The following is a 72,089-nucleotide window of genomic DNA, read 5'->3' as shown; positions in this document are numbered from 1 at the left end:
ATCGCAAGAGTGGTGTTGTCACTTCGCTTCACAAAAGATATCTTGCAATTAACAGTTTCAGTAAACATAGAAATGTTTGACACATGGCAATACAGGCAACAATAGTGACCTGCAAACATATCAGCGAAAAATAAGCTCCAATAACAGAAAAAAAAAAACAGGCACCATGAAACAAACTCTTGTGGAAATCATCGAAAAATCGCAATTCTGTCGTAATTCATGAAGAGTCTTCCCTCTATAAAAGCAATGAGTTGATTTTTCATCCTTTTTGTAAGAGTCTATAAAACCGTCTTTCTTTTATTATAGACAACTGTCGCTGGCGGTGCTTATCAGCGTGGCAAGAATTTGTTGATTAACAACATTTTGCAGTAGGCTACTTGCTTCCGCAGTACATATGCTAAAATTGGAGCAATACAGAGATGATTAGTACGGCCCCTGCGCAAGGATGACACGCAAAATCGTGAAGCGTTCCATATTTCTTTAAAAACAAAAAACATTTTGCAGTACTAAGCTAAACATTTTCAATATACAATCAGAAAAAGTCTTTAAATTTATATATAATATTTTGCCAATTTATTATAAATTGAGTTAGTAGGCTACACCGACCTATTTGCTAACAAAAATTTGCATAAAGAGAACACTGCTCGAGAAACACAATAACGGTGAAACGCACACTAGTGTTTACCTGACATTTGCAAACTTAAAATAAGCAACCCTATATTATGCTCACAGACAATTTCGAAAACAGACGTTTTAATCAACCACTGGGACAGTGTGGCTGGACATCGCATTAGAATAACTTTAAGCAACCCCCACCTAGAACTATAATCTGATTGGTCGGTCGGTGGAATCGTATGCAAAGCGAAAATATGCTTCCCGGAAAGTATTTTTTGCCTTCGTGCTCTTTAACTCCTCAAGAAAAGTACTTTTGGTTATACTTGTACGCTGATACCTTCCGCGGGCGCAGCGATACAGCGTGACGGGCCGCATGCGGCCCGCAGGCCGCCAGTTGGTGACCCCTGCTTCTACAGTATGGCTGTACGTGTATAGTCCATTAGTACATTTCATACTGCATAGAACGCTTAACAATTTTTCAAAAAATTTTGGGGGCGCAAATGCCCCCAATGCCCCCCCCTAGTTGCGGGCTTGCACTGAACTAACCGTGCCAACGAGAAAATGTTGCATTCACACTGTTTTAATACAAACTTTTATCAAAATATGTAAATGAGACAGAAATCTCGTGGGGAAAAAAAATTTCGCGCCCGGGGCGCCCTGCCCTCCCCCTAGCTACGCCACTGCCTACCTCAATCAAAAATTTTTATTCCCACTAATACAGTGCCTATATTTTAACTCTTATCTCAACAACTTAGCGTTCTGCCATTGCTTTAATGATAGTGTTCACAAAGAAAACAAAAAAAAATTATTTGAAACTATCAGTAAATTACGATAATTAGGCTATGTTATTGTTCTAAAACAAACACGACTAATTTGACAAGCTTGATGGATTTCACAGTACCGGTGTGCACATTTTTACTACCAATAACGCTTAAGATTACTGATAAATTCTCAAGCATTTTGCGTTTTTTGGAACTTTTTCAATTATTGCTGATTTTGCTGTAAACAGCCTTTTAAGCAGAAAGCAAAATACAAAGTTTGAAATTTTTTATGGTATTTTCATTTGATTTAAATGTTTTGCCTACTGCACGTAAGCGGTAGGGTAACTCAATTGATAAAAGCATCCAACTGGTATCTGAAGGTATAATTATAAGCATAGCGGTTTCCTCAGTGGTTTGATTCTAGATAAATGGGTTGAAGATTCGATACCCATTGCCGCTGTTGCGATTCTATTCATGGATAAATTACAAAAAGTTTTGTCCCTTTACACTACAGTATATTATGTTCGATTTTTCGTCATGTTAATGAAAACAGTTTGTGCTGCATGGGATGGGACAGCGCTAATCAAGAAAAAACAAAAATTATCGTTATCGGACATTATTGGTGATAATTTTATTGTTTATTGTTATCGCTTAACTTTTTTTTTGATTTATCGTTTATGGTTATCGCTTTAGGTATTTTTCGTTTATCGATTATTATCGTTATCGCTTAACTGAAAAATGAGTTATCGCGCCCAACACTGCCAACAAAGGTGTCCCACTACTACGATGTGTCAAACAGCACAGCACATCATAAATCACTGTCTAGTGCAGGGCTACTCAACTGGCGGACCGCGGTCTGAATTCGGACCTTCTGGGTGTTGAAGGTGGACCTCGGGCTTCTGGAAGAATAACTTCATTGCCACATTTTAAGGCCTTTTTAAACAGATTTCTATTGTGGAAAAGCATTTTTTGTGACCATCCAAAAAGCTGGAGGCTTCGCCCCCAGACCCCCCAACGCTTTGCCGTCTTCTCTGATGTGCGATCCACACAACTACAGTACAAAAGAAACAAAATACATTTTTCCTTTTTTATTTCTTTGTTTGTGTCAGACAAAAATCCAAGTCATGTTACATACGGTAGGCCTACTTGTTACGAAGTGTTTCGGTGCTCGTACTGGTTGTTTAATTTTCGTGGTTGCATGTGAATTGTGAAATATTCACCGGACCGCAAAAATATTCAACTTGTCAAAATGGACCTTTGCTAACATTAGTTGAGTAGCCCTGGTCCAGTGTTTCGACCTGCAGAACATGTGGATCTCATAGACTCTGATATGAAGACATTGCACTGGTTGCAACAATTGGGAGATGTTGCCTGAATTGCTGGAAGAAGAAGATATGGAGATCCCATTACATTTTAGGAGGAGAAATGCTGTAAATTTACGTTTATTTCACTGATGTTTCTACATTATCGTTTCTCTGCTAGGCGCACTTTACGTTGATGTTTTCTGTGTTTGAGCCTCTCGGCTTTCGTTTCACTCACTTTCGGCAAACCCGTTTCAATAGGAGCTTTTGTTACAGTGTTCAGTTAAAGGGACATTCTGTTGCTTAAAGTTCTGATTTTGTGAGACTGACTTATTTTGTTCGTTTCATATTTATGGATTGTGTTTTGCACATGTACTTTGTTGGTTTAGTTTATTAAAACTTAATAAATGGCCGTCTCAGGTGATTCATTGGTATCACTTGCTGAGCATGCGGCCACACTTCTCACTAACAGAACCAAGTCAAACCTGCAGTAAATTAAATGCTAAGTTATTCAACAGCTATAATTTTACAGTTGCTTGGGCAGTTCTTTATGACGATTAATGAAAACAGCCTTTACTTGAAAAATGTATGAAACAGTTGGATATAGTACAAAAAAACGACTAAAAGACCTGTTTTTAACACCCCTGGTCACAGCGGTAAACCATAATCTCTTCGTGGGAAAATTGTAACGTAAGATTCCCAAATCCGTTCGTCTGCATGCAATGACCCAAAAATAAACACACTTTCGAAACGTCTATTCAAAAGTGTATTCCAGTAAAATTAGCCCGAGGCTATCGAAATGACTGGTGCAACGCCGTACACCTAAAAACTGTCACTACAATACAAATTACTTGGATAAAAGACGGAACCTTTGTCCAGCTAGCAAGCACTAAGCCAACAGTTAAATGTGCGGCCAACTTTCAAACAATCATTTTACGAATGACCAGAATAGATAGCAATATCTCAAATTCACGTATGCAGTACTGTGACGCAATAATGAAAGACAATTATGAAGTCATTTCAACAGGTGTTTAAAGCTAATGTAATATTTCCTGTTTAAACAGGCCCAAACAAGTCCTAACAAGTTTGACACAAGTCTATGAACGATGGTGCAATTTTGGCACATTTTCTAGCAACTTCCATGACGTAATATTCAGTAGACTTGAACGGTTTTATATGACGTTTGATTTGTACAGAGATTGGCCGTAACATAGCGGCCCCTAGTTATGACAGTCTAACATGGCATAACTAAAAAAGAATTGAAGGACAATCGTGAGCCAATGAATAAAACACACGATACACAAATTTTTTGAATCACTCACGTTTAAGTTAATACGCAAATACAAAGGGCATGCAAAGAATGAACAGCAATAAGAATAAACACGACGATACATGAAATTGGTACCATAGGTATTAGGTACACGCAAATGACGCTATATACAATAGTTGCGATAATAACCGACTGTTCCGGGCTCAGACAAGTATCGGCCACCGCAGACAAAACCAGGCTCAAACCCTAACACTTAGGTGTTCTTTACGGGGGCGAGGCACGAAATATCCCTCAACACGTAGTCTACTTTCACTTTCCCCGTACTCTCATCATAGTTGCAGACGGCAACTTTGGCTCTACGAACCACAGGCTTCCCTTTCCTAATTTGTGGAACTACTGTACCTCATGCACCCTCCCAAGTTGATACTTCCCACGTTTACCAATGTCTTGGAGAGAACCTACCACTACAAGTTGACCAGGCTCCAAATTCTCGGCCATTTTTAGCCATTTTTTCCGGCCCTGAAGACCTGGCAAGTAAAAATCGATCCATTTATTCCAAAACTGCTGAGAAAGTGACAAATTGAACCGATAATCCCTTCTTAATTGGTCACGATCATGTGGTTGCCCAACAGCACAGTATGGGTCTAAGTATGGGGTCAAAAGTGAGGCAGGGGTGATGACAGTAAAATCCCTAGGGTCGTCACTCAAAGGTACCAAAGGGCGTTCGTTCACGATCCGAACGGCACTGCCTGTGTACGTAAGCAGTTCAATAAAATTGGGCTTACGAATTGAAGAGTCCAAAATGTGAAAAAATGCGATTTTAAATTGTTTTACCATTGCCTCCCAGGCGCCACCTTGCGCCGGAGCATACGGAGGTATAAATTCCCAGTTTATCTCTCTCTGTCTCAGGGCGTTGTGAAATTCAGCTGATTCTATCAACTCGGGTAACTTCTTAGATGCTGCCTGAAAGGTACTTCCATTATCGGAATAGATAGCATTAACCTGCCCACGTAAATCTGTAAACCTTGTAAAGGCAAGTAAAAAATCACTCAGCGACAATGACGTAACCAGCTCAACATGAATAGCGCGAGATGCCATACATGTGAATAAGAGTCCCCAAGCTTTTTTGTGACTCCTACCTTCAACAAAGGTCAATGGTCCAAGATAGTCCAAGCCGCAATCAAAAAAGGGTTTCCTATGGGCAGTTGTGCGAGACAAAGGTAAATCAGACATGAGCTGCCTTATAGGCCGAGCTTTCTCAATCGCACATACACCACAATCATTAAGATACCTCTTCACGGAAGCATTACCATTAGCGATCCAAAACTTCTGTCGCGTAGACAACAAAGTGTGTTGTACTCCACAGTGCGCATTTCGATTATGATGCGACAGTACAACAAGCCTAGTGAAGGGGTGTTTCGAAGGCAAAACAATCGGATGCTTTGCTTCTAGAGAAATCTCGGGAGAATTACTTAAGCGCCCTTCAATGCGGATTACACCAGCATCATCTACACAAGGTCTGTACTTTTTAAGTGAACGCAATCCTTTCAAGCGTTCCTTCTCACGTTGCGAAGCGCCAACACTACCCCGCTTTATCACTTCCTCAAGTGCATCCGGCGATCGTTTGGTCATTAAATGTAACACATCGCCATACACGCTTTTCTGAACAAACTTCACAGTTAAGTCTAAGGCTCTATCAAGATAAGAGGCGTCCAGTTTTGGCTTCATAAAGCTACGCTTTTTCGTTTTAAAGCACAAAAATTCAACAAAAGCAACCAAATAAGCAATTCTCTTTTTCATAACATACAAAGAAGGTGCGGCCTCGATCAATCTGTGAAGGCCACCCTGTCCAACGTCAAGCGACCCCTCTTCGTCACGAAGATATAGGCTATGGACAGGTACTGGAGTGGGGTTTTCTACAGATGGAATTTCTTCACACTGATAGAGAAGACTAGAACCATTTAACCACAACTCTCGAAACTCTTTCTTTGTAATAAGATTTGGCCTTGTGCCAACATCAGCTGGGTTCATATCGGTAGGGCAAAAACGCCAATCCTGGGCTCCAGATAACAATAAAATATGCTCAACTCGACGCGTAATAAACTTATTCAAACGTAAATCAGGGTTCTTAACCCACTGCAACACAGTCCGAGAATCACACCAAAAATACTTACTGCAGTCGGGCATCTTCAATGCCTCGTAGGCCTGCTTCACGAGTCTTGCTGTATTCAAAGCGGCAACAAGCTCTTTCCTAGCTATCGGCCAAGAAAACTGATTTTTTACAACAATGGTAGATTTACCCAGAACGAAAGACACACTCGGAACTCCGTTAACCAGTCTACGTAAGTAAACAACAGAAGAGAAAGCTTGATTCGAAGCATCACTAAACCCATGCAATTGATATGAAACAATATCATCCGGACTGCACACACCAGAGTTTGCAAAATACCATCTAGGTAACGAAAAATCCTTAAGCAGGTCCAAAGAGCGAAGCCACGACTCCCACTCTTTAACAAAGCTATCAGGGACCTCGGTGTCCCAATCAAACTTGTCTATCGCCAATTGCTGAAGTATAAGGCGTGCTTTTAGAAAAAATGGCGCTCCAAAGCCTAGCGGATCAAAATTTTGTCCAAGCTGACTGAGCATACTTCGGCGCGTGTGTTTAGCTAAGGGCTTTAAGGAACATGCGATACGCATCTCGTCAGACTCGGTTTGCCACACACAACCCAATGTCTTCGCTGATGGCAAAGTCATATTTTCAGTCTGAAAGTCAATGTCACGAATCAAAGGTGAAAGCATCTCATTATCCAAATTTGACAAGACAATCATAGCCTCCTTGTTAGCACTCCACTTAACAAGTTTAAACCCACGGCTATCAAACAAAGCAATTGATTCATGAGTGATTTGCTGAGCTTCCTCTAAGCTATCAGCCGAAAATATAAAATCATCCATGTACATATTATTTGCAATATTGCAGAGAGTCAATTCACCAGCACTGCTGGGATTCTGCTCGATCATTTTCTTTATAGCCAAGCAAGCGATATACGGGCTACTCTTTATTCCCCAAGGGTGTACACAAAAACGAAATGGTACCATCCTACCATTTTCAAGGTCATCATCTTCAAACCACAATATACGAAACAAATCCCTTTGCGACTCAGGTAACTTTATTTGAAAGAAGCATTTAGTCACATCAGCCATGAGACCAAATCTACCAAGCCGAAATCTAGCCAAGACATCTAACAGAGGGTTTAACAAGTCAGGACCCGAAAACATTACATCATTAACACAAGTTCCTCGAAATTCAGACTTGCCATCGTAAACAATACGCTTTTTTAATTGTGACGTCACAAAGTATGGTAAATACCATTTAAATCCCTTGACATTTCCTGCTTCACCCGCACGCTCAATATAGCCATTAGATTTAAGATCTTTCATGGTGTCAGTAAGGAAATCACGAAGTTCAAGTTGTTTTAAAGCTTTCTTTCTTAAAGCAGTAGCTCTATCTGACGCCAACACAAAATTGTTAGGTAGATCAATATCTTCCTTCAACGGAACAGGTATCTCAAATCGACTATCTTTCAACTCAATATTCGGTTCGACAAGTTCTCTAGCCAAAATATCATTGCGAGACAATTCACAGGTTTCATTTTGCAAAGTCAAATCCTGAATGACTTTATTCAGGTCTGCTATTTCCATATCACGAGACTCAATTTTACGCTGAAAGCCAGAGATGACATCCGACTCTGAAGACGTCTGCACTCTGCACACTTTAGCAACGCTTTCAACTAAGGGTGACTTACCACCACAAGCCAACCAACCGAGAGGAGTGAGTAAAGCATGCGGTTCACTGCGATTTTCACCAACACGTTCTTCTTTTGCCCACATCAAATAAGCGTTGTCGTTTCCAATCAGTACATCTACAGTACTACAATCATTCAAATGAAACATATTCACGTCATGAAAATGACGGAAACTACTTAAATCCTGCTTATGTGGTAAAGTCTTAACATCGTCAGCCCAAGCTGGGTTAACCACCGAAGTTATATCACAAAACAGTTCATTCGTCTCTAACGACTGAATGTTGAGTTTAACAAGTTCAGCACAAGTAGGTTTCTGACCAGCCAGAGTATCCATTTTAAACGACGCTTTATCATACGGTTTAAGACCAAGTTCGCACACCAAGTCACTCGAAACAAAGGTCAACTGCGAACCAGGATCATGCTGACAATACACCAACTTCGATTTGCCAGTCATTGGATTCAAAACACGAGCAGCAGTAACGCGGTTAAAGGCTGCTTTAACATTTCCAATCTTAACATTACGCACAGGAACTCTGGCACCAGCCTCATCTTTACCGACCAAATCCAGAGAATCACGTGACGTCACATAAAAATCATGCAGAAGAAAATAGTGTTTCCTATCGTTGGTAGGTCCACACTTACGACAGTTATTTGCATGATTACAGTCTCTAACCATATGCTGGCGCAAACAATTCAAGCATTTGCCAGCTTTCACAATGACATCTCTCCGATCTTTAGGTGTCAAGCGCAAAAATTCTTTACAATTAGACAAAAAATGATATTCAACTTGACCACGTGACGAACAACAAAAACATGCCGGTATGTCACTACGTCTGGCCACACCGCCGCGCGGTGCGCCAACAGCAGTCGAGTACTGCGAACTCCCTGAAATCACATTATCATGGGGTTTTACCGACGTCTGCCTAACCGGACATGAAGGCAATTTTCCTTTGCCAAACTTTTTAAAATGCTGCGACTCACCAGAATCGCCCATTAGCATAATGCTAAAATCAGTCGACTTGCGCGTTTCCTCCCGTACTACAAAATCAAACAAACTCTGAAAGGTAGGTTCCTCAGTGCTACCATACTGATCACCTAAAAAGTCAAGATAACGCTGCTTAGCGTCAAACGGGAGTCGCTTAGCCAAATCCAAAACAAAACGTCCTTCTAATTTATCACGCTGACCATAAGCTTTCGCGTAAAGCAAACACTGCGACAATTCATCTTTAAACTCTTTCAAATCACTGGAAGAGATAGAAGTCAATTTGCTACCATAGCGATACTTTCTAATTTCTGGTTCTGCGAAAAGACCTCCACGAACCCCAAAACGTTGGGACAAGCGAGCTAACGACATTTCTATCCTGTCTTCCTCTGACAAGCCAGGAGTGTCAGAAACCAAATTAGCAATCGTTTGTGCAGCTGTTCTAACACAAGCTGCTTGCAACAAAGTCAAACGAGTTCCCTTAAAGGGCGAAGCTGCCATCAAGGCCATAACACGATTTTTAAAGAAGACAAATGGCATATTATTACCATCGTAACCAATCAAGGCCGCCTTATCGAAGAACGTCCTACTATTTTGGTATTCAAAAAAGCAATCCTGCTGTTGAGAACTCGATTTAGCGGGAGAAGACAAGCTATATCCCTTAATGGGCTGAGTGGGCTCAGTCACATGCACAGCCCGATCACGATCCTCACATACGTTAAAATCAGGAGACACGATACGCCTCTCACAACCACCCAAATTACGTGTAGCTGGGCGATCAAAAACTAGCGGCGCTGAAAACTGTGAAGAGGGCAAAGCATTACTGCTAATGGCGGCCCCGTGACCTGTACGCTCTGGGGGAGGAGTTCGGTTGTAATTTGCAGACCTTGGCTCTACAGCCTTCGGAAGACCCTTAGCCGCGGCCCCGAGACCTCCTGAAACAGCTGGAAAACATGTGGATTGTACAGGTCCACTTACAGATTGAACAGGCGTCTGGAAAAGGTTAGGTAAATTAAACTGTGATTGATGTTCACTTCTGGAATGCCTAGAAGAGCCCTTCCTAGAGCTACGCCGGGAGCCCGCCTCTGATCGATATTCAGCTAAAACTACCTCTTTTCGTTGTTCAGCCCTCAACTGAGCGTCTTTGAGTGCGAACTCAGCAGCTCTCGCGGCGACCTCAGCCGCTCTCGCTTCGGCCTCAGCTCTCGCGGCAGCCTCAGCTCGAATGGCCTCAGCTCTCGCGATGGCCTCAGCAGCTCTTGCTTCGGCCTCAGCTTGGATCTGGAGCTCCTCTCGTCTTAGCTGCAGGTTAATTTGTGCCACTATCCGAGACGAAGTCTTAGACATCCTAGTGCTTACATTTGAGGCGCTATCCTCAGGATGTATGTCAGCATCCAACATATCTGAGAACTCACTTTCTTTTTGTTCAAAGTTATTTTTTAACGAGTTAAATTCGGGATCTACCCTATCACGAAGTTCTGCCAAGATTGCAGAGTTAAAGATTTTAGTCAAAAGAGCATGGAAATGCCGTAATTCCTCTTCTAAAGTAGATAACTTAGATCGAAAAATTAACAGTTCCTGCTTATCACTCAAAGAACCTAGGGCCACAGAAAGTTTCCCAATTTGAGTCAAAATATCCCGTCTAAGATGCCGGGCCTCTCGAACTGACTTAGCCTCATCGTTAATGGGTCCCTCCCCAGAATGGCCTGCCCGACCGCAAAGAACATCATCAGGCTTAAACTCAGTCGAGTCGACGGCGGTCGAGTCCCTGTCGCCACCGAGTGTAGACATATTAAATGTTAGGGCTAAATTTAACAATTAAAAAATTAAGTTACACAAACACACAAAATTACAGTAGTTATAAAAAACTTAACTGCAAAGACCGTAAAAATACAAAAAAGAATTTAAATGCACGATACCGTAGCTGTACGAGTATGTGAAGTCCAAACGTCCACAAAACTTGCTTGGATTCTTCCACTTGAATCTTCAAGCACAGATGGATTGCCTTTAATCTTCTTTCTTGCCAATAAATGTCAAAGTTATTTTTCTTCTGTACCAAACTGAGAAGAAATGTCTTTACTTTTTAGCTTAAAGTTCTTCAGTTGCCTACCGAGAAGAAATGTCTTTAATTTTCTTTGCTTCTTTAGACTACCAACCAATAAGATCTTCTTTTATTATTTCTTTGCTTCTAAGTGCTTCTGTGCCAAACACTAGACAGAGAATCGTCTTTTATTTTTTTTGCTTTAATTTCTTGGCCCACCAGCTAACAAGAACTCGTCTTTTATTTTTTATGGTCACAGCGGTAAACCATAATCTCTTCGTGGGAAAATTGTAACGTAAGATTCCCAAATCCGTTCGTCTGCATGCAATGACCCAAAAATAAACACACTTTCGAAACGTCTATTCAAAAGTGTATTCCAGTAAAATTAGCCCGAGGCTATCGAAATGACTGGTGCAACGCCGTACACCTAAAAACTGTCACTACAATACAAATTACTTGGATAAAAGACGGAACCTTTGTCCAGCTAGCAAGCACTAAGCCAACAGTTAAATGTGCGGCCAACTTTCAAACAATCATTTTACGAATGACCAGAATAGATAGCAATATCTCAAATTCACGTATGCAGTACTGTGACGCAATAATGAAAGACAATTATGAAGTCATTTCAACAGGTGTTTAAAGCTAATGTAATATTTCCTGTTTAAACAGGCCCAAACAAGTCCTAACAAGTTTGACACAAGTCTATGAACGATGGTGCAATTTTGGCACATTTTCTAGCAACTTCCATGACGTAATATTCAGTAGACTTGAACGGTTTTATATGACGTTTGATTTGTACAGAGATTGGCCGTAACAACCCCTAGTCAAAATATGTGGAAGGTGATGAAAAATAATGAAAACATAAGATAATGTAAACTAAATAAACAGAACACATGAATTATTTGACACTGACATTTACTTATCCGTTTGTTGAACGGATACAAAGAATAAATTAGAACAAAGTGTAATTTTCAAATCTCTATGTGACGGTAACATTAATGATTAACACTAGAATTACCACGGTGTCCTAACTCCTATACAGGACACCTTCAGTAATGCAGAGTTTTTCTGTCTAAGTGCTAGTGTTTTAACTATTATTATGCATTCTAAATAAAAGCAGTTTCCCAAGAAACACATTTGCATGCAACTTGTATTGTTGAAAACCTATTTCGAACAAAAAAGCATAAGAAATAAGCACTTTATGGGACACGGCTTAGCAATCTTAGACTAGCCTACAGATGTAAAAGAAACATAAATGAGTGGATTTGTGACCAGCCATATATATAATGCATCAGAGTATCATTTGCAACACCCGCTGAATTTCACAAAAACAACTTTTGAATCATTTTGCGAACACTTTCCACAGGTAGGATTCTGACACTTGGAACACGTAAATGTTGCATTGTTACAGCCTCTTCTATAGCATTTCCTGCGTTTTCTTGACCCAGGTGTCATGACAACAGTTGTGTTGTTTTGTAGTTGGTGGCACCGTGGCCTACGATATAACACGGCCGGATATCGTGCCGCGAAGAGAAAAAATTAGAGGGGTAACGCTTTGCGTCTGGCAACACTGTCAGTTCAATTTTCACCATTTAATTTCATTCTCTGAAGTTACTAAACTCAGTTCAGTTCAGTTGTTTTTTTATTTCTGACCATCATATCAAAACAATACACATCAACATAGCAAAGGTCAAGAAAAAGGTAGAAGCGACAAAACGCGAACGTTAAAACGTGCTTGTAGCCTAAATGTAAAGTGTTGCTGTTGCAGAACAGCTCCTATAAAACCAAAGCTTTTAAAATGGTATCTGTTGCAAGAGTAGGCGTTAGGTAGCACCAGTAATCATACACCATTTAAACATCTTTGGTCTTGTTAAAAACTTTGCTGTAGCAAGCAGTATCAATTTTGCTGACAAAACAGCAAATGTAATTCGGAGTGGCTATTTTTACCCACATATTGCCATGGTCACAATTAGGTTTTGCCAGAGTTAGTATTAAAGTTAGGATGGGTTAAGCTAAGGATCTTTGCCCAGGACTAAAAAAATTTTCAAAATACAAGTTTTGTTTTCAACAGCTTTGAACTTTTCTCAAATTAGGGCAGAATTCCTTATCTGGCAATGCTATGGAGCCATATCTAATCTAATTTGAATTGCTGATTGGAGCAGCTTGTTAATGCTTGAAGATAAACAATAACAATAATATAGCGGTAACTTTTTGCACAGAAAATATTACTTAGCAATAGTGCCTAACAGGTTAAGGTTTTAGTGCAGTGATGACACCACAGGGTAGACGCATATTGTGCTGCAGTACTAAGTTATGCTCTATGTTATAATCTGCAATAATGGGTAGGTATTACATTATTAGTCATTAGATTGTTCAGTTTTGTGATGTGATCTAGGCCGTAGTCAGGATCGAGAGCAGCAATTAAATAGTTTGCATTTTTTCCAAAAATCCTTTTATTAACATTTAGTAATTTGATGTCGAATTTTTGAAAAATATCCTTGTACAAAGCCCAGAAGCAACCAAACTAGAGGAAATTTTGGCTGATATTCCAAAAACCACTTGGTTATAACCAGTATACATTTGTCAAATGTCACAAGGTTGAACAGACATAATCACTAGCGTACGCAGGGGGGGGGGGCCATTGGGCCATGGCCCCCCCCCCCTTTAAAATGTTTTAGTAGTTAACGACGTAGATTAAGCCATTTAATATGTTTTGCATTGCTCTGTCAAAGCAATTAACAATATAGACTAAACCAATACGAAATACATAGCCCAATCCACCTACCCCACCCCAGGTATGCCAATGTAGCATAGTGTTCTGTAAGCCTATTATAGTGAGAAAGAAATGGATAAAGTCTAAACTAAAACCATACTGGGATATCATGAAAACGTCTAGCTTTATTTCCGAAAAATGCCGAAGAAAACATGATCTTATCCTTTTGCTATGCCACCAGACAGCATCATTTTACAGGAATATTCATACCCACATTTTTGTTGAAAATGCTCTCAGAATGCACCAAATTCGAAGTAATTTTTCAAAATTTTCTGGGGGAGGCCCCCCACACCCCCCGCCGCTAGGTGTCGTTTTAGGTGAAAACGCCGTCCGGCTTCGCCCGCCGGTCGTAAAACTCCCCCTTTCAAAATTCCTGGTTACGCTACTCTCAATGGCCCCCCCCTTGAGAAAATCCTGCGTATGCCACTGGACATAATCATGCACATTAAAATTTTTCTGTGGAAGTCAAGTGCCTCATTTTCGTCAATATAGCTACAGCCTTGGTTTAGATAGTTTATGTGCTTATACTGTAATTGTACATATTAATTATAAAATACGTTTGTAGCTTAAGCAATATTTGGAATACCGTTAATCAGGGTGACTTTTGACAGTCAGTGTGACTTTGACATTGGTTATCAAAGTCACACTGAACGTCAAAATTGAACAATGGTGTCCAAAATTCTGTATAGTTGTGTTTTTATGATAGTAAATTTGTATTTTGTGTTGTCTTTGTAGATACTGATTAAGTTTGATACTATACTGTAACAATTATGCCAGGAGTCTACAAACGGAAAGCTGGGTCGAGGGGGTATCAAACTGCATATACTCAAGTAGACCTAGAAAATGCTGTGCGGCAGGTGCAGAATGGACGATTGACCATTCATGCTGCATCGAAGCAGTTTAAAGTACCATATGGAACGGTTTGGAACAAGACACGTCCAACAGTGAAACATGCAGGAAAACCAGGTGGATAATCAGTGTTATTGGCTGCTGAAGAGACAGCACTCGTAAAAGTCATCAACCACCTAACTGATTGGAAATTTCTATTATCGTCTTCTGACATTCGTTACCTTGTACAAGATGATAATCGACAAGGTAAAACCATAAAAATCTTCCGGGAAAACCTGCCTGGTTGGGACTGGCTAAAAAAATTTAAGGAACGTCAACATCTTACACAACGACTTGCTGACAATGTGAAGCCAAGCCGTGCTGAAATTAGTTCAACTATCGTGAAAGAATATTTCAAAAACATTTATGAGGAACTGAATGGGGTAGAGCCCTAAAACGTGTACAATTATGATGAAACCAATGTAACAGACAATCCAGGGGCTAAACAGTGCATTGTGAGAAGAGGACTTCGAAGAGTGGAAAGACATCACACTCCAAGCAAGCGTGAGCATGATGTTTTGCGGAAATGCAGTGGGAGAGTATCTCCCTCCGATGGTCGTGTATAAATCAAGGAATCTCTATGCTGGTTGGACGGAAAGTGGCCCACCTGGTGCATTATACAATCACTCAGTTAGTGGTTGGTTTGATTCCACTACGTTTGAGGAGTGGCTCAAGTTGTTTCTGGACCATGTAAAGGAGAAGCCTGGGAAGAAAGTGCTTATTGGGGATAATTTGGCATCACATTTCAGTACACAGGTGATAGCTGTTTGTGAAGAAAATGATATCAAGTTTATCAGTTTAGTACCCAATGCAACCCATCTACTTCAACCACTGGATGTTGCCGCATTTGGGCCAGTAAAGAAGATGTGGAGAATGATACTGGAGAAAGGAGAGCAGAGTGAGGGGCAGCATACCAAAGACTGTGTTTCCATCGCTTTTGAAATGACTGTGTAACCAGATGGAGGAGAAAAAGGAAAACCTTGCAGCTGGATTCAAGGCTTGCGGTCTAGTACCTCAGGATGAGCAGCAGGTGCTTAAGCGTCTCCCTGATACAAACAACAATCCAACTGAGACAGTCCAAGAGGCCCTGGGAGAAGTTGTGGCAAACATGTTGAAGGAGCACCTGTCTCCACCAGCAACAGTAGCAGCAGGGAAGGCATATACGTCAAGACATAGCTGCACAGAAAGAAATGTCGAAGATGCCATCTGGAACAGGATCTGGAAGTACCAATAGTCAGAGAGGCAAGAAACGCAAGGTCATTGAAGTACCATCAAGTTCTGAAGATGAAAGTGACAATGACGGTAGCTGTGATACTTTGCCACATCAAATTTTCAAGTTTTGGCTGACCAGATTAGCAATTGAACCAAGCATATCAGCGTATGATTACAATTTTATGTTGAATGCTTTTTAACGCATCATTATGTCCATAAATTGTTCAGAAATGTAAAATATTTTGTCTGTTAATCATTGTAAAGCTGTTAGTATATGCAACTTTGTGCAGAAAAGTTACCCCTCTAATTTTTTCTCTTCGCGGCACGATATCCGGCCGTGTTATATCGTAGGCCACGGTGGCACAAACATTCAATGAGCTCAAGTATAAAGTCTCTTCGTGATATAGGCTATGGTTACTAGTCGACTTCATAAAAAGAGCGCACATGAGTTGATTGCCGCTATATCGAGGTTGTTACCCCATACAGCTAATGGCCACCTCCTGGAAACTGATCGCGTAGCCTACTGTACAAACGAGCCATTTGATCAAAAACGTCGACGCCGACTTTTGTTCTCATTGTAGAAACCGATCACACAACGCTTTTTGGCAGCCATGGTGGTGTCCACACCTGACGTAGAATGCATGGTGGATAACAGACAGACTGTTTTTTAGCTTTTGGTTGGTACTTTAAATATGTGCTAAAGTCAGTAAAGTGTGTGAAATGCAGTGACGATCGGTGAGGGAAAGCAAGGAAAGCAGTGCTTACCTGAGCGAAAACTATGCAAAGTATAATGATTGAATTCTAGGTTTAACTTCTTATTATTTTTATCATGTCTATTTTAACTTGAAAATTACTGTATTCGTGACTAGAATTACTCGTAACGCTAGTGAGTAGTCTAAATCCTCACCAAACCGCATGTCTTGCCTATAAATGCCAATTAACGCAAACGCTTCTGTCAGAAACAATCACTGAGGCTCCAAGGTAAGCAACTATCAAACTTGCTTACCCAAATTCAAAAATGTCAAAAAACGCCTTCGTTTTATCCAATCATCACTCGTTTTGCAAAACGTCACCAGCTGCTTAGCCAATCAGATGTGTTATGGTGAGACCAGGTGAGTCTTGCTTTCCCAGTGACGTCAATGCATACATTCGCTAGAGCGGCTAGACTAACTCGTCAGAATGGTGCTCGTCACGGTACACCGCACAAGCATCATAATGCCGAAATAATTGTTGCTGTTTTTTGATGTCTCCTCGCCATGTACTGTACTTTAGCCTACTAGCTTTCATAGTCATGCCTTTGCCCTTTTTACAGCGTTGATGTAACGTTACTTCGTCAATGAACGTTCAGGTGCGGGTGCAATATTTAGTTTGTTAAGCTTCTATACGCAGGAGGCAAACTTATCCAGCTTTTTGTACAAATTGCTTGCGGTTGTAATGTTTAGACCTAAGTGTTAGTTTTTGTAGTGTAGGCCTAACTGAATATCTCAGAATGAATATTCATGACGAATTAAATATTTAGACAACTATTATTCCATGTCTAACACTGGATTTTGGTCCTGCAACGTTAAAATTAAGATTGTTCATGACTTCTAAACATTAAATGGATGTATGATCACGACAAAGGCGAAGCACAATTTGACAGATTTTTATGTTTGATTTGTTTTGAAAATGCTCTCAGAGCGCACCAAATTGGAAGTGTTTTTCAAAAATTTCTGGGGGAGGCCCCCCAGACCCCCCGCTGGAAGTGTTGCCTTCGGCAACACGCCTTCGGGCTTCGCCCGACGGTTACGCCCTTCGTGCCTAGGCCTACTACCTTGCTGCAGCATATTTACAAGTTGCTTTCCCAACGGTTTAAGCCACCGAACGTCACTGGTGAAATGTATGCGTAAAAATCTTGCTGTTGGTGTGTGACAAATCAAAGACTTGCTATTGCGTCATAATGAGTGAGTTTCGACAGGCAGCTATTGATAGCAAAAGAGATTTAGATTTAAAATAAGGTTATTAAGCCAATACAGTGTAAAATGCTTTCTGGTGTCCTATAGGACAGGGCTTCCCATACTTTTTTGCTCGCGACCCCTTTTAATATCCTAAAATTTTCCGCGACCCCCTTTACGGTTAAAAAGATAAACAATGTGAAATATACGAGTGTGATATTTATTGAAAGGTTTAATTTGAACGAAAACTAAAAGCAAGCTGTCCGTACTCGAAGCCTACTACTTTACTACTTGTAGTCTGCTGGAAGCAAAACTAAACAAAAAGTAAACGCATTTATTCAATGTGATGGGTGAGACTGCTCTCTGCTACAAAGCAAGTCGCTCGCTCGATGTTTGTCAATGCTGGTCTCAAGTCGGCTTCAATATGTTACTTACGCTGGAACGGTATTTATCAACTTTTAATCACTGACACGCACATGCGTGGAAACAAACGGCAGGAGTGCGGTTACTGCCAAGCCATATAGTGGGGTATATTCCGCTCTAACGTTAGGCTAAGCCAAAAAGTGTGAAACTGTTTTCCAGAAAATTCAAGCTACAAAGTCAAAAGATAGATCTGCAAATTTTTCCTGAGATTTGAAAGAGAGGTGATCAGTACTTTGTTTCTTTGTTTTTGCATTGCAGTAGCCTACTTTGTTTTTGCATGGTCCGCCCCGTTAGCTCAGTGGTTAAGCACCCGGCTCAAGATCACGCGGCGCAAGTTCGACTCTCGGGGTGTGCGTTTTAGCAACGCATTTCAGGACTGCTCTTCATTCAGCGGCACCTAGTGAATGGAATAATTTGCTGGCAACAACACTTCAATAATCGGAAAACTTCACTCTGCCAATCTCGGTAACCAGCCCGTGTCAAGAGCCTTTACAAGTACGGTATGCGAAACTACCAGGAATAACCAATCAAGGCTTTGTCTGCCCGAAGATAAAGATTCAAAACCAACCAAATGAGTTTTGGATCCAATCTAAAAGTAGGCTATTGTCCAATTCTGGAAGAAAATACTATTTAAGCTCTTTCAACAGTCTTGACAAGTGTCGATAACCGGAGGCTTAATATAACGATGGATTCCACGCCATTGTTAGCAAAAACTTTTCAGTAAATGAGATTATTTTAAATAAATCATTTTCAATGTTTTGTTTCTATACTAGATGTTTAATTTTTTGATGAAAGCTCCAACTTTAGATTTCCATGTAAAAACATGGACGTTTTCTCCTTGGAAGGACAAATTAAATTCGTTCCCTTTTTTCAGGAAAACCTGACAAATAGCATCATTTGAAAAGCCTTTCCAAAAACGCCTTTACAAAAACGGCGGAAAGTCTACATATTTTTTCGTTGAAAAATTCACGACTTAATTTTAACACTAGTAACTTTTTAAAGCATTGGCATTAGTTTTGAAAGTCACGTTTACAATGCAGCAAAGAGGATATTAAATTCCTATTCCGTATTTCACTAGGCTATATAAATTTTAAAAAATAAAGTTAATGTCTTTCACAGCATCTTGTACATAAGTGTTAATATGCAGTGCTTTGTGTAAACTTTGTTTACTGTCTGCGACCCCCGAAGTTCGTTAAGCGACCCCTCAAGGGGTCGCGACCCCCACTTTGGGAAGCCCTGCTATAGGACACCGTGGTAAATCTAGGGTGTAAAATGAACAATGCGATATAATTTTTTGAACAAATATCCTTGGAATTCGGGAAACACGGTAACATTATGTCAACTAAATTTTGTTAAAAGTCAAAAAATTTCAGAACAAAAGCTCTTAATCCGAAGAGGCAATTGCAGATTAAAGAAGAACCGGTGTCCTATGGGATACCTTGGTAATTCTAGTATTAAAGTGATGACCTAATATGTTTCCTGATGTCATTTAACATCAATATCCATGATACAGATAAGGATCGTAATTATAAAATACAAAATCGTCTTCATACAAATCTCTTAATATTTTTACGTGATTCTCAGGTACTTGTTTATAATATTCAGTGGCGACTGGATTATGGCCTACTTTAGTCTCTCTGAAGCTGATATGAATGTCTTTTTTTGAAACGTTAAACTTCTGATAGTCCACCACATAATCCCACATGCGATTAACGTCTTTGGCAAGGTCATCAAATCTCATAATGTAGCTGTAGTTAAAAGCACAAGGCTTGCAAATGTCAACTTGAGGTTTCCAGTGACGATCTATTCTGTCGATTTTTCCTTCCACATAATGGTCAACTACAAATCTGAAATGCAACCAACAATTTTTATTGTACAAGTTTTCGCACAACATTCATGAATACCTTACAGAATTATCACAGCAAACCACTTCCTTCTGCAGGCTTTCATTAGTCGGGACGCGACAATTTATCGAAAGATGATTTATCGAACAACAGTTAATCGAACGACAGTTTATCGAAAGACAGTTTATCTAACGACAATTCATCGAAACGACAGTTCATCGAACCGACTGTTTATCGAAACGACAGTTTATCGAACGACGAATCTCTCGAAACAAGTTTTATCTAAAATTTTAATGCTCATATGCAATGGAATACTCAAAGCGTTTTAAATGTACATTTCAATCACATTCATTTGTTTTGAATACACGGATACAAAACATTTACAGTCTACAAGTTGTATGCAATTGCTCGACGATATCTGTTTATGTCAATATTCGTTGAGTGATAGCTTAATCTTGGACAAGGCCCTTCAGCCGTTGATGTTTACAGTTACAAATCACATTCTGAATACACGGATACAAAATATTTACAGTTACAAGTTGTATGCAATTGCTCGAAGATATCTGTTTATGTCAATATTCGTTGAGTGATAATCTTGGACAATGCCCTTCAGCCGTTGGTTGACGGCGTCGTAGCGCTTTTTCCGAGAAGGGCCAGCAATTCCATCATTTAATTGCTCTCGCATGCATCGACCTATTTCTTATGACTCAGTAACTATAAGATCCATGCTACAGTAACTAACAAAAGCTGCAATTTGTGCTTAAACATGTGATTCTATTCTGTAAATGAGGAATTACACAAACAAAAGGTCTCTCGAAGATGAATTTGGGATGCATAGACTCGAGTTAAATCAGCTGTTCTATTATTCTATTAACTATCGTTTCGATTAACTGTCGTTCGATTAATTTTTGTTCGATGAACAGTCGTTTCGATAAACTGTCGTTTCGATTAACTGTCATTCGATCAATAGTCGTTCGATAAACTGTCGTAGTACCTTCATTAGTGTCCTTTTGTTTATGCAAGCTAAAATATAATTTCCTCATTTATAAAATCACTTTTATGAGCAAATTATTAAATTTTAAAGATCTGCACATATAGGAAAACAAAGCAGTGTCAAGACGTGGCATGACCAAAACCACTTGAACGCCTGCATCATCAATTTGACCGTGCTTGTGCATTCTAGGGTTAAACAATCAATTTCATCAGCAAAATGCTGCAATTTTATCACTTATTCATTTAAATGAACTTTATATCATGTCAAGACCTCTATGGACCCCATGGGCCAGAATGACATCAGGCCCCTAATATAGCTATGTTAACATGCAGGGCTAACCTATATTTGCATTGCATTGATACGGAAATGCGAGTTTTCCTATTGATTGTTTGTTTGTATTTGCTAAATAGATTGCACGTGAATCACTTCAGCATAAACACATTTCAACACTATCAATCCTCTTAAAACTTACACAGTAAACTAAAGTACATAAAGAAAGAAAGTTGTTATTGAAGTGAAAATTCAAAAATACTAGCTGATGTAAAATCATCGAGGAAATTGTCTTCGTGGTTTCCATAGCGGAGAGTAACATTTTGGGGGGCGAACAAACTTTGCCCAAATTTTCCAAATTTTTTCTTTGCAAATATATTGTCAAAAACGCAAAATTACTTACAATCTCTGAGGTAGAGTAGTCTAATAACTTTACAGTCATCAACTTGGCCGTGTACAAAAACACAGGCAGCAAAACAAGATTGAATTAACTAAAACTAAATCAACTATCAAATTGAAATAATTTTCTTGTGGCACAAAAATATGTAGCCTATATACATTAGGTCTACCTGGATTCAACAACAATAACTGAGAATTCAACAATAACTGGACAACAGTTGGCTAAATATCCATGTCGTCAGATCATTTTAAAATCTCTAGCTTAATTGCAATAAAAAGCCAGACCAAAAGTAGCTGAATCATAAAGATAGTCCAATGACTCAAGAGTCAAGATTTGTAAATTTGCATTGGAAAGGTCTAAAATGACAACCTATTCACTTATCAAACTAGTAATATTACTTACTTCATGCTATGATGCTACCTAAAACCTTACAACCTGAAAAGAATTCGACAGTTTATCATTAATGTGCGAGGTCTAGCGACGGGCTGCTTTGTATCTTGACCGAACGTGCTGTTTTTATTGTGGAATTCTTGAGCGATGTGTTATTATCGGTTACTGCCCTGTAGTGACCTCTGATTGCAAAATCTTTATTATGTGACGTATTTCTAGAACATTTTACCCTACGTGCAAATCTGGAAGCTTCTTCAACTTGCTTGTTTACGTGTAGTGCAACTTGACAGAACAATGAGTTCTTATGATGTAACATTACGTAACCTTCTCGAAGTTACTAGGCCGAACAACCTGCTATAAATAGTGGTGTAATTTGCATTATTAAAATTATTATGAGAGTTGTGTTATGAGTTGTAGATTGTTGTTGAGTAGTTGGTAATAGGAGCAGAGATTATTGTTGATTGAAAGTTGAAGTAATTGAATACGAGTAGATGAGAGTTAGTGCTGATATAAATTGTGATCGAAATTAGAGTTACGTGAGAAGCTGTGTTGAGCAGTTCGTTAAAGTCCTTCAACAATTTTCATACATCATTTCACTAGTAGAACTATTCGACATTTAATTGACTGCTTTTTGGTGATATCCCATTAAACTACGTCATTAAACCTTTCCAAGTCTTTTTCCTGGTAAGAGATAGAAAGAAATCGTGACAATGATACTATGCGCATCAAATTTGCACCTTAGAACAAAACTAAGTTGTTATTAGTATAAATATTGATCTCATATTACAGTGAAGTCATAGCCAATGTTTTTTAATTAACATCATTACCAAGATATTCTAAGTTCATGATGAAGCAACTACTGAAATCGCAGGCACTGATCTAAAAGAACTCATATAGGTAATAACTTCAAACTCAATCCTTGTCAGAAAATACAGACAACATCTTCAATACTGTCTACATTGCCTGATATTGTAACTGCATGAATTGGATGCCAAAAGAACATAACACTTGCCTATATATTTGATCGTTGATTGTTATAATACTGTATCATATATGGTAAATAGCTGAGCGTATCAACCCTAGGACAGGCAAAGACAAACAGCAATTAATACAAAAATTTATTTTTATAAAAACAGTTCCACTGTAGCCCACAAAAACATGAAATCAAACACTAGAAAATTCACAGATACCAAAATGAAGCTTAATATTCTCCACAAATTGCAACATACCAAATACAATATTTTCCAAAATTGAAGATGGCACAGTTTACATGCACGGGAAAATTTTAATGTATTTCATACAAAATATTACACTATAACAAATATACAAAGTTTTTAAACTGGAAAGATGTTGAAAACTCAAGGTAAGATTTATTTTCCCGATAACTGGACATTTCTGCCCTAATATTTTTACAAATAAATACATTACAGTAGTAGAATATAGATAAAGAAACAAAAAACCTCATAAGATTACCAGTACCCAGCAGGGTTTCAAAATTCATCCAATGAAGAAATGTAGCCTAGTGCATATCCTAATGATTATTAGTAATAGCTTACCTCTACTTGCTAATTGCATTTTTTACATTTACATTCTGCAGATATACTGAATCGAAGCTTAACATTCTGCCCAAATTGCAATAGGCTTATACCAAATACAAAAGTTCCAAAATTGATGACACTACATTTAACATTTAAAGAAAATTGGGAATGTATTTCATACAAAATGTAACACTATAAACAAAGTTTTTAAACTGGTAAGATGTTGAAAACTCATGGTAAGATTGATTTTCCCATTAACTGGACATTTTTTCCCAAATATAGTTTTACAAATAACTACATTAGTAGGACATAAAGTAAAAAGAAAAAACCACATAAGGTTATTAGTAGGCTGTCCCAGCAAGCTTAGAAATCTCACCTGTGAAGAAATACAGCCTACGTACATGCTGGTGAACATCAGTATTAATAAGCTTAACTTTGTTTGCCAATAATGTTTTTTACACTTTACTTTTGCAAGTGTTGAATCGAAACTGATCATTCTGCCCAAATTGTAATACCACATGAAGCAGTTTTCAAAACCGATAAAAATGCATCTTACATTGATTGGAAAATATCAATGTATCTCATAAATTACAACAAGTACGTAAAGTTTCTAAACTGGTAAAGTGTCGAAACATCACGATAAGATTAATTTGCCCAAATAAGTGCAGATTTTTGTCCAAATTCGCGGCGTTTTTTCAGCGGTAGAGCAACCGCTCCTGCCACCCCATCTCCTACGGCTATGGTGGTTTCTCGCTAAAAACATGAGTTTTCTCTAAAACCAAATACACATACTTTTTGTAAGTGAACTGAGTGAAAGTGGCGACGCCTTTTTGTCACACTTTTATGACGAATATTTCTGTGTTTTCAATTGTAATTTGAAAAACTCACCTTACTAACTGGGAAAAAGATATTGCTCCACTTCTCATCACATTTACGTAGTTTAGAACCTCGTTTTGGTGCGAAGATGACAATTTTTTAAACCTTTGCAAAGCTTTGATATCATCATTTTTCATCTTTATTAAATCTTCACTGTAAATTATAAATGTAAACAAGGATGAGGATTCACATCAATAAATCATCAATAATAAAGCAACAGCGAAGTGTTCACTTTGTCTTGTTTGGAGTCATATTTAATGGCGGCATAAAGGCAAAATAGTTGAATAAACCTTTCTCAGGTGGTAAACCTATCTCAGGTGGTAAACCTTTCTCAGTTTTTGCTGATATTATCAAACCACTGCATTTGAGCAGGAACTGGCACTGTTCAACCCATATAGGCCTGATTATGAAAAATGGTTGCCCCTGGATCCTATGAAATTAAATTGAACAACGACGTAACTTGCAAAAGAAATTGTTGTCATATCCGGAAAGATTTCAGTGATAACGGTCTCGACGGTGATTCACCAAATCTGTTACCTTTATCGCTGCTCTTTGTTTTGTCTGATCAACCTGGTAACGTGGTTTTACCACAACGTTCACAGTGAAGTGCAAAGACTCCGAATAAATTAATGGAAACATGATAGAATTGAGTGAAGCCGAAAGTTATCGCACAAGTGCAGGGCATGATAGTAGTGGACTCCATTAATCCCTTTCTAATCTTTCTTTCTGTTCTTGGAGATTGGGGACAATCTGGATTATCCGATGACATTCACATTCACAGCTTCTCATGGTTAACTTTCTTATTACGTAGGAGGAATGACACTGCCATAGTTTAGGTTGTTTGTTTTTCAGTAGCCTAGGGGAGACCGGGACAAGTTGTGCAAGTCCACGTTTGAAAGGAAATAAAGAGCGTAATGAATCTTTAACGCCATTATTATATTTTACCTATAATGCCTTCGAAGCACGTGAATTGCAGTTATCAGTTTTTTGGGCAGGTTAGGCTTGATCAACGATATAAGGTGTTTAGGTCTTAGGATCTAAATTCGGATGCAAACGAAATTTTGATTTTTTGGATGCACAATAGAACTAGTCAAACTTTAGCAGCAGGGGTCAGTAGACATGTGATGTAGTTGTATTTTCGCAGGCAAAATTTTTTTGTACATTTGTTAGTTTTCTTGAAATTTTTATTCTTTAAAAAAAGTGTGAATGAGGCAAGTTGTGCAATTGATAACGGGGCAAGTTGTGCAACTGTAATATGGTCGTAATATGTTGCTCAACTTGCCCCTGGCACTAATGTTGCTCAACTTACCCCATGGTGCTACACAGCTTGCCCACCATGGTGTTGCACAACTTGCCCCGGAAAATAATCCGGGGCAAGTTGCGCAATCAATACTTAAACTTGAATACGGTGCAAAATAATAAATAAAACCAATCAGTTTTTGTCTTGAAACTTGGCTTATTAGCATGTTTTTGAAATGCAATACTTGAGTCTTCGAAAAAGTTAGTAAAAAAAAAAAAAATTAGATTTAAAAAAAAACCCTGCTCAACTTGCCCCGGTCTCCCCTATTTATATCTATACATGAACTCTAAGTGTGTTTATGTTTGTGATAACTTCCAGTGTTTCCATATAATGCATAATGCAAGATGAGCTCCTCGCCTCTTGGAGTGACAAAGAAAAGAAGGGTTCACACCGCGAAGAAGACTTATGTCAACTACAAAAGCGTATGCGAAGATTCTGCTTGACAAGTCGTGGGCCTAAATAGTGAACAAGCGTGAACAAGACAGTTTCCATGTGAGACACTGTGTTTTTATTGCCTCCGAGCTTCTGTGTGTTTTACTTAGTTTACATGTCATAAACTCTCAAGAGTCGTAAAACCAATGAAGCTTTGAAGCGACTTTTTCCTCTGCGATAATATTGTAGTCATGTTGACTTGAAGAATCTCTTTACGAGGATTTCCAGAAACTCAGACTATAATTATCATGCCTAAGAATAAGTCAGGGAAAAAAATCGAACTATTCTATGACCTCGTCTTGTTATTGCATTCTATTTGCATTACACCTTTTGTTACCTTTTCTTTGCCTGCCTTGCTCGTCTTTGCTATGAGCTAAACGCATCAAGACGTGTTCCCCTTACGACCATCAGCACTCTTGATAACGCACCATGGCCGATCTTCATAGCAACTGTCCATACAAATCTTAAATATATCAGCTAAAGCTATGTGGGCTAATAAAGCTATAGCCTAAATATATGTTGTTTATGTTTTCTAACATTTTCTCTTTTTTTATTTTCCCTTTATATTTTAAATTTTTCTGAAGGTGTTGCGACCGTGCCAAATTTTTTTCAACTCAATAACTTACTTCGGTCTCAAGCACGTTTTAACATTCGCGTTTTGTCGCTTCTACCCTTTTCTCGACCTTTGCTATGTTGACATGTATTGTTTTGATATGAAGGTCAGAAATAAAAACAACTGAACTGAACTGAACTACTTGTCAATTTGTATTATAATATTTTCTTTATTAATCATGCATTGTAACAATTATTACTTAAAATATCGGAATTGAAACACACCCTCTTCCCACACCATGTAGATGTAGACTTGCTTGCTGGAGAGCAGCCGGTATTCCAATCCATCTACGGAAATTTGAATTCCTTGGCAGTAGTTTATTGACGTAAGCAGATACAACTCTTTCCAACGGATGACGTGATATTAGAAATGACGTGTACGTGTTTGTCCGTAGACGAGCTTCTTTCTCTGTTAGCCTGCAAGATAAAGTAACATGGAGATGGTGAACATTAATTGTGTTTAGATAACGACAATATAAAGTTATGAATTAGTAAACCTGTACAACTTTTCCCTCATAACTTGTCGTTGTGGCTAGCGTTAGCATGCTGAAAACGTTCAACCATTTAGGCCTATTGGAGAATCAGTAGATGCATATATTTATTAACATTTAGCTACGATTTTTACGCTCAAGAACATAATCAAAACAAAATAAATATAGAAGGAGGCTGTTCAAAACCATTCAATATTGGTTGGTTGGTTTTGAATCTTTATCCTCGGACTGACAAAGACTTGATAGGTTATTCCTGGTAGTATCGCATACTCGTAGAGGCTTTTGACGCATGGCCGGTTACCGAGATTGGCAGAGTGAAGTTGTCCGATTGTTGAAGTGTTGTTGCCGGGAAATTATTCCATTCACTAGGTGCCGCTGAATGGAGAGCAGTCTTGAAAGTGGGTTGCTCAAGCGCGCACCCCGAGAGTCGAACCAGCGCCGCGTGATCTCGAGCCAGGCGCGTAACCATTGAGCTATCAGGGCTGAATATTCGCATATCCCATTCTTTTGTACGACTGACTTTATAAGAGGCTGAGGTAAGAAAGGTTTTTGCAATGTGCTATACACAGTAAGTTTTTATTCAATTTTAACTTCCTGATGAGATCAGTCTTAGGCTGATGGCACAACGACCATAGCAAACAGCAAGGAAGAGATTGAGGAGATGGAAGAGAGCCTGAGACACGTCAGCCTGGATATGCGCCTCTCAGTTAACAGCGCCAAGACAGCTATAATGACAGTGCATGGAAGCGAATAGATAAAAGTGTATGTCAGGAGATCAAAAGGGTGAAAAATTTCAAGTACATAGGTTCTTGTATCACTTCAGATGGATACAGTTCGCCGGACATCAAAACAAGATTAGGACAAGCATGTCTAAAACTAATCTCAACCAATATTTGGAAATCAAAAACATTACCAACAAGCTCACAATAGCCTACAGCTAGAAAAAACTATAGTATAGACTAGAGTGTTGCGCTCTACAGAAGCAAAACGTAGACATTAAGAAATGCAGAGGAGAAGATAATCAGGACTTTTGAAATGTGGCTATGAAGACGAGCCCTAAGGGTACGTTGGGCTGAGACGCACGAATGAATGGGTAATAAATTAGTTCGGAATCTTGGAAATTGAAGTATGGTGACAAACATCAAAAGAGGTTTGTGGAAAATTAAACCTTGGAAGAAGAAGAACCTTGGTAGACAATGTTCTTAACTGGAGAGGTAGACTTAATCGGATGAGCAAAGCAGTTCTGGAAAGAAATGCTTACGGCCCTATTTAGGGCTATGACAAACTGAAGTCAGATATGATTAAAAAGGGTAGTCATTTTTAACATGGCTTGGGAACGGTTGGGTAGATATAGTAACCAGAAGAAAACCAGACATTTTATAACATAACTATCTGCTTTAGATACTAAATCTTCTGCTTATGTCAAACACGGTTAGAGTCATTCGTCGAACGTCGTCCACAGCAAAACATCCAACAAGTTCACTTTCTCCTCAACGATCACTTGACAGTTTGTGCATTCTCATTTGTTCATAGCTTCAGTTTGAACCAATTTTTCAATTGAATTAATCACACCAACATGTGGTTGCCAGGATACGTTGTTAATAATTTTTTTACAAAAATTTGTGAAAAGTTAACTGACTGCATATGCAACCTGATGAACCAACTTGTGGTATATTTCCAAGGTTTTCTATCAGACTAAACCTCATAGTCTTTCACATTCAAGTTTACAATGTGTATTTTCTTTGTATTTACTAATTAAAAGGCTTGCATGTTATGTACTGTACAGTTTACGTACTCTGTGAAGCATTTGTTTCCCCACTTCCCACAGTCGTGTTGCGGTGTCCACGATTTTCTTTCTTTAAATGACGTATCCATCTTAATCATTATTTTCTGCAACGCTGTACTTGCGACCTAAAAAAGAAAGCTGTTATCACAACACAATCAGCCACGCTGACAGGTAGGTACCCTAAGACAGTTTGAGTTGACCCTGAGATTATTTTGATGAGTGATGACTCTACATCTTTTCAGGGAATTAGCAACTTGAATGTAGTGCCGCAGGTTTTTTTTTCATATATTTTTTTGGTTATAGGCGAATTCTTCGTAAACAATTCTTCGTAAGCAATTCTTCGTAAAACAATTGTTCGTAAACAGTTGTTGGTGAAATGAAATCCGTAAAAGAATTTTTCGTAAAGCATTTCTTCGTATACATCAAATCTTCATTGCATGCACGAGTAAATGCTTTGGGAAGAATTGTTTTACAAAGAATTAACTTTACAAAGAATTGTTTTACGAAGAATTGTTTTACGAAGAATTGTTTTACGGAGAATTATTTACGAAGAATTGTTTACGAAGAATTGTTTACGAAGAAAACGTCGGACACCTATTTTTTTGTATCAAGTTCATAGTAACTGTAGGCTACGACACGGGCCCTGGAGTGGGAGTGGGGCTACGACACGGGCCCTGCTGTATGTATCTGTGGCACCGAGCCCCAAACAGCGGACCACCTTCTTGTTTGCCCTCGGCTTGCCACCCGGTGCAGTAGGTGGGACCTGTCAGTGTACAACTCCGTTGCGGAAGAATGTGTCAACCTGTGGTGTATCAACAAACTTTAGAAGACTCGATAGAAGAAGAAGTAACTGTAAAACCATTCCTGCTTTTTGAAAACCACTTTTGTAAAATTTCTTTTTTTTCGATGATCATACTATCTAGCATAGGCTACCTACCTCTTAAAGTATTTCTTCAAAAAGATTTTGTATTTTTGTCGCCAGATTTTTTGGAAATGTTGTTTATGGATCTGGTATTGCCAATAGTATTGCCACCGCTGTCAAACCAGGCCTATATTTAATGAACGATTCCCAACTACTCTCAAGCCACAATATCTGCACTTTTTCAAATTTACTGTCATCACTTGATATCAAAGAGGAAGCAAAAAACAGGTTTACTGATATAAATTTTACTTCAATTGCATTTCGTTCATATAAAGTGTCTTTGGTGCAAAACTTTCCGCCCCAATGGCTCAGTTGGTTAGCGCATGACTTTGTGAACGAAGAAGCTTGACTTTGTGAACGAATGATTTTCGATTGTGCTAGAAAAACGGTTCGTGTCTGCTACTCTCATAAAAACAAAACTCCAGATGTGACATCTACTTATGGTTAACCTATTAATCAGAGATGAGCACTGAGCAGTAGCACGCTACTGTTGTAGCACTTTTTTTGGTAGTTGTAGCGACCTTTTTTGGTAGTTGTAGCACCTAGTTTGGTAGTTGTAGCGACAGCAGCGCTACATTTTGGTTGGAGTAGCGGTGCTACTTCTTATCCAATATAGCGGAGAGGCGTTACATTTCTTTCAGTAGCACTCATGTTACACGCTACTTTCAAACAAAAAATTTCAAAAATTACTGGTTTTTGAAGATTTTTATAGCAACAATGTGGAAAAAAATCAAGGCAGAAATAATTTGAATAATGCGAGAAACACCAAGCCAACGTTGATAGCGACAAATTACACTCACGCCAGTTACCACTCTGAGGATGAATTGTTTGGTGTGTTGGTGCCATCGTATGGAACATTGGCATGGAAATAAATCTTAATTGTGAAGGCCGTTTATCAGACAAAAGCAAGTCCTTGAGCATTCTCGATGCCGATTTAAAACGTCTGTTGATTAAATACAACATTCCCATTCGTCATTCCTTCCAGTGTTGCTGTAGAGAGACTTTTATCCATTGGAAAATACGTTCTGAAGCCAAAGCGGGCAGGACTCAGCAACTCGCATTTTGAAATGCTCGTGTTTTTAAAAGATGCGTAACAATACGTTTCACCTACAATGTGTTTTCTACAATAACGTTGCCATGGCAGTGTAAACGAATGATGTCATTTGTTTTCAAGGTCGTTCATACGTCATAAAGTGCTGTGTCCGTTCTATACGACAAAAGCAGCAGAAGTAGCGGTAGTGCGCGCTACTTTAGCTCCAGTAGCGGTAGCGCGTAGCACGCTACTTTTGAAGTAGCGAATGCCCACCTCTTATTATATTCATCAATTGCACCATCCAGCAGTTGATATCGCTTTTTTTTATGCTGGCTGCTTTATTATTTTTAGATGCTACATTAAATGTTAAAAACTCACTTTCGGGGTTTCGCACATGATTAGTTTCAATTTATCACTGAACTTGTAATGAACTGAAAGCAAACTATAGTCTTCTGGAGGCTTTTTCTTGCACTCCTCTTGCACATGACGCAATCGACTGAAGTAAGGTTCTTCACATGATAAGTTGTGAATTCCAGTGCAGTTCAAACCACCTGGAATGAAAAAAAATCTAGATAAACATAAACATTGTTGAAGACAAGCTAATCTTTTAATTGAAGCAATGCTTTCCAAATTCCAAAGAAAATATTAAAATATCTGCAAAGACTTAATGATTTAAGTAAAAGAAAACGAAAGGGCCTTGGACTACACCTTAACCCGTCCCTTGTTTCTGGGCGCTACCTCAGTGACATTTCGGTCACAAGTTTCTTTCTCTTAAGGCCACATATTGTTAATCCTGACCCGTGTACAATGCCACTGAAGTAGTCACTCTTGAACGCTAACTCCTTCATGAAATACCTCGCTCATGATCTGCCTTACTACACTTTGTTCAATTAGTTGCTGCATTTCAGCGTTGATTGAACCGTTTTAGTTGTTGGATGCATATAACCATAAGAGAACAAAATTATTCGGTGATGCAGTCAAGCGTAGCCTTATAACCATTTAATCATCAAAACCTTAATATTTTAGATCGTCATCGTGTGATCCTCTGAAGCCTGCCAAGCGCTTGAGTAGCGCAGCGCGCGATAACAGTTTCTTGTGCAGTGACACCAAATGGCGGCAGTACGAGAGCGATCTGTCCAATGCGTGGTTTTCAACCGGGATCAGCAAAGCGTTTTCAAGAGGTCCGTGAAGTTTCCGAAATTGCAGCTTGATTGATAAGTTACGGCATTTAAAAATTAGTTGTGCTTTATTTCTGTACTTTAGTGATTTTCAAACTGTGACTCCCTGGAGTTTCGTTTGGAATTTCAAAGGGCGTTGCACAGAATTTCATATCACAAACATTTCATATAAACGAGCTAAATCTGATTATGTGGGACATGTATGTTCAACTTAATTTTTTTAGACAGCAGATTTCTGATCAATGCTTCATATTTAGAAATGCAAACGTTAGTCAGCTGCCTGCTAGCACTCATAGTTTTGCTACGACTGTGCTTTGGTACAACAAAATATCGATTAAAGAAGAAAAGAGAAATTCTTTTTTAAAGGTCGCACAAATTCAATTGAATTTCGATAAAATCTACAGAAAAACATTGAATCACGATATGAATTAAGTTTACTGATTTTTGACCCTGTGTGCCAACATAGGCTACAGCTTATAACATAAATTTGTCAATGTCATCAAAATTGTCATCAGTACGTTGCGAGCTCAGCAAATCATTCTAAGTGTGTGCCTATGAAAGTTATCAAACAATTGTTTTCTTAAGGGATATACATTAGGCGATGAAAAGAAGAGAAGATAGGCATCACTTGGATGAGAACAGCAAAAGACAGAATGGTGTGGAAACATATGTAGAGGCCATCTTCCAGCAGTGGCATGACCGGCTGAAGATGATGATGATTAAGGCGATGGCGATATATCCAAATTTTCAATATTTTTTTGAGAGCCCGTGATGGCTTCGAGGTAACTAAACGAGGTCCGTTAAGACAAAAAAGGTGAAAACCACTGGTCTAATGTTTACCACAAGATGTTTTGGTTCGGGGCAGAAGGACATTGATTTTCCGTTGTTCTGGACGTTCAGCTCACGATCAAGTTTTGATTTCGCTGAGTTTCAGTCACCATTTCTGGAGATAAGCTGAGAGATTTTTATGTCCTGGTTCAAGATGTCTTCCAGGCCTTCCCACGACTTTGTGGAGTGGAGAATTTCCTGGTCATCCGCGTATGCTTATTTTGGGGAGACTGTGTTTGGCTGGTCGTGGGTGTAGATGTTAAAGAGAAGTGGAGCCAGGACTGATCCCGGTGGGATGCCGTATTTCAGGCGTCTGTCAGCTTCGCCGTGAGTTGCTAATGGTGAGGGTGAAGCTTCGATTTCCGACAAATTCCACGATCATATGGACCATATGTCAGTCTAACATCAGGCTAAGCAGCTTGCAAGTATATTTGAGGTAATTGCAATAACATGCTAAAACTATCGGGTCATTCCAAATTTTATTATGATTAGCTGAATTCCATTGAAAGATTAAATATAGTAAATCCAAAGAAAACTTCAAGACTATACCACACGGATCGATTAGTCCACATTGTCAATTGAGGTTTGCTGCTGGCTGCACCGTTTTCTGGAGTAATGTAGTAACTTTGAAAGAGCTATTGTAAACTTGTTTTCATGGAAAAAGTAGTTTTGCTTTATCGCAACGCTTTCTGAAAACATCCATGACAAATGCGATATCTGCGTTGTACAAAAACGTTCTTTTTTTAATGATATAAAATTATGTTTGAACTATCACTCCTAATTTACCGTTTGTGGAATGGAATTCCTTTTCCAGTGATCTTTTTCTGCCAAGAGTGAACGGATACACTCCAGATGTCTTTATAGGAACCTTTTCGCTTGGCCAAACACCAAAGAAGTTGCTCGTTTCCATATGAAACATCACAATAAGCATGGAGCAAACGAACAACAAACAAACAAAAGTCATGACATATCGTTTCATGATGTCATTAAATATGTGTGATTATAAAATCAGGTTGAGCTGGAAAAATTTTGCAAAGAACTGATATAAGCTAGTAACTATACTAAAGTGTGGTACTAAAGTAGGCCTACGGTACTAAAGTGCAGTAGCCTTCTAACTACTAAAGTGCAGTGCAGTTGTTGTACAGTGCAGTAGCTCGTTCTACGCTTAAAGTTATTTGACGTCACATCTAGGGCCGTTGAAAAGATAATTTACGTCAGGTGCCAAAGAGATCTTCGAATTCCTTACCAAAACATTTCCAAGAAATACGCTTACGCACAATATGTCCAAAGTATATGCGACGGTTTCTTCAAGTTCCAGGCTTCCTTTGGAAAGGTTACGGGCCCCTAAAATTATTCCAGCTGGGCCTAAAAGCATCTCATGCTGGACCTCCTGTCAACGCTACTGGTCGCGCCTATAATCCTTTTGACGAGAGATTCCCAATTTGTGTGTCGTGGCACAGTGATGTGCCTCGGGAGGCTTGCAAGTATGACGCGGAAGCCTGAACAATTGAATGTCGCAACCGTAGCGCAAAGCTGCCAATTGACAATTTAGTTTGAAAGAGAGCATATTTGTTTTTGTGTTGGCCTACAGCAGGCTACGATAAATTGGGGACAATTTACTTCTCAAATCGCTTAGTCATCGGACCATTCCAACTCCCACCATTTAACTGCATAGTCAAAACTTTTGCATTACTTCTGCATGTCACCAGCTTAAAATTGGCAGCCTAAGAGCAATTGTTCAAATTAGGCATGGGTGGCTCCTTACAGGCGAATCACAATTCAATGGATGTTGGTAGTTTTTTGCCAAGAGTGTCCTAATATTGCTCGACAAACCATTTGCATATTTATAACCATTTATCAGAGCTTGCGCAATCATTTTTTACCATTTGCTTGTGCAAATCGGCTTTTTCTGCACTGACACTGATGAAGCCTCGAATCAAGACTACCTATCAGTGCACAAAAGTAAGCACACTTTCCACGTTGCAGTAAAAATGAATCGTTTCACTGCCATACACTGATTAAAGTTAAGTTAACTTTTATTAAATTCAATTAAGTATAATGTCTAAATAAAAAACAATATTTCGAAAAAACAGCTTTAACGTATTCAGTTAATGTGGCGCTGTAGGTTCTGAAATATTTTATTGTGGGATGGTCCAAAAACGTTTGGAAACCACTGGCTTAGATAAGAGACACGTACCCACCTACTCCTGGCCCTTACGCAGGCAATTGTCTGGGCTTGAGGTATCAATAGACAATGACTGAGGATTTCAACAACTGTTTTGCTCAAAGTAACTTGTTATTGAAACATGCAAGCTTGAATATTGAGAATTCTGTACAAATTACATTGCAGTATGCACGCAAGGAAAACTGCGGTATCTTGTGATAAAGCGATTGGCTGCAATAAGCCTGACTGGTAACTTTGTACTTTTGGCCTTAAATTAACTTTGTCATTTACTTTTCCAGAAAAACTTCAGTTTCCTTTTGTCCAGCAAAACCAAACGTTGTCTGCGTCGTTTTAATGTATAGGCCTACTGATGTCGCTTGCAAATATAGTCACTTTTACTTGCTGGTTCAAACTAGCCTACTCTAATAACAGTGAACCATGTTCATAATACTTTCTATCCAAGAACTATTCATCTAACTGGCAAAATACTTTACCACAAGCTTCTACTGTACATATACGAAGATATCAGACATTGTTGATCAAACAAAAAACTGGTTACTAAGCTAATATTTGTTATAGAAGGAGCTATTGACCTGACGTCAACACAAGGCTAACTACAATAGGCCTACTCACTACAGGACAACGAGCATTGCGTTTTGTTAACAATACAGGTGCAACTTCCACGCTAACGTTGGGTGGGTTTGAATGTTTATCCTCGTACTGACAAAGATGAACTTAGTAGACAGTATCACAGCAAATCAGAAAAATCAATTTGTTTATATGTAGAGCTTTCGCCACAGAAGTGTGGCTTCTTCAGTATAGCCTGCAACAAATGATAAAGGTTTTGCACCTCAAACCAGGCACTGCCCTTCCGTTAAACCTTTAATTACAAAGGATAACACTATTTACAAATATTCCAGAGACAAATTATCTCGTTTGTAATTGGTAGCAGAGCTAATGATAGAGCTGACATCAAATCAGATTGATTATTCGATATTGCAGTAGACTGTCAGAAAATAAGTTGACCAAAACTTAAACTTCAAAACCACTGGAAAGTTGATATACCTAGAACGACCACATCGGTCATTTGACCGGCAGATAAGCAAATAAGGATAACGTTGTTTGTAGATGTGTCTGTAATCAGTGGCGTATTTAGAAAGTTTGTTAGGGGGGGGGGGGGGGCAAGACATTGTGTCAGTCAGCTGCATAGCGGCTGACTCAGCGGCTGGAGGCCAATAGGGGTAGTCTCAACGGTAGTACATGGAAGACTCAAATTTGGTGAAAATGGATGTTAATTGTTTCAAATTTTTTCTACTTAGGTAAAAATTAGACTTGTTTAATCTTTTAAATAGGGGGAGTAGGCTATACCAAAATGTCATATGATGCGTCAGAATGGGGGGAGAGGGTTAGTTGAAGCCGTCAGATAGGAGGGGAGGGGGTCCAAAATCAAGAGCGAATCCGTAGAAGTAAGTTACTGTTCCAATCAATGAACCAACAAAAGATATCAAACACTTCAGAACATAAACAATAAGTTAGTCCTTCCGACCTCGAATAGCCTACCTTTTGAACATTCTCGGCGATTCGCAATGACAATTTACAGTTTAATGCGATGGCTGCGCTTGGCAAATATATCAATGACTGCATCATACTCGAGTATAATATCCTTACTTAAATACATCTGAGCTAGACCATCCAAACGTGGCTCGGTCATGGTCGTGCGGTAATAATTTTGCAGGTAGGCTACTTTAGTGAACGGAAACATCGCTCATTGGAGGCAGTTGTAACTGGAAGCGTAGCAAAGATTCGAAGTAATTTATGGATAATTGCCGAGTTATTCAACAGCTTGACGCGCATCCACAAAAGTCGCATGTCTTTTATCCACAGAAACTGCAAGCCAATTCGCTTTTAGTAATTTAATAGTAGCTGCAAAGCAATTGCTTGGTTCAACATCCAGCATTTCATGGTAGGCATGGTAGAAGTCGAAAATCTCGTCGATCGGGCAGTTCTCATCTTCATGAATCAATGAAGGCAGATATATCATGTGCTGACTTTAAAAGCTAGCGAGCAGTGCTCATTGGATCTCTCGTGAATTTGTGCCATGCAATTGTCAAGAAAAGGAAGAAAAACTGTTTGTTTAAAATAGATCTCCGCGGTTTCAGCTGGAATGTTAGGTCAATGTTGTTGTCTAGGTGCTCTCCGCGGCATTCGGATTTCTTCGCCAAAAACTGAGCAAGTCTTGCCAAAAAGTTGGTGAAAAAGACTATTATCGCCCCTTAGGTCTTGTGACACAGTTGCGCAGGATGAATCACCCAAGCAATTATGTCTTGTGCTACAACTTTTTTTTGCAAAATTTATGATTTTTTTTACCTGATCCATGGCCATCTGGAGATGCGGCCTGATTTGTCACATTTTGCAGATTTTGATTACAGCTACTGCTAGTGCTTGACTGACATTTTTTGAGATGTTTTTACTTTTTGCGGTTTCCTTATGATATAAAAGATTTTTGTTGGCTTGAGGAAGCAGTAGCAAATGAGAAAAAGTAAGTTGATAAACGCTAAATCAGACTGTTATTGAAAAATTAACAGTCTGACTAACATCTTCGAAATCAAATTTTCTTTGTTTTTTAGCATGTGAGGATGTTAAAACCCTTTGTGTCATCTGGGGAGAAGAGTAAAGAAAGCGTAAAAATCTAATTTTTAGAAAAATTTATTTAAACGTTCGCCCAAAGTTAGAAAAACCTGGAAATTTCTGCAAAATGTGACAAATCAGGCCGTATCTTTAGGTGGCCATGCCTGATCATTAGGGGGAGGCCATCGCCCCTTATCCTCCCCCCTAAATACGCTACTGTCTGTAATAAAGTATTTGGTTGAGATGGAAAACCTATGCCAGAGCTTTTGTCAAATAAGTTTGATTATTCGATATCTACAGGAATAATTTCATCCAATATTTCCACTTACCGGTCGATTGACCGGTGCGGTACCGGTAGTTCTAGGTATATTTACGAATTTTTTGGAGGTTTTTGAGTGTAAAGCGATTATCTTCATGAAGCACGTGGTTCATATCTAACTCGAGGATTAGCCGTAATATCTGCCAAATATATGATCATCAGGGCCCGATTAACCATAAGGCACGGGCCTCAGGCCCCTTGGTTTTGAGGGGCCTGAATTTTTTTACATTAGTACCGTAGGCGTAGGTAGTGAAAGTTGTTGTGCCAGTGTGTGCACAGTTGTTATTTTTGAGTAACGATTTCAAATTGTGGAACGATTGCCAAACAGAATAACGATTCGGAATCGTAACGCTTCGGCGAATTTTGCTTGAACGCGTTCGTTTCGCTTGAAGTCTTGAACGCGTTCGTTTCGCTTGAAGTCTTGAACGCGATCAAGTGACGGATTATAGTACCAAACAACAAGACAGCAGGAAGAGGAGACGCAACTGGTAGGCACTAAGGAAGAGCCTAGATGTTATGAATGACGAATGCCATTATTCAGCTTCTTACTAGTGTTACATTATACCTAAGTTGGTTTCTCTTAAGTATAATGTAAATTTGCTACTTTTTGCTACTTGGAAAGTTACTTAGTATGCTAGGCGTCAGTTGAACACTGCTGCTCGTCTTCCGGGTCATACTTGCAAGCCTCCCGAGGCACATCACTGTGCCACGGCACACAGTTTGGGAATCTTTCGTCAAAAGAATGATAGGCGCGATCAGTAGCGTTGACAGGAGGTCCAGCACGAGACACTTTTGGGCCCGGCTGGAATAAGTTTAGAGGTCCGTAACCTATCCAGAGGAGCCGGGAACTTGACGAAACCGTCGCATATTTTTTGGACATGGTGCGTAAGCGTATTTCTTGGAAGTGTTTTAGTTAGGAATCTGAAGATCTCCTTGGCACCTGGCGCAAATTATCTTTTCAACGGCCCTGGATGTGACGTCAAATAACTTTAAGCGTAACACGAGCTACTGCACTGTACAACAACTGCACTGCACTTTAGTAGTTAGAAGGCTACTGCACTTTACAACAACAAGTTACTAGTTTATGCCTGTTCTTTGCAAAATTTTTCCAGCTCAACCTGATTTTATAATCACACATATTTATTGACATCATGCAACGATATGTCGTAATTTTTGTTGGTTTGTTGTTCGCTTGCTTCATGTTTATTGTGATGTTTAATATGGAAACGAGCAACTTCTTTGGTGTTTGGTCAAGCAAAAAGGTTCCTATAAAGACTTCTGAAGTGTATCCGCTTCCTCGTGACGAAAAACTATCAGTGAATAAGGAATTCCATTCCACAAACGGTAAGTTAGGAGTGCCGGTTCAAACATAATTTTATAACCATACAGTCGACTCCACTTAATTCGGACACTTTGGTTCCACTCACTTTTTACCGAATTAAGCGGAAAATCAATTGTTTGTTTCATGGTACCGTATGCGTAAAGGCACACAACGCATTAAAAATACCGTTCTGTTGCGTAATAAATGAGTTGCAGCTGCCCTATACTGCAGTAATTGGCACTGATCGCATAAAACGCACAAGAATTATACTTTCTGGTTAGTTGTACTGTACAGTATTTCGATACCAAGCGATTCAGCAAATATATTACTGCGTAACACACACATATAGGGTTGAAATAGTACAGTAATTCTTCAATTACTGTGTCCTGTGTCCGAATTATGCGAAGTATTGTCCGAATTAACGGGAGTTTTTTATGTGCAATTTTCACTTTTGTTCCATTCCCGAGAATTTTGGCCGAATAAAGCGGTTATCCGGATTCTCTGGTGTCCGAATTAAGCGGAGTCGACTGTAATTAACAAAAGAACGTTTTCGCACAACGCAGATGTCGCATCTGTCATGGATGTTCTCAGAAAGCATTGCGATAAAGCAAAACTACTTTTTCCATGAAAACAAGTTTACAATAGCTCTTTCAAAGTTACTACATTACTCCAGAAAACGGTGCAGCCAGCTAGCCTAAATTGACAATGTGGACTAATCGATCCGTGTGGTATAGTCTTGAAGTTTTCTTTGGATTTACTATATTTAATCTTTCAATGGAATTTAGCTAATCATAATAAAATTTGGAATGACCCGATAGTTTTAGCATGTTATTGCAATTACCTCAAATATATTTTAAAGCTGCTTAGCCTGCTTTTAGACCGACATATGGTCCATTCCATATGACACCTTGAGCCAGGACATGAAAACCAGATGGCAAATGGCAAATGAACCTCAACGAAATCAAAATAGTGGCAGCAGCTTTCCATCTACACACCCGGGTAGCTGATCGTGAGCTGAATGTCCAGAACAACGGAACAAAAAGTACAACCAATTTTTAGATGCCGTAATTTGTCAATCAAGCTGCAATTTCGGAAACTTCACGGGCCTCTTGAAAACGCTTTGCTGACCCCGGTTGAAAACCATGCATTGTATAGATCGCTCACGTACTGTCGCCATTTGGTGTCACAGCACAAGAAACTGTCATTGCGCGCTACGCTACTTAAGCGCTTGGCAGGCTCCAGCTGAGGAGCGAGGGCTGACACTTTGCATATGGCGGGCCCTAGCCTTTGTCTATTTCCCAGCAGAGTAGTGCTTACTGCCACAACATCGACACTGCCATCAACAGCTCTCTGCGCGCAGTGACCAGATGTCTCCGTCCCACACCATTGGACAATCTTCCCATATTTTCTGGCATCCAACCTTCTGTGCTTTGCCTAGAAGAAACCACTCTGTCTCTTGGTGGACGGGTATTGGAACCCAACTATCGTTTTCACTCCTAGATCTTTGCCTACCCAAACGAGCACCCCCTGTCGACTGAGATCAACACCCATTCTTGCCAGCCGCTAAACTGCTGACCAACAAAGTAGATGGACAAGACATCTCTGCAGCTAATTGGGTTGACAATAAATGGAATTTTGAATGGACGTTAAGTACCACAAGACTCTATCGATTCGTTTACCTCCGACGCCGACACCGGTTCAATCGCCCTGACACTACAAAGACAGGCATGGATGCGCCTCAACTGTCTCCTCACGGCGTCGAACTTTTCCTCTCAACTACGCACCAATGGAGAAAGGCCTTTTCCTTCTCTTGTGAATGTGATGCTGAGGAATAGACCGCAGACCACATCATCAACGATTGTACCACCTTTCAGCCACCTAATAGAATGGAAGGTATGCGTGTCTTGGATAATAAAACCAAAGACTGTCTGCTCTACATCCCCAAACTATTTTGTTCTCCTATAGTTATGATTCCAACAACTAAAACGATTCAATCAACGCTAAAATGTAGCAACTAATTGAACGAAATATAGTAAGGCAAATTGTGAGCGAGGTATTCCATGAGAGAGTATTCACGTTCAAGAGCGACCACTTCAGTGGCATTGTACAGGGAGATAGGATTGGCAATGTGTGGCTTTAAGAGAATGAAAATTGTGGGTGGATTATTAATGAGGTAGTGCTTAATTCAAGCAAAATTCTCTTACAAATAGTCAAAAGAAGAAAATTGAAGTATTTCGCACACACAATAAGGCAAAACTCGTTTCAAAGATCGTTAATAGAAGGGAAGATCAACGGTAAAAGAAACAAGGGCAGACCAAGAATGATTTGGACATCAAACATCACTAAATGGACAAAATTAATTTATAAAAATGCAATACGAACAGCTCATGGACGAGAACAATGACGCATTGCATACAACCCTCAATACGAGGAACATAATGATGATGATGATGAGTGCTTGGAAATTTAAAAAGTTAGGGACGGGTTAGGATTCAGTCCAAGGCCCTTTCGCTTTGTGTTACTTAAATCATTAAGTCTTTGCAGACAATTTAATGTTTTCCTTGGCTGTTGGAAAGCCGTGCTTCAATTAAAAGATCATTAGCTTGTCTTCAACAATGTTTATGTTTATCTAGATTTTTTTTCATTCCAGGTGGTTTGAACTGCAATGGAATTCACAACTTATCATGTGAAGAACCTTATCTCAGTCGATTGCTTTATGTGCAAGAGGAGTGCAAGAAAAAGCCTCCACAAAACTACAGTTTGGTTTCAGTTCATTACAAGTTCAGTGATGAATTGAAACTAATCATGTGCGAAAGCCCGAAAGTGAGTTTTTAACATTTAATGTAGCATCTAAAAATAATAAAGCAGCCAGCATAAAAGGAAGTGATATATATTTCTGGATGGTGCAATTGTTGAATATAATCAGAGGTTGGCATTCGCTACTTTAAAAGTAGGGCGGTACCCGCTACCGCTACTGGGGCTAAAGTAACGCGCACTACCGCTACTGGAGCTAAAGTAGTGTGCACTAGCGCTATTTCTCCTGCTGCTTTTTTCATAGAACGGACACAGCACTTTGTGACGTCAAAACGACCTTGAAAATGAATGACATCATTCGTTTACACTGCCATGGCAACGTCGTTATAGAAAACACGTTCTAGGTGAAATTTATTGTTACGCATCTTTCAAAAACACGGACATTTCAAAATGAGAGTTGCTGAGTCCTGCCCGCTTTGGCTTCAGAACGTGTTTTCCAACGGACAAAGGTCTCTCTGCCGCAACAATGGAAGGAATGACGAATGGGGTGTTGTTTTAATGAACAGACGTTTTAAATCGGCACCGAGAAAGCTCAAGGACTTGCTTTTGTCTGATAAACGGCTTTCACAATTAAGATTTATTTCCATACCAATGTTTCATACGATGGCACCTACATACCAAAAAGTTCATCCTCAGAGTGGTAACTGGTGTTAGTGTCACTTGTCGCTATCAACGTGGCTTGGTGTTTTTCGCATAAGTCAAATTATTTCTACCTCCTTGATTTTTGTCACACAGTGTTGCCATAAAAATCTTTAAGACCCAGTAAATTTTGAAATTTTGAGTTGGAAAGTAGCGGGTAGCATGAGTGCTACAGAAAGAAATGTAACGCCTCTCCGCTACATTGGAAAAGAAGTGCTACTGCAGCCTCTACTCCAAAAAAAATGTCGTCGTGTTTGTTGAGGTCTTATTGCCGGGGAATTATTTCACCCATTAAATGCCGCTGAACGGAAAGCTGTTCTTACAATGCGTTGCTCAAGCGCACACTCAGAGAGTCGAACCAGCGCCGCTTGATCTTGAAGCTTCTTCATTCACAAAGTCATGCGCTAACCAACTGAGCTATCGGGGCGGAGAATCTTGTACTAAAGACAATTTATATGAACGAAACGCAATTTAATAAAAATTTGTATAAGTAAAATCTGTTTTTTGTTTCTTCCTTGATATTAAGTGATGGCATTAAATTTGAAAAAGTGCAGATATTGTGACTTGAAAGTAGTTGGGAATCATTCATTTAATTATAGGCCTGATTTGATGCTGGTACCACTAGCAATAGCAGACCAATAAACAGCATATCCAAACAAACCTGACGACAAAAATACAAAAAACGTTTTTAAAGAAATACTTTAAGAGGTGGGTAGCCTATGCTAGATAGTAATATCATCGAAAAAAGGAATTTTGCAAAAGTGGTTTTCAAAAAAGCAGGAGTGGTTTTGCAATTATTATGAACTTAATGCAAAAAAAAATTGAAAAAAATCTGTGGCACCCCATTCAAGTTGCCAGTCTCCTGAAAAGGTGTCGAATCATTAAAATAGTTTCAGGGCCGACGCAATGTGTCTTAGGGTTAGGGTACCTGCCTGTCAGCATTGCTGATTATGTTGTAATAGTTGTTTTCTTTTCTAGGTCGCAAGTACAACGTTGCAGAAAGTATTGATTAAGATGGATGCGTCCTTTAAAGAAAGAGATTCGTGGACAGACCAACACAAATGTGGGCAGTGGGGGAACAAATGCTTCACAGAGTACGTACACTGAACAGTATATATCATGCAAGCCTTTTAATTCGCAAATACAAGAGAATACACATTGTAAATACAAACGAAACAATTGGTGAATGACATCATATTATTAATAACAATCTGTTGCACAGTATAAGTTATACCTGAATTAAGAGATCAAATGCATGCGATAGATTTGGAAATTCATTGTAGCTATGATATCAGTTTTATGTTTGGGGCTAGTGTTTTATCTCCACAATAACGGTCATCTAACAAGTACGTTCATACAATAGCAGCCCAAAAGATATTCTTATCATACATATGCCAGAAGACGTTGTTGTGTTCGACATTAAATCAGATGCATTGCGCAGGCAGGTAGGTAACACATTACAAGTCACAATAAAAGTGTCTATGTTACTGTGCGTCCCACAACGCACATTTGTGGCCAAAAAATAAACAAATCAATAAGTAGGAATATAATGTAATGCATGCAATTGCATAAACGAAGAAGGATCTGCATGTTGCCTCATTGCTCTCTTGTAGTGCAATGATGCTACATGCAGATGGCATGTGTGAATAAGTATCATTTACTATGGCGCATTTCATAAAGTTCACAAGTCAGGTGCATACACTACAAATGATAACAATTAATAGCAGAATTCTTTCGAGGACAGGGGGTTCTTGGTTGTCATGTTTGACTTATGCTACAGTGTGGGGAGTTTGTAAGGGGCGTCGGTATTACAGAGGTGTCACTTTGAAGATATTCTTTAATTTTTGTTTTAATAACCCAGAGGGTTGTTTTGGTAAATGTTTTGTTGTCCCACATATATTTATCTCCAATGTCTAGTGAAATTTTCTTTTTAATTATGGTATTCTTAACTGTATTTAGGATCAGCAGAATCAGTAGGTTGTCTGCCTGTCTGCTTGGAAAATGGTTGTATAGGATTATATCAGTTGTAAGTTTAATCTTTTGTTTTGTTATTGAATGATATAACTTTTCTATTTTTGTCCAAATTGATTTCGTGAAGGTACATTCAGTTAACAGGTGTTTTATATTGTCAACAGCCATTTTGCAAAATTTGCACTGAGTAATTTTGTTCTGGCTGCAACGCCATGAGTTAGATTGTTTGTAAAAATCGCCCCATTTAAAAGCTGAATGTGCTATTCGATAGCAGATCGATATGTCAGAGTTTGAAAAGTATGGTTTGATATCTTTCTTCATAAGGAGCATTTCTGACCAGCTTATTGGTTCATTGTTTAGGCTCTTAATTTCAGTTTTAGTTTCTTTTTGTGTTTTTAGGGTTGTGTAAAAGTTATTGTATTATATGATATATCAGTCCAGTCAAGATTGTGTTTTCGGAGTTGGAGAAAAGTGCGGAAAATATCAGAATAAAACGAATTTGGGCACTCAGAGTGTGGTTCACTTAGGTTATATAATTTTTGGTTGATGTGCCTTATTTTATAGTTTAGATTATACTTTGCCCACTCATGCCATAGTTCTGTAGCTTTATCGAGTGTGGATAGGTGTCTAATTCTGTCAGCTCTACTGGTTTGAAATTTTGTTTCTATGTCAATCATTTTTAATCCTCCGTTTTTAACTTCTGCTATGATTTTAATTCTGCTTAATTGCTCAATTGGAGATGGATACCATAGAAAATTGTATAAGATTTTGTTTAAGGATTGGATATGCTTTTTTTGTGGGTAAAGAACCCTTCCCATGTGAAGAGATATAGGCACGAGGAGAGTATTTATTATGGTGATTTTTCCTAGAAGGGAGAGTGGTCGAAATTTATGAATGTTGGCAGTCGTTTCAGTTTGTTTTATCCCTTTTTCCCAGTTAAGAGTGTCTAGTTTTTTTGTTGTTGTTTCCTAACCAGATTCCAAGGATTTTTATTTCATTTTGAATTTGAATATGTGGGTAATGTTGCTGTACTTCACTTTGTAACTCAGGTTGTGATACAAGCATTTGTGTTTTATTTTCGTTAATTTTTTGTCCTGACATTTGTTGGTAAAGTTTTAATTGTTTAAGTATTTCAGTAATAGAATTAAGGTTATTTGTGATAAACGTTGTGTCGTCTGCGTATTGTTCGATTTTTACTGCTTTTTTATTTATGGAGAAGCCTTTTATTGATGCATTGCTCTCTATGCGGCGAGTGAGTACATCGGCGCATATTATAAAAAAGAGCATGCTCAGAGGGCATCCTTGTCGGATGCCTCGCCTAATGTCGATTTTTTTGTCAGTGCTCCATTCATTTCAACTCGACTAGAGATGTTTGTGTATATAAGGGTTAAGTATGAAGTCATCACTGGCTTAAATCCAATTTTTTGGAGTATTTTGTACAAAAAGGAATGTTCCACTCTGTCAAAGGCTTTTTCAAAGTCTGTTACCATTATATATAATTTTCTGTTTTTTAGTTTTGCTGCTTCGATATTCATTGTAGCGTGTTCAATTCGTCTGTTCGGTAGACCACATTTTTGGTTGGGTTGAATCAGTGTTTTCATTAAGGGGGTGATTCTATTGGCTAGGATTTTGCTTAAAATTTTGTAATCAGTGTTCAATAATGAGATTGGTCTCCAATTTTTGAGCAATGATTTATCTCCTTTTTTGTGAAAGAGTTTAACTATGGCTTCTCTCATCGATACTGTCATAGTGTTCTTTAGAAAACAGTTAGTATACATTTCAAGCAAATCATATTTCAATATGTGCCAACATTTTTGATAAAAGATTGCGCTGAGGCCATCCGAGCCGGGGGCTGAGTTTTTATTTAATGTATCAATTAAAATTAAAAAATAAAATAAGTTTCTGGGCAGCCGATTGTAGCATCGAATAGTTTCTTTCCACAAAGATAAGAGTTAAACTGGGGCGTCTATGAGCATGTGTTCATGCTCGACACCATCCTCTCGGATGCACAGTCACGCAAAAGGCCTGTGTCAGTTGCGTTTCTGGACATTCGAAACGCCTTTGGCAGTGTTCGGCACGAATGCATAGCCGAGGTCCTGCGTCATTTCGACGCCCCCACAGACCTTATTGAGTGCATCTCCGACATATACGTCGACAACACCTGCACCGTCCGCTGCGGCAATGGTGAAACCGATCGTATCCCTGTGGGGCGGGGAGTCCGTCAGGGCTGCCCGTTGTCGGGGCTGCTATTCAATTTGGTCATCGAGGTGCTCCTCAGGGGCGTCCGTGACAAAACGGATTGCGGCTACAACCTTCCTGCCAAAGAAGACGACATCAAAGTGCGTTGTATGGCTTATGCGGACGACATCTGTCTCGTTTCTTCCGATCGCGAGCAGATGATCTCTCTTCTATCTGCTACTGAACCCTTCTCTTCCTGGTCCGGGCTACGGTTCAACCCACGCAAGTGTGGCACCCTTTCCTATGGGAAAGTGTCGGCGTCCCGTCTGCGGGTCGACCCGAAACCTTTCTCCCTTGCCGGGGAGGAAATTCGAGTCATCCCCTAAGGCGAGACGTATAAATACCTCGGCGCTCGAACCGGTTACGCCTCGGACGCATCCCTAACCCAACCCTTCATCTCCATTCTGGAGAAGCACATTTCCTTATTGATGAAATCCTTTCTTACCCCAAGCCAGAAACTTCTGGCACTCACTTCCATCATTCTCCCGTCCGCGTCATACCATCTGCGAGTGCGGCGCTTTAGACAGTATGAGCTTCTGAAGCTTGACCGACTGGTTTTGCGGTGTTTGAAGGTGGCGTGGCGTCTTCCCAAGTGGGCCTGCAGCGTATTCTTTTACTGTAAGCCTGCATTGGGAGGTTTGGGCATCACGAACTTGTGTCGCGAAAGTGACACGCTTTTGCTAGCTCATGCTTTCAAGATGCTGACGTCACCTGACAGCATTGTCTCTGCCGTCGCTCTCGGGCAGCTTAGGCGTCATGCCTGTCTGAGGTTCGGCACTCCAGATCCCACGACTGACCAACTGGCCAGTTATCTGAATAGTGACCCCCTTCCTGACGGCGCCCGTCCTAGACCGTGCCCTACAGGCGAGAGCCTGTGGGGCCGTGTCCCGGCGGCCACCCGTCGCCTGAACGTACGTTGGTCCGCCCGCCCGGATGGCGGCCTTGAGTTGGCCGCGGGGAGCTCCACAATCACCCCTCCTATAAGGAAAAAAGTGGTGCCGACCCTCCATCAACACAATGACTTGTGGTGGAGGAGACAGTGGGAATCCAAACCTGACCAAGGTAAGACGGTCAGTGCCCACTGCCTGTCCGGATTTTCAAATTCCTGGACCCGGCGCCCGGAGCTCCTGGATCACGCGGACCGAGTATTTGCGTACAAAGCTAGATTGAATCTAATGCCACTTGAATCAAAACCAAGCCATGGCCGCCGTTACCTACCTTCCATGTGTCGTGCGTGTGGGAAAGCGGAAGAGACTCTCCCCCACATATTGAATCACTGCCCTACCGTGATGACTGTCGTCACGGAACGACACAATTCAGTATTGAGGGAGATCGTGGGGCACGTGCCTGCCGAATGGCAACCCGGGCTTTCCATAGATAGTACGGTTCCACAGCACGTGGAAGCGGGCGGTGCCGATCTGCGTCCTGACATCGTCTTGCAACGCCCTGACGGTGTCACGGTCGTATGTGACGTCACATGTCCGTTCGACAACGGCGCGGATTCTCTTCGAAAAGCCGCCGACAGGAAACACGACAAGTACGGCGAGTTATGTGTCAACATAAAGGAAGACAGGAAGCGCCCTTGCAGGGACGTCCTGTCACTTCCGTTAGTCGTAGGCTCCCTTGGGAGCTATGCCCCGACGAGCTCTCGAGCTCTGACGGCCTTGGGCGTTCCTTCTCGTGGGGTAGCAGAGGTGGCTAGAGAAGTGGCTTCACTCTCAATCAAAGGATCCTTCCGCGTCTGGAAAGCTTGGAACGCCGGGCTCACTTGTGGAGGGGCTACGTCATAGAAAAGACGACATCAGCGATCAGAAACTTATTCCCTAATAACGTTGCAGTAAGTATCCGAGCGCGCAAGACAGCAAACCGTTTAGACGTTATAACCTTATAACAATATTGGCTTAAAATTGATCACCTTATGTCATCACCTTATTTCTATAAACCTGCGCCATTTCTTTTATATGATACTTCAGTCTCTTCAAAAACAATCATTCTAAAGTAAAAAGGAAGGAAATAAAATACCTCATGTACATTGTGACTTGAGACTGGTTTAATAGCAATTAAGCAATTTCAATCATCACTAGATTCTCTATGTACTAATCAATCAATTGTTTCGAACTGTCATACGCTGCTTTCGCCTTGTAACGCTGTTCTTGCCCGCTCTGATCAACATCGCTCCGCTTTCAATGCATTGATCAACACGATCCCCTGATCAACTCGATGCAGCCTCAAAACTTCTACCCCAATTTTCTATTTTTACCGATAATGTAGCCTATCAGTGCCTCTGGTTTCGATCGCTAGCCTCCCCGACCCAGCTGGGCGAACCTGCCTCAACGTCTGGCCAGTGCACATCCGTGCACGCCGAATGAAAGCTTACTCTTCTCCAGTGAGTATTAATTACACTATATATATATTATATTTTTTTTTATTTTTTATTACAGTATATTGATTCATCAAGCTTCTGCTCCACATTTTTATTGAATATTCGTCTGCCACGAGAGCCAAATTATCCTTAAATGGTTCGACTCTCTTCCTCGTGGGAGACCCCAATTTTATCCGCTCTGCCTACTGGCAGACCGGGTATAAGAGTCAAAGTACCTGCGCGAGGACGCGTGAAGGAGACGTGGGCGCTGCCCGGCGGTCAATTACTGCCGGTTCCAGCGTCCACACGCGACGGGTCGCCCGGTCCGTCGCAGGGCTTCATTCTGGGCTATGCAGAAAGAGCCTGTCTCCCTGGCCCGCTCCGCCATTCTAAATTTGCGGACGGGCCATATAGTGTTTCGATCCACACTCTCCCTCCACAGGTACCTCGACTCCCCAGCCTGGCCCTTGCGACCTAAGCTGGTGGACTTACCCCTCCGGGTGCATCGTCACCCCATAAATCACGCCGCTCCCCGCCGCCGCGGGGTGTGGCAGGCCGGTTTCTTAAAGTCTTCGACCTGGCTATGTTTGTTTGTACTCTCTCACCGTGTCAATCTTTTGTACCGTGAGCCACTGATGCAAATAAAACAGTTTAACACTCTACGGTGCGATACTGATGAGCCCAGCCTCATAGGCGAAACACGTGTCTATCGCTGTCTATTCGATGCTACAATCGGCTGCCCAGAAACTTATCGTTTATTGGAGGTCTTTATGGCTAGCGTGGAAGCTACACCGTTATGGTTAGCGAAGCGTTACTGCTGCTCGCTGTACTAGCGAGTGATCAGCCTTGTGCTGATGGCCGGGAAGAACACCCCTTCTTCACTTTGCATAAATGTTAACTTTTTACAAATGTTCGTAAAAAAATTATACTCAACGAATCCTGGCAACATGTTGGTGTGACCAATTACATTAAAAATTTGTTCAAGCTGTAGCTATGAACAAGTTAATGCAAAAATTGCCGAGTGATCGTTGAGGAGAAAGTGAACTTGTTGGGTGTTTTGCTGTGGACGACGTTCGACGAATGACTCTAACCGTGTTTGACATAAGCAGAAGATTTAGTATCTAAAGCAGACAGTTGGGTTATAAAATGTCTGACTTTCTTCTGGTTACTATATCTACCCATTTGTTCCCAAGCCATGTTAAAACTGACAACCATCTTTAATCATATCTGACTTCAGTTTGTCATAGCCCTAAATAGGGCCGTAGGCATTTCTTTCCAGAACTGCTTTGCTCATCCGATTAAGTCTACCTCTCCAATTGAGAACATTGTCTACCCACTCTGTTCTTTTTCTTCCAGGTTTACTTTTTTACAAACCTCTCCTGCGATAGTAGCCAAAACCAAACTATCTCCCTTCTTTTCCAATAGCCATATTTGCGGAGCATCTCTTTTTTGATATACCTAAGCAGTTTTTTTTAAGGTTTGGTTTGGTTGACCGCTAAGTAGGTTTAAGAGACCGCAAGTGTTTCCTTTAAATACCAAAAAATAGCCAAAAAATAGCCATAACTACATACAATCAACACAACATAAAATGAATTATTCGACAAGGCACAGCTTAAATGATTGTGACAGCGACCAAACAGCCTACCCAACACGGCCGCCAAACAAGTTTGCTGCACAATCAAACAAAGTGTGCTTGTTGGCTTCCGCTTGTTAGGTTTCCACACGTAAAAACTGATCATTATGCGCCATAAATCAGAAATAAACATTGACGAGTATCGAAGGTGCACTTCTTTTGTGAATAACTCTTTGATTCAGCTGTTAGCTGTACCTCCACTTATTCTTTTTTCTGGACGTGAACTATTGATCGTAGGCTATATTCGTATTATCGACAAGACATAGCGAGAAACAACCATTACTTTTCTACTGTAGTTGCAAGTCCAAATTTTGGGAAACCGCTGGAAAAATTTGGGGGACCATTTCGGTCCCCCAAAACACCTTAAAAAAAACACTGTACCTAAGCATACTTTCACTTTCCGAGATTCCGAACTAATTTATTACCCATTCATTCGCGCGTCTATCATTCTAACGTACCCTTAGAACTCGTCTCCATATAGCCACATATCAAAAGTCCTCATCATATTCTCCTCTGATTTTCTTGTTGTCGACGTTTTGCCTCTGTAGAGTGCAACACTCCATACTATAGTTTTTCTAGCTGTAGGCTATTGTGAGCTTGTTGGTAATGTTTTTAATTTCCAAATATTGATGAGATTAGTTGTGAACATGTTTGTCCTAATCTTGTTTTGATGTCCGACGAACTGTATTCATCTGGAGGAATGCAAGAAGAACCTATGTACCTGAGCTTTTCCACCCTTTTGATCTCATGACCATACACTTTTATCTCTTCGCTTCCATGCATTGTCATTATAGCTGTCTTGGCGCTATTAATTGAGAGACGCATATCTAGGCTGACGTGTCTCAGGTTCTCTTCCATCACCTCACTCTCTTCCTTGCTGTTCGCTACGATCGTTGTGTCATCAGTCTACGACTGATCTCATCAAGAAATTAAAACCGACAAAACTTACTGTTTGTGACAAATTACAGAAACCTTTCTTACCTCAGCTCCTTATAAAGTCAGTCGTACAAAAGAATGGGATATATGTTATTATTAAATGGTTTTGAACAGCCCTCCTGTGATATGTCACAACCTAATATCCGCCATTTTCAAGTTTTCGAGATAAACGACTTTTTGTGTTTATAGCTATAAAATTAACAAGGTAAAACACTCGAAGTTGACTTTTGGAAGGCTGGAGCGGACAACCAAACAATATTTTTCAGAATGAAATTTGAGCCAGGTTTTTGTTTGTTTATTAAAATATGGCTTATATTTGGTTTTGCCAGATGACTAGTGATAAAAAAAAGTAGGCCTATTAGGTTTGTATGATAAAACCTAATATATACTCCCGATGTTGACTTTAACCGCCTTATTGGCTTATTTAATGTAATGTTTTTGAATGATAAAGCCTCATATAAGCTAAATGTTGACTTTGACCACACTCTGTTGGCTTTGTAAGCCTAAATCAAACCTAAAGTACCGGTAAGCCTCGGGATTTCTCCCAGAACTATCGCTGACTCAAAATTAGTTGCTGGTAGCCTACTTAATAACCATGCCTTCATTTAAGGCAGAGGTGACGAACCTGCGGGCCGCATGCGGCCCGTCAAAGAGTTTTGTGAGGCCCGCAAAACGATTTGACAATCGCTCATGCATTAAGACAAAAGACATCTCAAAGCTGTTTTATGCATTCACTGGTACACCTTTCCTTTGCTATTTTCTTGTACTAAACACAAACTTTCAAGGTTTAAAGCTGGAAAATAGGAAAGCTATAAGGCAAAGTTGTTTAAACACTATTCACCAAGTTCACCTTGTATTTTTGGTCGATTCCAATCTATGACGTCATAGAATTTTGACAAGCGCTAAGTTGTGTGGCCCGATAACTCATGTGTAATTGACAAAGTGGCCCGCGACCGCAAAATGGTTCGTCACCCCTGATTTAAGGTAACCGTACTACATTGGCTGATTGGCTGCACAGCATGTGGGACGGTTGATTAAAAATGACCAAACACTAGGCCTACCATATTTTCATCGCCTAAAAAGAGGACACGTTTCGCCAGCAAGTAAATTTTACGCTTGAAGAATCTTTTACATGCTTTTAGAATTCAGGGGTCACCAACCTTTTTTGCATGCGGGCCACTTTGGCACTAAGGAGAGCGGTGGCGGGCCGCACTAATAAAATTTTAGGTAGGTTGACTCTTATGCTAGAAATGAACGCATTTCGTACCCAGTATTCAACGTTACATGTTGTTACTATTTATCTTAGAATACAGCAGCAACAAAAATAGTTGAACAACGCTACTGCCAGATTAAGCTCCTTTAACAACACTTTTGACTTCTTTAACAATGTCTAATAAACGAGGCCACTTGTTTTGCGCACTTGTAGCGAGGCGAACGGTTTCATTAGAATATTCATCGCCAAGCAAGAGTGATGTTGTCACTTCGCTTCACAAAAGATATCTTGCAATTAACAGTTTCAGTAACCAAAGAAATGTTTGACACATTGCAATACAGGCAACAACAGTGACCTGCTATGCTGCTAACATATCAGCGAAAAATAGGCTCCAATAACAGGGAGAAAGAAACTAGGCACCATCATGAAATAAACGCTTGTAGAAATCACCGAAAAAACGTTTTTATCGTAACTCATGAACAGTGTTCCCTCTAAAAAAGCAATGAGTTGGTTTTTCATCTTTTTGTGAGAGTCTATAAAACCGTCTTTCTTTATTATCAGACAACTGTCACTTGCGGTGCTTATCAGCATGACAAGAGTTGTTGATTAACAACATTTTGCAGTACCAAACTAAGTATTTTCGTAATAGCCTACAACCAGAAGTTGTCTTATGAAATACAACCATAATACAACCAGAAGTAATACAACCAACACCTGTCAGAAGATATTTCATTTTCTTGATACAACCAGAAAATGTCTTTAAATTTATATATAATATTTTGCTAATTTATTATAAATTTAGTTGGCACACCGGCCTATTTTGCTAACAAAAACTTGCTTAACGGGAACACTGCTCGTGAAACACAATAAAGGTAAAACGCACACTAGTGTTTACATGACACTTACAAACTCAACATTCAACAACTCTGCTGTTGAATTACTACATCCACTCAGCGATCATGCCATCAGCGCAGCACACTTCATGGAAGACAATTGGAATGCAGCGTGGTGTGCCACCGACACGAAACTACATCGCTTTATACCTCACCCGGTGGCGCGCCCCCCTGGTATGGACCTGCCTCGGCCGACTTGGGTCAAGCTCAACAGAATCCGAACCGGAGTCGGTCGCTTCCATTCCAACATGCACAAGTGGGGTTTGGCTCCCTCACCGGCCTGCAAATGCGGCGCGGAGGAACAAACTGCTGACCATGTCGTTCTTGAATGTCCGATCTATAAGGCACCAAATGGAACGCATGGAAAAGCAACGCTGGACGAAGCTACACTCACCTGGCTCTCCATCACCTGCCCTGAAATTTGATTTGATCTAGTCTCAAATGAAAGAAGACTTACAAACTTAAAATAAGCAACCCTATACTCACAGACAATTTCGAAATTCGAAAACAGACGTTTTAATCAACCACTGGGACAGTATGGCTGGACATCGCATTGGAATAACCTTAAGTGACCCCCACCTAGAACTACAATCTGAATGGTCTGTCGGTGGAATCGTATGCAAAGCGAAAATATGCTTCCCGGAAAGTATTTTTTACCTTCATGCTCATTGACTCCTCAAGAAAAGTATTTTAGGTTATACTTGTACGCTGATACCTTCCGCGGGCCGCAGCGATACAGCGTGGCGGGCCGCCATTTGGTGACCCCTGTTTTAGATCATTACAGTATAGCCATACGCAGCAAAAGTTATAAAAAAAACAAAAACAAGAAAACAGATTGAGTGAACGTTCAACTTATTTTTTCTCATTTCTAGTGCTTCCTTAAGACAACAAATGATTTTATATTTTTAAGAGTACCGTAAGCAAAAAGTGAAAAAATACCTAATTTTCGGACAGTTTCAGTCAGACAGCAATGATCGCAAAAATCTGCAAAATGTGACAAATCAGGCACGACCTCCAGGTCAAGCCTTAACTTTTTTCAACAAGAAATGGTCACTGGTCAGCCTTAACGAGGTTGTTAAATTATTTGCAAGAAATATGACTAAAATAGTAGGCTGCTTATAGTCGTTAAGATGCTAAAAACGGCGTGAACTAAAAAGCTGTTCCTTTCCTTGCAAAGCTGCAGGCCTATCCATGCCACGATTTCGTTTGCTGTAGGTTAGGTGTTACACACATTGCACTTTTAAACATTCGTTTCGGTTTGTAATCAAACTGTGATAAACAACGTCTACCAGCGTTGTGCGGTATCAATATAAAACGTATGTAGGTAAAAGAATAATTTTTTGTGAAAGTGTGAGCAATGAGCAAGAAAAGTCATTTAAGTTTAATATCTTACAGTGAACCAGGCAATGAACGTTCAACAACGGTTCTATAAAATGTGCCAATTTCTTGTAGAATTTATAAATCAGCATGTTGCATTGGTACACAAATGTTTAGAAAACAAATAGCCTACAAGCCGTCGTTGAAACGTCATCAAGCAATATAATCCCGTTGAAGATATAAGCATGAAAACCCAAATTGTCAAAAAAAGAGGACATTTGAGCATTTTTAGTGTCCTCGGAGGACAATTCATTTTTCTTGAAAAAAGAGGACAAATCCTCTTAAAAGAGGACATATGGTAGCCCTACCAAACACACTGAGTAGCGTACTTCCGGGCCTCTGCTTTAAAATCTTAATAATCATAATGCAAGCTAAGTTATTCAGCGTACCGTAAAGTCAACTAAGCCATCAGTACACTAGTAGGCTACGAAAAATCAAACTGATCGGAGAGACGTAAATGATACGGCATTTAATGAAAAGAAAAGCTAGTGTGTTTGGATGGACATCTTTAGGCTAGCCTACATAATTAAGCTTACTTAGTGCTTGACAACATTTTTGCCCAATCTACTTTATCAAACGCTTTTAAATCCGCTTCATGCAACTCAAGAGATGTAAGATGTTGTGAAATAGCCTGCTTCAATTGCTTCTGTAGTTATGGCTGTCACGTGACGATATCCTGTCACGTGATTGGAGTAGATGAATATGTTAGGTTTTAGAAAATTAATCTTCCACAGATTAGAATATGTTAGGTTTTACCCACCAATTATCTCGTAAACCATACTACATTAGGGCACAAATTTTTGTCAGGAGATGCATGAAGTCTTTAAACGTAGAAAAATGCAAAAAAGTCATTTTCGACAAAATGGCGCATATTAGGTCTACCAAAATCACGGGAAAGCCTCCTTTTATATTTATTCGATTTGATTATATTCTTGAGCGTGAAAATCGTAGCTTAATGTAAATAAATGTATGCATCTGCTGATTCTCTGGTAAATGGTTTCATGTTTTCCTCATGCTTACGCTAGCCACGACAACAAGTTATGAGGGATATTTGTGCAGGTTGACTGATTCATAGCTTTATATTGTTGTTATTTAAATACAATTAATGTTCACCATCTCCATGTTGCTTTATTTTGCAGGCTTACAGAGGAAGAAGCTCGTTTACGGACAAATACATATACGTCATTTCTAATATCACGTCATCCGTTGGAAAGAGTGGTATCTGCTTACATCAACAAATTAAAAGCAAACAATTCATATTTCCGAGAACGGATTGGGAAACCGGCTGCTCTCCAGCAAGCAAGTCTGCATCTACATGGTGTGGGAAGAGGGTCTGTTTCAGTTCCAATATTTTAAGCAATTATTTTTACAATACATGATTAAGGAAAGATTATAATACGAATTGATAGGCAACAAAAGCTTTAATGCAAATCACGAGGTCATAGAATAGTTAAATTTTTTTTTCTGACCTAGTCTTAGGTAGCTTATGATAATTATACTTTGAGTTTCTAGAAATCCTTGTAAAGTTAAAGAGACTCTCTAAGTCAGCATGACTATATTATCGCAGAGGAAGAAGTCACTTCAAAGCTTAAATTGGTTTTACGACTCTTGATTTTTATGGCATGAATAGAACACTAAATAGAACACACAGAAGCTCGGATGCAAAAAAACACAGTGTCTCTCATGAAACTGTCTTGTTCTCGGTTGTTCACTATTTACGCCCACGACTTGTCAAACAGAATCTTCGCAAACACTTTTGTTCAGTTCAGTTTGTTTTTGTTTCTGACTATCACATCGAAATAAAGCAATATATATTTTGTAGATGACATAAGTCTTCTTCAATGTGTGAACCTTTTTTTTTTCTTTGCCACTCCAAGGGTCGAGGGCTCATCTTGCATTATGCAATTTGCTAGAGAAACTGGAAGATATTATAAACATAAACACACTTTGAGTTCATGTACAGATATAAAGAGGCTACTGAAACTCAAACAACCGAAAGTGTGGTAATGTCTTTCCTTCTAGATAATAGGAAAGTTAACCATAAGAAGCTGTAAATGTGAATGTTATCGGATAATCCAGATTGTCCCTACTCCCCACTCCCCAAAAACAGAAAGAAAGATTAGAAAGAGATTAGAGGAATTCATTAACCTACTATCATGCCCTGCACTTGTGCGATAACTTTGGGCTTCACCCAAGTCTACGTTGTTTCCATAAATGTATTTAAAGCCATTGCACTTCCCATTGAACGTCGCTGTAACACCACGTTACCGTACTGCGGTACGTTGATCAGACGAAACAAAAGGCGGCGATAAAGATAACAGATTTGGTGAATCCCGGTCAAGATCATTATCACTGAAATCTTTTCGGATTGTTTGTTTGTTTGTTTATCTTGATCCTGCATTGCGGGAAAGCGGACTTGAGCGCTATGCATCGGTGTACGCCTTGCGACGTACACCTGACCCACGCTGCAGCCGACGGCAATGTCTGTTTCCGGTTGTCTACTCTACTAATGACTTAAATTTGGTAGGCTACTACCCATTACTCGAAATCGAATGACAACAATATCTTCTGCAGATTACGTCGTTGTTCAATTTAATTTCATAGGATCTAGATGCGACTATTAATAGTCAGGCCTATGGATCGAACAGTATCAGTTCCTGCTCAAATGCAGTAGTTTGATAACATCAGCAAAAACTAGGAAAGGTTTATTCAACGATTTTGCCTTTATACCGCCATTAAATATGACTCAAAGCAAGACAAAGTGAAGACTTCACTGTTGCTTTATTATTGATGCTTTATTGATGTGAATCCTCATCCTTGTTCACATTTTATATTTTACAGTGAAGATTTGATGAATATGGAAGACAAAGATATCAAAGCTTTGCAAAGGTTTAAAAAGTTGTCCTCTTTACACCGAAAAGAAGTTCTAAACTACGTAGATGTGATGAGAAGTGGAGCAATATCTTTTGCACAGTTGGTAAGGTGAGTTTGTCAAAGTGCACTTGAAGACACAGAAAGATTCGTCATAAAAGGGTGGCAACAAGGCATTGCCGCTTTCACTTAGTTCGCTTATGAAAAGTATGTGTAGTTGGTTTTGGAGACAACTCTGGTTTTTTTGCGAGAATCCAAGAAGACTCCTCGATTTTACATCAGACAGTATTTTGGAATTTTCGTTTCAATAACAACCTTGTTTTTTTATGTGCTTTAGTTTACTGTGTCAGTTTTAAATAGATTGAAAAAGGAATTTAAAAGTGTTGAAATGTGTTTTTGCTGCAAATGAAGTGATTCATTTGTAATCTAATTAACATATACAAAAACTAGCAATCCATAAAACTCGCCTTTCTGTATCAATGCAATGCAAATATAGGTTAGGCCTACATGTTACCACAACTTTATTAGAGGCCTGATGTCATTCTGGTCCATGGGGTCCATTGAGGTCTTGACACGATATTAAGTTTATTTGAATGAACAAATCATAAAATTGCAGCAATTTTCTGATGAAATCGATTGTTTAACCTTAGAATTGCCAAGCACAGTTAAACTGATCCTGCTGGCTTTTAAGTGATTTTGGTCACGGTACAAATATAAGTCTTGACACTTCTTTGCTTTCCTATATGTGCAGATCTTTAAAATGTAATTATTTGCATCTTTACACCACAGAAGTAATTGGTGTGTTGTGATAATTCTGTAAGGTATTCATAAATGTTGTGGCAAAACTTGTACAATAAAAACTGTTGGTTGTATTTCAGATTTATAGTTGACCATTACGTGGAAGGAAAAGTCGATCAAATAGATCGTCACTGGAGACCTCAAGTTAGTATTTGCAAGCCTTGTGCTTTTAATTACAGCTACATTATGAGATTTGATGATCTTGCCAAAGACGCTAATCGCATGTGGGATTATGTGGTGGACTATCAGAAGTTTAACGTTTCAAAAAAAGACATTCATATCAGCTTCAGAGAGACTAAAGTTGGCCATAATCTGGTCGCCACTGAACATTATAAACAAGTACCTGAGAACCATGTACAAATATTAAGAAATTTTTATGCAGACGATTTTGTATTTTATAATTACGATCCTTATCTATATCATGGATATGTGAAATGACGTCAGGAAACATATTAGGTCATCACATTAGCGTGGCGCGCTTGTATACGAAAATGATGCGAGTTCGAGACGCCAACACTGCATTTTATTATTTTTAACTTTCGTGCGTCTCCTGTTGTCGAATATAAATATTACCGACTTTTGATCTGCAACCAATGTGAAATGTTGTCTCGTCAGGAAATGCTCCAATTTTAGAACGACCTCTATGATTGCAGTAGCTCCTTTTTCTAGGGCAAGATAATGCCGTTCGCTCTCTTGCAAAGTTCTTGACATGAAAGCAGCTGGTCTTCCTGCCTGGTTGAGAGTAGCAGAAACTGCAACCTTTGACGTGTCGTATTCGACAACAAAGGGCAACGCCTCGTCGATGGTCGTCAATGCGGGTTCGGAGATTTCTTGTTTAATAGAAACAAAATGTTTTAACGCTTCTGCATTGAATGAAAACGACGTAGTGTTTTTCAGATTCTGAATTTTATCGGAAAAGTTTACGACCCATCTTGCGTAATAAGAAAATAATCCTTTTGTCGATACGAAGGTGGATCCTGTTCCTTTTATACCTTGTGCCAGAAGCGGACTCGATTATGTAGGTGCGCGAAGAAGGTATTGCGGTCACTCTCCCTCGTTCCCAGCTTGTACTGGGTGGGCTTTGAAAATAAATTCGTTGTCCCATTGAAAATGGACTCATATCACGAGCGTTTTTATCATAATTTCTTTTTGTGGCATTTCTGCGATGAAGCCCTTTTTCGGCGTGCATGGTGTTGCTAGGTTTGGTGATTAGAGGTATCACTGATCTAAGTTTTCTGCCAAAGAGGATCTCTGCTGGGCTGATGTTTACGTCTTGGCACGGCGTGTTCTTGATCTCAAGCAGGGCTTGGTATTGGTCGGTTTGGTTGAGAAATGTCCGCTTAAGCATGGTTTTCACACATTTAACCGCTGACTCTGCTTTCCCGTTTTCTCGTTGATGGCCTGGGCTGGAAGTTGTATGGGTGACCTGCCATTTTTTGCAAAATGCGTTAAAGCCATTAGACATAAACTGTGGACCGCAGTCTGATACCACACATTTGGGAATGCCGTATCGCGCAAAATGCTTTTTTAAGCAGCTTATAGCTTGTCTGGTGCTGGTTGACGTCATCACGTCGAGTTCAATGCAATTAGAGTAGTAGTCGACCGTTATTAAATAACTCTTTCCTTGAAACTCACACAGATCAATACCAATTTTTTCCCATGGCGCCGTTCCTTCGTTGTGTTGTTTGAGTGTGTCTTTCTGGTTGCTTGGTTTTGTTTGTTGACAGATTATACAATTGTCTGTCATTTGTTTTAGTTCTTTTGGTAATCCTATCCAAAACACGGTCTCGCGTGCTCGCCTCATCATGCTGTCATAACCTAAATGCGCAAGGTGTAAATTGTCTTTGATCTCGCGGCGCAAATTTTTTGGGATAAATATGCGCTCTCCCTTTAGTATTAAGTTCTTTTCTTGCGTCAGGCACTCTCGAAGCGAAAAATAAGGTTTGATGTTTTCTGGGAGATCATTTTTGGTAGCTGGCCAACCTTCTGTTATGATCCTCAACAGTGTTTTTGCTTCGTCATCGCTTTGCATGGCCTGTTTTACTGCAATTAGACGTTCGTCTGGTATGTCCTCTAGGACGTTTAAGTTCATTATGTGATTCGGTTGATTCTCTGTGTCGTTAAGTTCAGGGAAGGCTCTACTTAGGGTGTCGGCAATGACAAGGCTGGCTCCAGGCATGTATTTGAAATCAACATCGTATCTATTCATGCGCATCAGCAGGCTCTGTATCCGTTTGGGGGCCTGGCTTAGTGGTTTTTTAAGTATGGTTTCGATGGGTTTGTGGTCGTTGTGTATTGTGATTTGTCGGCCATAGGTGTATTGGTCAAATCGCTCCAGACCAAATACGACTGCTAATGTCTCTTTCTCTATTTGTGCCCAATTTCGCTCAAATTTTGTAAGGGCGCGAGATGCATATTCGACAGGTTGATCGTCCTGCAAGAGAACGGCAGCAAGTCCATCCTTGCTGCTGTCCACCTGTAGAATCACTGGCTTTTGCGCGTCAAAATAGGCCAGTATTGGGGGGTTGCTCAATTTTCTTTTTAACCTTTTGTATTGCCTGCTCACACTCCTCACTCCATTCCCACTCTACGTTTTTTCGGGTCAGTCTTCGTACGGGCTCGAGGTCGTTTGCCAGATTTGGCATGAACCTCGATAGATACTGAATCATGCCGCAGAATCGTTTTACGCCAGATATATTTGTGGGTGAGGGCATGTTTCTTATTGCTTCTATCTTTGATGGATCGGCTTGGATCCCGTTTTTCGTTACCTTGTGGCCAATAAACGTGATTTCCGTTTTCTTAATGATCGCCTTTTGATCATTGAGCAAAATTGGTATATTTTTGCAGCGCTGTCGCAAAGCTCTCAGGTTATCGTCATGGTTATTGATGGCCTGGTTTTCATTTGATCCACAACCAACAACAATGATGTCATCTGCGACAGCAAAGACACCGTTTAGGTTTAGCAACGCCTCTATTAATCTTTTTTGAAAAATTTTGCTGCTTACTTTGAGACCGAATGGAAGTCTATTCCACCGATAGCGACCATGCGGCGTGATCATTGTTGTTAGTTTGCTCGCTTCTTCATCTAGTTCCATATGCCAATAGGCGTGTTTTACATCGGCCTTTGAGAATTAAGGTTAAGATTTAGGCTTGCAGCTTTTGATTTTAATATTATGTAACCATCTATTTAAAATATAATTTTATGCGTGTTGATAATGTCGGAGTTTGCTTTATTTGTTCGTTTTACGTATTTTTCAAATTTTCTTTTTTACATGTGCTAGCTGAAGATGCTATTACTATAGCGAAATCGATTCTTAACTTAATAAATTACACTAAGAGGTTAGATTGTTGTGCAAATGCCAGCATTTGATGAATGCAAAATAGCAGTACCTTTGAGAATATTTTGGCATTTGTTAAGGAAGGTAAGATATCGTCAAGCGTTGGCAATTTATAGTGTTCTCTTTTTAATGCTGTGTTTAGTGGCTGGGGATCGATGCAGATACGTAAATCCCCATTTGGTTTTTTTACTATTGCCATTTGACTAACCCAGTCCGTTGGTTCATCAACGGGGGATAGTACGCCTTGCTCTACCAGCGATTCGAGTTCGAGTTTAACTTTCTCTTTGAGCGCGACTGGCACATTGCGACAGGGTAGGGTTCTAGATTTTACCCTTGGGTCTACTGTTAAAGACGCACAACCGATGTAACCCAGTTTTGTGTTACTTATATTGGCGATAAAAGCATCATCATTAATCGAAATCAAATTCAAGTTTTTAACTGTGGATAATCCTAGAAAACAGTTCAAGTTATTATCTACAACAGTGAATTTAACACATTAGGTTTCCTTAGTTCTCGGATTGATAACATCGAGTAGGACCGTACCTGCTGGTTTAACTGTCGTTCTATTCCACATCGTCAATGTTTGTGTAGTCGGAGTTATCTGACCTCTTTTTACAAAGCGCTTGCATATGGTGTTGACGTCAGCTCCGGTGTCTAGCTGGAAACGGACTTCCTGTTCATTTATATTGAGTAGTGCAGTTAGTCCTCGTTTCTCACTTCCTTGTATAGCACACAAATATGCGTCTTCTTCTTCTGAGTGCACGCTTGGCTCCATGTTGTGGACCTGGTGCAGGCGGCTTCGGCATTTTACTGAAAAATGATTTTTTTTCCCGCAAGTGGAACACGTTTTTCCATACGCTGGGCACATGCTTCTATTGCGGGGATGGTTTTGGCCACAAAAGTCACACTCAGCGCTTTTCTCATAGCGTGAAAAGCGTCTCTGTGTTGCCTTGTTGGAATGGTGTTGTAGGCTACAACCTTGTGTATGGACTCAGCAGGCTTTGTTTGCAATTCTTGCAATTGTTTGTGCGATGCTTCACGGGCTCGGCAGATTTGTATTGTTTTGTCAAGCGTGAGTGTCGCTTCACATGAAAGCTTCTCTTGCAGCGCCGTCGGAACAGACAGTATGATTTTGTCTCGCAAAGCCCTGTTTCTGTCTGGAAATTTGCAGTGTTCGGCTTTTGCTTTCAATTCCGTCAGGAATGCGTCGAAGGGTTCTTTATATTCTACTTTGTAAAACCTCAATGTGGAGATAACATCGTTCTGTTATGGGCTGCAATATTTTTCAAGTTTTTCCAGCAATATTTTCAGATCGTCTTTGCTCTCTTCTGCGGTATATTCAAAATGTCTCATTTCCTGGACCATGCTCCAGCCTGAGCATTCTTTAACGATTGCTGTCTGCACCTTGTTGTCATCTTTATATGCTTTGGTCGTCAGCAAATAGATATCCACCATTTCATGCCATTGGTGATAGGACTCGGCAAAGTTGCTGTCCAGTGGATCAAGTGGTGGGGGCAGTCTATGTTGGCGATCTCCCAGGTAGCAACAGTCGTCGTGCAGCTGGCGTCATCAAGGCGGCGAGCGCTCACATTGGCGACATCGAAAATCGTTAGCGGTAGGCTAGCGCTTGAATGGCGAATATCGTCATGAATTTTTTTCTTTAATGTTTATCGATTTCTGCTGGCTTCACGCCATCGACTTTTGCGCGAGGGACGCGCTTTCGATATTCGCTCGTTTTCCGCTTACAACGCGCCATCAAGTTCCCTACGACAGGCCGAGCTTCGTATTTGATTAGAAAAATTACGTCATCATATTGTTTTAGTTGCGCTTGATTGAAGTCACGTGCCATTTCAAGCACGCAGTTGATTTAAGTTGAAGCCTGTTTTTCACCAGATCTAGTGATTTTGGATTGCATCTAGTGTTCTAGTGTTTTTTTTTAGCGATTTAGCTTTATGTTGGTGTGAATAAGTTTGGACAGTGTTTAAAGTAGCCTTATCTATTTTTTTTTCGTTGTATTAATGTGTTTGTAGTGCTTTTCAAAGTGGACAGCAAGTTTTTTGTCTGGTTACACCCAATGATGACCAAATTTGAGATATTTAGCATAAATACTTTAAAGAATACACACAAAACTTGTGTTCGATCTTAACGCTAGTCCGCTAGCCAATGGCTAGTGAAAATTTGCGCGGACTAGTAGAAATGTTGCAGTAGGCTACTAGTCCGATTGGCTAGTGAAAATATTCGCTGGTGAAAAGTTTTGGTTTACAAAATGGCGGTTGGTGACGTCACTCTGAAATACTGCAAATATTTGCTTGCCAGAGGCGAAATTGCGCGAAGAAGGCTGCAAAGTCGGTCAATGAACACGTGACTACTATTTTTTTCTCGCAATTTTGCTAGACATGACACCAGGGTTGTCAGATTGGAATAATTGATTCCAGATCTGGAATCAAAACGAACTGTCTAGTAGTGAAAAAAAATGTCTGGAATCTGGAATAATTTTTAGAAGCAAATTGGGATTATTTAGACAAGTCTAGATTGTTTCGGTAATTGTCTTTTTTTTCATTGCATTTAGTAGCTGCAACGCGTGCGCGTAACTTTCTGCCCTAGTTCCGTCTCTTTCTTTGAAACTTTGTTGCTGAATTGCACGCTCTCTGGCGCGAAAGCCTGTCTGTGAGAAGTGTGACGCAGCCTAGTTAGCTGACAGGACCTTCCGCACACTTAACACTGGGTTATATTTCCATGTATGTTAAGTTTACTTTTAATCTGTTATGTTTTTAGGTTGTTACAGAATACAGTACCGTAGTTATTGTTAAGTACCGGTACGATATTTATTGATTTTCATATTTTGTTGCATCGAAGAAGTTAGATAAGAAGTTCAAAAATCCAAGCGTATGTGAAGTTTATTGTAGGAAGAATATGGCTTTACGCAGTGGCGTATCCTGGTGGGTTGAGCAAGGGATTAAAGGGAAGCAATAAAACTCATGGGGGGTAAGAACGTTTCGAAGACACGCGTATTCTAGGGGGTCCGAGGGCATGCCCCCTGGAAAACTTTTGCAAAATTACACTCAAATAATGCGATTATAGTGCTTTCTGGAAACACTTTTAGGGTAGGCTAATATTTGTATGTACGGTATGATATTTTTTAGCAGATGTACAGCGATTAACTTATCAAAGGTAGCTCTTACACAACAGGCAAAAACTGGGCAAGGCTTCTCAGCAGGAGGCAACCCTACGACTACGTACATTTTTCAAGAATTCTAATGATATAAAGAAAAAAACAGTTGCTCTTTCACTTGCTGTGTTCATTTGTTAGCATGCATCGCTTACACTGCCCAACCATTTGACAAACTTTTTCCACAAGCACGCAGGCACAGATATAAAATTGGGGTGAACAAAGGCTACAAAACTTGATAAAAAATGTGCTGGCATCATCTTATCGTAGGGATATTTTCATTTCAACATGAAGATTCTCACCACTACTTATTGTAAGTTATATCATATTTACAACATACACTGCGTATTTAATGGTATTTTGTTTTAGACTTAAAATGAAATGTCTAGAATAAATTTAGAATAATTTAGAATCAAACTGACATGCAATCTGGAAGGGAAGGCTACAACTAATCTGACAACCCTGCATGACACGTGTAGTAGTGACTAGTGAGCACGCCTGCACAGAGGTCAGAGAAGAGAAGCCAGCAATCCAAAACACTTATCTTAATACGTCATCAGACAAGTGAAAAATCAGTAAACTGGTCGGACTAGTGAAAAATCGTGCGGGTTAGTGAAAAAAAAGTTAAGATCGACCCTTTGAAATTTTCAAATGAATGTGAAAAGTGTTTAAAGTAGCTAGCGTAGGCTACCTTATAGTAGGCTTACATTTTGTCGGCTTACATTTGATGAGTATGGAGTTCTTAAGACTACACTACCTCAGAGATTGTGACTAATATTGCGTTTTTGACAATATATTTGCAAAGGCGAAATTTGGGAAAATTTTGTTCGCCCCACCCCCCCCCCCCCAAAAAAATGTTTTACTTTCCTGCGGCTATGATTTCAGTTCTCTCACTATCAAGGAAATTCAGTTCTATTTCTGTTATGTATTTTAGTTTATTTGCATTGAAACGATGTACTTTGTTTTCGTTTCCCTCAAGTCTTCTCTTTTGCTTAATATTCATCCGCCTGCTTTTGTTAATTGGCACTTCTCGTTTTGGGCTTACTTTGCAGGTTTCACACTATATCTTGGTTGTGCAATTTTATAATAAAACAGAATTCCAGTATGACTCTGATTGAATGAGCTAAAAACACAGCAGAGTTATTTGGCGACGAGGATGGGATGCTGAACGTCTGAACGAGAAACCTACAGTGGTACGCAGAAGTGTTCAGTTTTAGTCCCTACGAGTTTTACTTTCTACAAGTTTTAGTTTTTTTTAAATTATTTACAATATGGAAAAAGTCGTGGAATTAATGCAGTCGCAGCTAGAACATATGCGACAACAGATGCAGCAACAAGAAGAACAGGCGAAACAACAGATGCAACAGCAAGAAGAACAGGCGCGACAACAAAGGCAACAGCAAAAAGAGAAGACCTGAGGGAAACGAAAACAAAGTACATCGTTTCAATGCAAATAAACTAAAATACATAACAATTTCGAAATTTTAAGGACTTTTAACACTCACTAACGCCATTGACTGTCATTTTAGATTTAAGCTTTGTCTGTCTCCTGATTTATATATCTTTTAGTTATAAATTGCTCTATCATGCTCAATTGCTCATGCGTCTGAATATCAACCTGGTGCATCAAAACGTTTAGCTGCTGCTTCTTAAGAAAGTGAGTTACGGTAATGTTACATTACAGATGTTCATGTTTTTTTTTCGCTTTGCAGGTGGTAACTACGGTAATTCATACTTAAAAAAGATTAGAACCTTCTAATTATTCAACTGCTCAGTTTTAATTTTTAAAACTTGTTTGTTTTGCTCTAAACGCTTCCACATACATTTTGTGTGCAGAAATACTTTAGTTTGTAAAATAGAATCATGTTTATTAGACCAATTTATGATGATTTTTAAAGCATAACCTAAAGATTAACCAATATATAGAACGTGTAGTTGTTCGGTTTGAGTTCACGATCTAGAACTGGCTTGTTCAGTTTTAAACTGACTATTGAGTAACGTGTGGATGTTCATTTAACAGCGATGGAAAATAACAACGGTTAGAGGAAACGATTGTACCGAAACTGTGTGGAGAGTTATGCGACTTTTAATTAATGACGATCTGGCCGCTCAGTTTAATTGGACTGGAAAAAATGTAAAAACTGCCTTTCTTGATCTGAAAATAAAAAAAGTGTTATTTGGTAAGTTTGTATTTATATAATTGTATATTTACGTAGTTTTACGAGCTATCGTCAGTAATAAGTGCTGTCAATGCTAACACCATGCATACTACAGTACGATGGTGGAAAATGTCAGGCCTCTTTGATTTTATGAATGCAAGTTAAATATAAATCAAATCAACTGAGGATTGACAAATTGGAACTTTTATCCAGGAATGGAATATTTTTCTGTAATATAAACGGTAAAATGTGACAACGTCCAGTATTAGATAAGCTTCTACTATTTAGCCCTCCCTTCCCAATATCACATGCGTCGTTGTTGTTGCAGGATAAAACACGGGTTTCAGCAGTACCTTATCACAAAAGATGTTTCAATAATGCTGAGTTTATCACTGATGAATTATATTATATATATCACTTATATTATCGAAAGCGTTACGTAACGTTTTGCTTGAACCTCCTCCCCCCAATGTGACGCTAACGTAACGCTTTGCATAACCCCCCCTCCCGTCGAAGGCGTTACGTAATATTTGAACCTTCCCTAATTACAATTTTTTGACGTATTTTTTATATTACTACCCGTCTTGCTACGTCATTGGAGGTTTATACCAAGATACAGTACATTTAATTGTGAGTTAGTAGTGTAATTAGGTTGTTGTTGTGAGCGAAATTGTTTTCACAGAGAGCTCATATTGTATTATTACAGATGTGATTCGAAGGCAAGCCAAGGCGACGGACAAAGATATCGAATCTGCAATGAAGCGATATTTGAAGGCGGCTGGTGACAGAAACGAAAAAAAAAGAAATGGGCAAACAAAACTTCCGGCGCAGATAAAAATTCCGACAATACATGAACGCTATCTGTTTTTTGATTGTTTGTTGACCTTTTAGTGTTCACTTTTAATATGTTTACTGTTGTTATTCAAACGTGTTTTCGGAGGGGTGTTTTGCCGCCAGTCTTAATCCCTAACATTGCCCCGCACCCAAGCTCTTTGGCGTCAAAACAACCTGTTCCCAGTTTTTTTTCATATTTACCTAATGGATGTCGAAACGCAATAATCACTCGTGATTGTTGATATACTGCATATATCCTACGTGGGTTTACGATTTTTTCATGCAATGGTCGGCTATGTTATGAGGTAAATTCAAGACAAATGTACGACTAGTCCAATTGATGTCAAGTTATCTTGTTGTGTATCGCGATTTCGAATAATAAATTCTCTTCAGCACAACTTTATAACAGGCATAGTAAAATCTTCAGTAGGTCAGTTTAAGAATGCAGCAGTTAAGTTTAGAAAGAAATCAACAATAGTGTTTTTCGGTTGCTAAGAAACAAATAAATTTAGTCTGCGAGCAGTAGTGACAATATTATGTAAATTATGAAGGGAATTAAGTCATACATTAGTAAAACGGAGTGACAACGCCAGGGAGGGATTCTGGGGAGGCAAGCCATCCTCGCACAAAAGTGACACAAAATTGCCCTATAACGGATCAAATTGATACAGTCACTATCAATTAAATGCAAAAATAATGAAAAACAAGAATGAATGAAAGAACAAGAAAGAATGCAAGAATCCCTCCCTGGCGTTGTCACTCCGTTTTACTAATGTATGACTTAATTCCCTTCATAATTTACATAATATTGTCACTACTGCTCGCAGACTAAATTTATTTGTTTCTTAGCAACCGAAAAACACTATTGTTGATTTCTTTCTAAACTTAACTGCTGCATTCTTAAACTGACCTACTGAAGATTTTACTATGCCTGTTATAAAGTTGTGCTGAAGAGAATTTATTATTCGAAATCGCGATACACAACAAGATAACTTGACATCAATTGGACTAGTCGTACATTTGTCTTGAATTTATAATTATTTGGCAGTGCATCCTATGGATCCGTAATTGGGCCTCTCTCTTGCATCAGCTTGCTGGGCGTGCAGTTGTTCTCTTGCGTTATATTGCCTTTTTCATTATTTTTGCATTTAATTGATAGTGACTGTATCAATTTGATCCGTTATAGGGCAATTTTGTGTCACTTTTGTGCGAGGATGGCTTGCCTCCCCAGAATCCCTCCCTGGCGTTGTCACTCCGTTTTACTAATGTATGACTTAATTCCCTTCATAATTTACATAATATTGTCACTACTGCTCGCAGACTAAATTTATTTGTTTCTTAGCAACCGAAAAACACTATTGTTGATTTCTTTCTAAACTTAACTGCTGCATTCTTAAACTGACCTACTGAAGATTTTACTATGCCTGTTATAAAGTTGTGCTGAAGAGAATTTATTATTCGAAATCGCGATACACAACAAGATAACTTGACATCAATTGGACTAGTCGTACATTTGTCTTGAATTTATAATTATTTGGCAGTGCATCCTATGGATCCGTAATTGGGCCTCTCTCTTGCATCAGCTTGCTGGGCGTGCAGTTGTTCTCTTGCGTTATATTGCCTTTTTCATTATTTTTGCATTTAATTGATAGTGACTGTATCAATTTGATCCGTTATAGGGCAATTTTGTGTCACTTTTGTGCGAGGATGGCTTGCCTCCCCAGAATCCCTCCCTGGCGTTGTCACTCCGTTTTACTAATGTATGACTTAATTCCCTTCATAATTTACATAATATTGTCACTACTGCTCGCAGACTAAATTTATTTGTTTCTTAGCAACCGAAAAACACTATTGTTGATTTCTTTCTAAACTTAACTGCTGCATTCTTAAACTGACCTACTGAAGATTTTACTATGCCTGTTATAAAGTTGTGCTGAAGAGAATTTATTATTCGAAATCGCGATACACAACAAGATAACTTGACATCAATTGGACTAGTCGTACATTTGTCTTGAATTTATAATTATTTGGCAGTGCATCCTATGGATCCGTAATTGGGCCTCTCTCTTGCATCAGCTTGCTGGGCGTGCAGTTGTTCTCTTGCGTTATATTGCCTTTTTCATTATTTTTGCATTTAATTGATAGTGACTGTATCAATTTGATCCGTTATAGGGCAATTTTGTGTCACTTTTGTGCGAGGATGGCTTGCCTCCCCAGAATCCCTCCCTGGCGTTGTCACTCCGTTTTACTAATGTATGACTTAATTCCCTTCATAATTTACATAATATTGTCACTACTGCTCGCAGACTAAATTTATTTGTTTCTTAGCAACCGAAAAACACTATTGTTGATTTCTTTCTAAACTTAACTGCTGCATTCTTAAACTGACCTACTGAAGATTTTACTATGCCTGTTATAAAGTTGTGCTGAAGAGAATTTATTATTCGAAATCGCGATACACAACAAGATAACTTGACATCAATTGGACTAGTCGTACATTTGTCTTGAATTTATAATTATTTGGCAGTGCATCCTATGGATCCGTAATTGGGCCTCTCTCTTGCATCAGCTTGCTGGGCGTGCAGTTGTTCTCTTGCGTTATATTGCCTTTTTCATTATTTTTGCATTTAATTGATAGTGACTGTATCAATTTGATCCGTTATAGGGCAATTTTGTGTCACTTTTGTGCGAGGATGGCTTGCCTCCCCAGAATCCCTCCCTGGCGTTGTCACTCCGTTTTACTAATGTATGACTTAATTCCCTTCATAATTTACATAATATTGTCACTACTGCTCGCAGACTAAATTTATTTGTTTCTTAGCAACCGAAAAACACTATTGTTGATTTCTTTCTAAACTTAACTGCTGCATTCTTAAACTGACCTACTGAAGATTTTACTATGCCTGTTATAAAGTTGTGCTGAAGAGAATTTATTATTCGAAATCGCGATACACAACAAGATAACTTGACATCAATTGGACTAGTCGTACATTTGTCTTGAATTTATAATTATTTGGCAGTGCATCCTATGGATCCGTAATTGGGCCTCTCTCTTGCATCAGCTTGCTGGGCGTGCAGTTGTTCTCTTGCGTTATATTGCCTTTTTCATTATTTTTGCATTTAATTGATAGTGACTGTATCAATTTGATCCGTTATAGGGCAATTTTGTGTCACTTTTGTGCGAGGATGGCTTGCCTCCCCAGAATCCCTCCCTGGCGTTGTCACTCCGTTTTACTAATGTATGACTTAATTCCCTTCATAATTTACATAATATTGTCACTACTGCTCGCAGACTAAATTTATTTGTTTCTTAGCAACCGAAAAACACTATTGTTGATTTCTTTCTAAACTTAACTGCTGCATTCTTAAACTGACCTACTGAAGATTTTACTATGCCTGTTATAAAGTTGTGCTGAAGAGAATTTATTATTCGAAATCGCGATACACAACAAGATAACTTGACATCAATTGGACTAGTCGTACATTTGTCTTGAATTTATAATTATTTGGCAGTG

General features: G+C 39.5%; 3 protein-coding genes, 1 long non-coding RNA gene and 1 other non-coding gene across 5 annotated transcripts; 4 read left to right on the top strand and 1 right to left on the bottom strand.

Moving 5' to 3' along the window:
* The first annotated feature begins 377 nt into the window (after positions 1-377).
* On the top strand, positions 378-480 carry LOC145777793 (U6 spliceosomal RNA). The gene has a single exon (XR_014290369.1). It is a non-coding gene; the product is annotated as a U6 spliceosomal RNA (small nuclear RNA).
* A 14,172-nt stretch (positions 481-14,652) lies between these two features.
* LOC145777738 (uncharacterized) lies at positions 14,653-15,631 on the top strand. Its single transcript, XM_082589181.1, has one exon. It carries the CDS (start codon positions 14,945-14,947, stop codon positions 15,386-15,388), a length of 444 nt encoding a protein of 147 aa, XP_082445307.1. The 5' UTR covers positions 14,653-14,944; the 3' UTR covers positions 15,389-15,631.
* Positions 15,632-19,498: 3,867 nt separating this feature from the next.
* Positions 19,499-33,807, bottom strand: LOC145776840 (carbohydrate sulfotransferase 11-like). The gene is made up of 6 exons (XM_082588061.1): positions 33,684-33,807; positions 31,270-31,442; positions 28,946-29,061; positions 26,885-27,076; positions 24,328-24,468; positions 19,499-19,850 (listed from the first exon to the last, which is right to left on the bottom strand). Exons 1-6 carry the CDS (start codon positions 33,805-33,807, stop codon positions 19,499-19,501), a joined length of 1,098 nt encoding a protein of 365 aa, XP_082444187.1.
* Positions 33,808-39,141: 5,334 nt separating this feature from the next.
* On the top strand, positions 39,142-42,118 carry LOC145776839 (uncharacterized). Its single transcript, XR_014290287.1, has 3 exons — positions 39,142-39,352; positions 41,980-42,058; positions 42,100-42,118. It is a non-coding gene; the product is annotated as an uncharacterized LOC145776839 (long non-coding RNA).
* Positions 42,062-59,835, top strand: LOC145777737 (carbohydrate sulfotransferase 9-like). The gene is made up of 5 exons (XM_082589179.1): positions 42,062-42,152; positions 43,761-43,876; positions 56,545-56,736; positions 58,247-58,387; positions 59,155-59,835. The coding sequence occupies exons 1-5, from the start codon at positions 42,135-42,137 to the stop codon at positions 59,510-59,512; spliced, it is 825 nt and encodes a 274-aa protein (XP_082445305.1). The 5' UTR covers positions 42,062-42,134; the 3' UTR covers positions 59,513-59,835.
* The last annotated feature ends 12,254 nt before the right edge of the window (positions 59,836-72,089 follow it).

The sequence above is a fragment of the Aplidium turbinatum genome, chromosome 9, assembly GCF_918807975.1.
Source record: "Aplidium turbinatum chromosome 9, kaAplTurb1.1, whole genome shotgun sequence".
In the NCBI taxonomy this organism is placed as follows: Eukaryota; Metazoa; Chordata; class Ascidiacea; order Aplousobranchia; family Polyclinidae; genus Aplidium; species Aplidium turbinatum.
Note: the sequence above shows the minus strand (reverse complement) of the source record. Positions and strands in the feature narration are given on the sequence as shown.

What these genes read in the sequence shown, in the direction of transcription:
- LOC145777737 (XM_082589179.1), top strand. An exon ending in GGGAACAAATGCTTCACAGA is followed by an intron (nt 43,877 to 56,544) that starts GTACGTACACTG and finishes TTTATTTTGCAG; the next exon opens with GCTTACAGAGGAAGAAGCTC. An exon ending in TCTTTTGCACAGTTGGTAAG is followed by an intron (nt 58,388 to 59,154) that starts GTGAGTTTGTCA and finishes GTTGTATTTCAG; the next exon opens with ATTTATAGTTGACCATTACG.
- LOC145777738 (XM_082589181.1), top strand. Translation starts at nt 14,945, where the DNA reads ATGATGTTTTGCGGAAATGCAGTGGGAGAGTATCTCCCTCCGATGGTC.
- LOC145776840 (XM_082588061.1), bottom strand. Translation starts at nt 33,807, where the DNA reads ATGGAAACGAGCAACTTCTTTGGTGTTTGGCCAAGCGAAAAGGTTCCT. An exon ending in GGAATTCCATTCCACAAACG is followed by an intron (nt 31,443 to 33,683) that starts GTAAATTAGGAG and finishes TTTTCATTCCAG; the next exon opens with GTGGTTTGAACTGCACTGGA. An exon ending in GGAAACAAATGCTTCACAGA is followed by an intron (nt 27,077 to 28,945) that starts GTACGTAAACTG and finishes TTTATCTTGCAG; the next exon opens with GCTAACAGAGAAAGAAGCTC.